The 53,729-nt window shown below is 47.1% G+C and overlaps 1 protein-coding gene across 2 annotated transcripts; it reads left to right on the plus strand.

Moving 5' to 3' along the window:
- Positions 1-14,615: 14,615 nt before the first annotated feature.
- Positions 14,616-37,373, plus strand: fbxo4 (F-box protein 4). 2 transcript variants are annotated; one of them, XM_048527455.2, is made up of 7 exons: positions 14,616-15,202; positions 17,123-17,349; positions 22,479-22,699; positions 23,241-23,316; positions 25,504-25,691; positions 26,877-27,052; positions 28,894-37,373. In XM_048527455.2, exons 1-7 carry the CDS (start codon positions 15,026-15,028, stop codon positions 28,972-28,974), a joined length of 1,146 nt encoding a protein of 381 aa, XP_048383412.1. In that variant the 5' UTR covers positions 14,616-15,025; the 3' UTR covers positions 28,975-37,373. The 2 variants fall into 2 exon arrangements, with proteins under 2 accessions (XP_048383412.1, XP_059500951.1); XM_059644968.1 differs by lacking the exons at positions 22,479-22,699; positions 23,241-23,316.
- Positions 37,374-53,729: the final 16,356 nt, after the last annotated feature.

Below are 53,729 nucleotides of genomic sequence, written 5' to 3' on the forward strand. Positions count from 1 at the left end.
ATCCAGGTTCCTTTTAAATGAGTTTCTGCCTCCACCAGCAAACTGGGCAGCGAGATCCAGACACCCACTGCCCTCTGGGGAAGGGGATTTTCCTCATATCCTCACTTATCCTTCTACCAATCAACTTAAATCTGTTAGATATCTCTGCCCACTTTGATTGGTAGTGATATCCACAGCAATGGGACTTCCAACATTTATATACAGCCTTTCAGACCTTAAGATCCCACATAACAGTTTATAACCAATGAAGTACTTCTGAAGTTTACACATTAATAAAGGAGGAAATTTGCAAGCGCTGAGTTGTCATGAATACACAAATGGGGAAGTGATGGGTGAGCGGCAATGTCACTGGGCTAGAATACGCGAATGTCAAGAACATCAGGCAAATGTTCTGAGGATTTGGGTTCGAATCCTGCCACAGCAGATGGTGAAATTTGAATTCAGTAAAAATCTGGATTGAAGGGCTGGCCTCATGGTGACCATGTTATCATTGTCAATTGTTGTAAAAACCCATCTGCTTCACTAAAGTCCTTCAGAGAAGAAAATCTGCCATCTTCACCTGGTCTGGCCTACACATGGCTCCAGACCCACAGCAATGTGGTTGACTTTCAAATGTTTTCTGAGCAATTAGAGATAATCAATGAATGCCAGCCTCGCCAACGATGCCCTCAGAGAAGTCAAGGACTTCTTTAAAAAATCATTCACATGACGAGGGCATCATTGGCTGGGCCAGCATTTATTAACAATCCTTAGCTGCCCTTGAGAAGGTGGTGGTGAGCTGCTTTTTTGAATCGCTGCTATTAGGGAGGAAATTCCAGGATTTTAACCCAGCAACACTGAAGGAATAATGCAATATTTCCAAGTCAGGATGGGGAGTGTCTTGCAGGAGAGCTTTCCGGGGGGTAGTGTTCTCATATCTCTGTTGTCTTGCGAGGAAACATAAAATAGTATGGACGTGAAATCATGGCTGATCTTTTAACTCTCAACCCTACTTTCTACCCTTTTATCCGTTACCCTTATATCCTTATTCCTATCTCAACCTTGAAAATACTTATTAACCCAGTCCCGACAGTCCTCTGTGGTAAAGAATTCAACAGATTCGCTCCCCTCTTGGAGAAGAAATTCCTCTGCATCTGTTTTAACCAAGGTATGGTATGGCCTGCCCTCTGCTGGTAAGTTGTGACTCACAACTTCACTAACAACTTCCACCCCACCCTCAAATTCACTTGGTCTATCTCGGAGACCTCCCTCGCCTTCTTGTCCTCTCTGTTTCCATTTCTGGCGACAGTTTACAGACAGGCATTTACTATAAACCCATAAATTCCTTTACCTATGTAGAATACACCTCCTCCCACCCTGTAACTTGGAAAAACTCCATCCCAGTTTACTAAATAAAAACTGAAAGAACAGCCGATGCTGTTAATCAGGATCAAAAACAGCAGTTGCTGGAAAATCTCAGGTGACCCTCCCTCTGTAGATTTTTAATTCCAGACTTTTTCTTTCCCTGCACATTATTTTAAATGCCGCGTATGATTACCTCAATTGCAGCTGCTTCAAACATTTTCCAGGCAGTGCATTCCAAGTAAAAGTGCTTGGAGTCAGAAGACTGAAAAGCAATGTTCTTGTCAGCACAAGAACCATCTCAGCACATCCTGTGAATAGGGATCACTGACCTGTTTTTCTATTCATTTCCTCAGCCTATAACACACAGTTTTTGCTTGTGTCTGAGTGTGAAAGGTGTTGCTTTTAAGGGGGCTGCATGTTTAGCCAGTACAGATATGTGCCAACAGTTTATGATTGTTTAGCTGTAGCCGCAGTCTATTAATTTGTGGTAAATAGTAATTCTCTGGCTTATAATTTCTGTGAGCCTGGATTTAAAAGATGGGGAAATTGGTTAACTCCACATACTTTTAATGAGCTTCAACATTCATACTGACTCTAGGAATAGCAGGGCTTAATTTCTAGTGCCCTACCCCATTAAGGGTTAATAGTCAACACTGGAGGAGCCCTGACCTCCATTCCCATTATTCTTTATTTTTTAACAGTCTCTTTGGGAATTTAGAATAATGGGAAAGGAGGTCAGGGCAGTTGAATGTTCCTCCTGCAGAATGTGGGAGGTAAGGCTCACCACTAGTATCCCTGTTGACTACATCTGCGGGAAGTGCACCCAACTCCAGCTCCTCGAAAACCACGTTAGGGAACTGGAGCTGGATGAACTTCGGATCATTCGGGAGGCAGAGGGGGTTATTGAGAGGAGTTACAGGGAGGTAGTCACTCCTCAAGTACAGGAAAAAGGCAGATGGGTTACGGTCAGGGGACGGAAAGGGAACCGGCAGGCAGTGCAGGGATCCCCTGTAGCCATTCCCCTCAACAATAAGTATACCGTTTTGGATACTGTTGTGGGGGGGGAACTTACCAGGGGAAAGCGGTGGGGCACAGGTCTCTGGCACAGAGTCTGTCCCTGCTGCTCAGAAGGGAAGGGGGAAGAGGAGCAGAGCATTAGTCATTGGGGACTCCATAGTTAGGGGGACAGATAGGAGGTTCTGTGGGGACAAGAGAGACTCACAGTTGGTGTGTTGCCTCCCAGGTGCCAGGGTGCGTGATCGTGTTTTTGGGATCCTTAAGGGGGAGGGGGAGCAGCCCTAAGTCGTGGTCCACATTGGCACCAACGACATAGGTGGGAAGAGAGATGGGGATTTAAGGCAGAAATTCAAGGAGCTAGGATGGAAACTGAGAGCTAGGACGAACAGAGTTGTTGTCTCTGGTTTATTGCCCATGCCACGTGCTAGTGAGGCGACGAATAGGGAGAGAGAGGAGTTGAACACGTGGCTACAGGGATGGTGCAGGAGGGAGGGTTTTGGATTCTTGGATAATTGCGGCTCTTTCTGGGGTAGGTGGGACCTCTACAAGCAAGATGGTCTTCACCTGAACCAGAGGGGTACCGATATCCTGGGGGGGAAATTTGCTAAGGCTGTTCAGGTGGGTTTAAACTAATTCAGCAGGGGGATGAGCACCAAAATTGTAGTTCGACTATAGAAAAGGTGGAGAGTAGGGAGGTCCGAAATAAAGTTTCAGGGACGCAAGATGGCACCGGCAAGCAAGAAGTTGGTTTGAAGTGTGTCTACTTCAACGCCAGGTGCGTCCGGAATAAGGTGGGTGAACTTGCAGAATGGGTTAGTACCTGGGACTTCGATGTTGTGGCCATTTCGGAGACATGGATAGAGCAGGGACAGGAATGGTTGTTGCAGGTTCCGGGATTTAGATGTTTCAGTAAGAACAGAGAAGATGGTAAAAGGGGCGGAGGTGTGGCATTGTTGGTCAAGGACAGTATTACAGTTGCAGAAAGGATGTTTGAGGACTTGTCAACTGAGGTAGTATGGGCTGAGGTTAGAAACAGGAAAAGAGAGGTCACCCTGTTGGGAGTTTTCTATAGGCCTCCGAATAGTTCCAGATACGTAGAGGAAAGGATAGGAAAGATGATTCTCGATAGGAGTGAGAGAGACAGGGTAGTTGTCATGGGGGGCTTCAACTTTCCAAATATTGACTGGGAACACTATAGTTTGAGTACTATAGATGGGTCAGTTTTTGTCCAGTGTGTGCAGGAGGGCTTCCTGACACATTGTGTAGACAGGCCAACAAGGGGCGAAGCCACATTAGATTTGGTTTTGGGTAATGAGCCCGGCTAGGTGTTAGATTTGGAAGTGGGTGAGCACTTTGGTGATAGCGATCACAATTCTGTTGTGTTTACTTTAGTGATGGAAAGGGATAAGTGTATACCACAGGGCAAGAGTTACAGCTGGGGGAAAGGCAATTAGGATGAGATTAGGCAAGATTTAGGGAGCATAGGATGGGAAAGGAAAATGCAGGGGATGGGCACATTAGAAATGTGGAGCCTATTCAAGGAAAAGCTCCTGTCTGTCCTAGATAAGTATGCACCTGCTAGGCAGGGAGGAAGCTGTAGAGAGCGGGAGCCGTGGTTTACAAAGGAGGTGGAATCTCTGGTCAAGAGGAGGAAGAAGGCTCATGTTAGGATGCGATGTGAAGGCTCAGTTAGGGTGCTTGAGGATTACAAGGTAGCCGGGAAAGACCTAAACAGAGAGCTCCGAAGAGCCAGAAGGAGATATGAGAAGTTGTTGGCGGATAGGATCAGCGTAAACCCTAAGGCATTCTATAGGTTTTTAAGGAATAAAAGAATGACGAAAGTAAGATTAGGCCCAATCAAGGATAGTAGTGGGCAGTTGTGTGTGGAATCAGAGGAGATAGGGGAAGCGCTAAATGAATATTTTTCGACAGTATTCACTCTAGAAAACGACAATGTTGTCGAGGAGAATACTGAGATACAGGCTGCTAGACCAGGTGGGATTGAGGTTCACAAGGAAGAGGTATTAGAAATCCTTCAGAAGGTGAAGATAGATAAGTCCCCTGGGTCGGATGGGATTTATCCTTGGATCCTCTGGGAAGCCAGGGAGGAGATTGCCGAGCCTTTGGCATTGATCTTTAACTCGTCATTGTCTACAGGAATAGTGCCAGATGACTGGAGGATAGCAAGTGTGGTTCCCCTGTTCAAGGAGGGGAGTAGGGACAACCCTGGTAATTAACCACGGCAACGGTTGGAAATCCTAAAGGTGCATGTCATCCCCAGATTGTACTTCCATCTGATCCTAACAGAAGCATCACAAACTACTCTTGTAAAGCTGGACAAATCATCCGTAACGCCACGAAAGAATTCCTACACCTACCACCTCATACCGCAGACGGAATGCTATATTCGAGCAACAGGAACGGGGGTCTAGGCGTCCCAAAACTCGAAGTGCAAATACCATCTGCGATTATCCGCAAACGCGAAGCACTCGACATGTCCAGTGATGTAGTCATTCGGGCCTCCTTTCAATATAAAGGAAAGAGCAACACGGAGACAGTTGCGGGACTGCGTGAACTCAAAGTCCTAAAGGAAATTGAAAATTTCCAACCCAACAGCCGCGGAAACGGTGAGGGGGAGATAGACCTGATGGCTGACATCCAGGACATGATGCCGATACTACAAAAGGCAAACGTGGGGCGACCGAAACCACCCAATAGGTATGCAGGCTGGAGGGAGTGGGAATTCGAAAAGTGGCAAAAGCTGGAATGTCAGGGAACGGGCATCCAGTACTTTAGAGATGACAAGATCTCTAACTCTTGGACTAAGGCTGGAGTACAACAAAAATCCTCTAGATTCATTAACAGCGTGCTCTTGCTGTGTAATCTATACCCGACGAGAACCACAATATCTAGAGGTAGGCCGAAAAGAAACAAACTATGCCGTAGATGTGAGATGGCAAATGAGACCCTACCACACATCTCAGGATACTGCCCATTCGTTAAGAACGCTCGAATCAAACGCCATAACAAGATCGCTGACCAGTTGCAGAAACACGTCAGTAAGTACGGCTGGACATCGTACGTGGAGCCCAGGCTATTCGACAAACAAGGCTCCCTATGGAAACCCGATCTCATATTTAAGAAAGACCAGAAGATTGCGGTCGTAGATGTCACAGTGCGGTACGAAAATGACAATAAAGCACTGGAAACAGCATGGCGAGAAAAAGTGGAAAAGTATAAACACCTGAATGCCGAGATCACGGAATTGACAGGAGGCGCGGTGCCCAGCTACTTTGGCTTCGTGATGGGCGCACGAGGCAAGTGGTCAGAAATGAATAACCGCCTCATGACATTCCTCGGCATCGAGAGATATGACACGTTCGCCCAAAAGACCTCGAGACTCACTCTGTCACTGACACTCGAACTTCTGCAACTCTTCAGTGACAAGTGAGGAAAAACCGGTGAGATAAGATCCTTCACCGAGACATAAGAACAGCAAAGTTGCACATAACATCTGTCTCCGTTAATGACAATAACAACCTGCCTCATATAACACCAGTATCACCCGGACCCTTGGTCTGCGGTGACGCTAGAGAGTACAACAACATCGACGAGCGATGTAAAGACTCAGAGAAGGCACTTCCCCAAGTGTTCCAATATAGACCAGTGAGCCTTACTTCAGTTGTTGGTAAAGTGTTAGAAAAAGTTACAAGAGATAGGATTTATAATCATCTAGAAAAGAATAAATTGATTAGGGATAGTCAGCACGGTTTTACAATACAATACAGCATGGGAACAGGCCCTTTGGCCAACTAAGCCTGTGCTGATTCCTATTCCTTATTTAGACCCACTACCTATTGTCTATAAAATAACAAAATGTGAGGCTGGATGAACACAGCAGGCCAAGCAGCATCTCAGGAGCACAAAAGCTGACGTTTCGGGCCTAGACCCTTCATCAGAGATGAAGGCCCCCACCTATTGTCTATACATGGTTTAAATTCTCTCTTTCATCTCCTGTTCATGTGTTCATCAAGATATGCCTTAAACATTGCTAATATGCTTAATTCCACCACCTCCACTGGCAGTGAATCCCAGGTGCCCATCAAACTCTTGTGTGAAAAAATTTCCCTGCACTTCTCCCCTAAACTTTCTCCCTCTCACCTTGAACCTGTGCCTTCTGGTAGTTGAGATAACAAAGTGTGAAGCTGGATGAACATGGCAGGCCAAGCAGCATCTTCGGAGCACAAAAGCTGATGTTTTGGGGAAGGGTCTAAAGGATGTAATAACAGAGCACTTTTCTGATGAAGGGTCAAGGCCAGAAACGTCAGCTTTTGTGTTCCTGAGATGCTGCTTGGCCTGCTGTGTTCATCCAGCTTCACATTTTATTATCTTGGATTCTCCAGTGTCTGCAGTTCCTATTATCTCTGATACAATTTTAACCCCTCTGGTTGTTGACCTTCCAACCCAGGGAAAAACCTCTGACCATCCACCCTATCTCTGCCTGTCATCATTTTGTAGACCTCTATCAGGTCTCCTCTCAGCCACCGTCTTTATAGTGAAAACAGTCCTAGTCTTTTTAACCTTTCCTCATAGCTAATGCCCTAAAAACCACCCAACATCCTGACGAACGTTCTCTGCACTCTCTCCAAAGCTTCCATCTCCTTTTGGTGATGTGGCAACCAAAACTGCACACCATACTCCAAATGTGGCCTAACAAGGGCTTTATAATCGCTGCAATATGGTTTGCCAACTTTCGTACTCCATTCCCCGGCCGATGAAGACAAGCATGCTGTATGCCTTCTTAATCACGTTGGCCACCTGTGTTGCTACTTTTAGGGAAGCTTGGGTCTGCACACCCAGATCCATCTGTACCTTAATGTTCCTAAGGGTTCTGCCATTTATGATATAATTCACACCTAAATTTGAACCCCCAAAATGCATCACTTTACATTTGTTTGGATTAAACTCCATCTGCCATTTCTGTGCCCACGTCACCAATCTCTCTACGTCCTGTGGTAACCTTTCACAATTGTCAGCGCTATCAGCAACTCCACCAATCTTTGTGTCATCTACAAACTTATTAATCAGACCACACACATTTTCCTCCAGATCATTTATATATACTACAATCAAAAGCGGATGACCGCTACAATCAGAATGTTGAGCTCCTACAGAAGCGTTTCTCACGGCGACTTCTGAAATACACACTCGCTGCAATGTGCTGGCATTTCCAAATACTACAATCAAGTCTACCCCAACTCAGAGCCTCCCTCTCTCAGACCTGCAAAGGATCTCTCCAGTTTTTTATCCTTCAGAAGATCCACAACCTGAACTCTCAATTTTACTTGGCTTCATTAGACACTAAAAACCAAAAATACTTTAAACTCACTGGTGCTTGCTACCATACCCAGAACCTTCCCCACCATGTGCCTGCCGCCATTGGCCATGTGGCCAACTTCGGAGCACCAATGGTTTCCATGGATGATGTCACATCTGTTGCCACCTGGTACGTCACTTCCGGTACAACCAACGCCAACATCCTCCTTGCTGAAGCCGCCACCTCCGTTTCCGAGGCCAACAGAAACATCGGGGACGCCACTGCCACCAACATCCTAGATTTACCGGCAGATGTTGTTCCGCCCACTGCCTTCACAGCCAGCATCTCCAGACAAGACAATAACACCCAGCCCAACCAAGTCTTCAACATCCCCTCAGACCTCCCCCTGACTGAGAACGAATGGTCAGTCCTCAGTAAAGGGCTCACCTTTGTTCCCCTCCACCCACACAACAATGCATACAACTCATGTTTAGACATCCAGCGGTTTTTCTGCCACCTCCGCACTTATTTCTTTAACCGTGAGCCTAACCCTCCCTCTACTGACCCCTTCTCCCACCTCCAAAATACCCCCTCTTCCTGGACACCATCGCAAGGCCTCCTACCCTCCCTCAACCTCTTCATCTCTAATTGTTGTTGAGATATCGATCGCCTCAAACTCTCCACCCCTCTCACCCACTCCAACCTCTCCCCCGCAGAACAGGCAGCCCTCCGCTCCAATCCCCAACCTCACCATCAAACCCGCAGACAAGGGAGGCGCATTGGTAGTATGGCGCACTGACCTCTACATCGCTGAGGCAAGGCGGCGACTCTCTGACCCTTCCTCTTATCGCGCCCCCCCCTTGATCATGATCCCACTCCCGACCACCAAACCATCATCTCCCAAACCATACAAAACCTCATCACCTCAGGTGACCTCCCACCCACAGCCTCCAACCTCATTGTTCCCCAACCCCGCACGGCCCGTTTCTATCTCCTTCCCAAAATCCACAAACCCACCTGCCCTGGTCGACCCATTGTCTCCGCCTGCTCCTGCCCCACCGAACTCATCTCCACCTATCTGGACTCCATTTTCTCCCCTTTGGTCCAGGAAGTCTCGTCCCTTGGGGCAGCACGGTGGCTCAGTGATTACCACTGCAGCCTCACAGCACCAGGGACCCAGGTTCAATTCCAGTCCCGGGTAACTGTCTGTGCGGAGTTTGCACATTCTCTCCGTGTCTGCGTGGGTTTCCTCCGGGTGCTCCGGTTTCCTCCCACAGTCCAAAGGTGTGCAGGCTAGGTGGATCGGCCATGCTAAGTTGCCCGTAGTGTTCAGGGGTGTGTGGGTTATAGGGGGATGCGTCTGGGTGGGATGCTTCAAGAGGGAGTGTGGACTTGCTGGGCCGAAGGGCCTGTTTCCACACTGCAGGGAATCTAATCTAATCTAATCTACGTCCATGGCACTACCCACACCCTCCACCTCCTCCAGAACTTCCAATTCCCCGGTCCCCAACACTTCATTTTTACTATGGATGCCCAGTCCCCATACAACTGCATTCTCCATACAGATGTCTAAAGGCCCTCTGCTTCTTCCAGTTCCACAGGCTCGTCCAGCCCCCCTCCACTTACACCCTCATCCGCTTGTCTGAACTCGTCCTCACCCTCAACAACTTCTTCTTTAATTCCTCCCACTTCCTACAGACAAAGTGGGTGGTCATGGGCACCCGCATGGGCCCAAGCTATGCCTGCCTCTTTGCAGGTTACGTGGAACAGTCCCTTTTCCAAAGCTACACTGGCCCTATCCCCATCTCTTCTTCCATTACATTGATGACTGTTTCGGCGCTGCCTCGTGTTCCCACGAGGAGCTCGAGCCATTCATCCACTTCACGAACACCTTCCACCCCAACCTCAAGCTTTACCTGGACCATCTCTGACACCTCTCTCTCCTTCCGGGACCTCTTTGTCACCATCTCTGGCATCCACCTGGGGACCAATATTCATTTTGAGCCTATTGACTCCCACAACTACCTAGGATACTCCTCCTCTCACACACCTTCCCGTAAAAAGGACAACCCCTATTCCCAACTCCTTCGCCTCCGCTGCACTTGCTCCCAAGATGAGGCATTCCATTCCCGAACATCCCAGATGTCCTCTTTTTTCTCGGACCGCAACTTCCCCTCTACAGTGGTCGAAAATGCCCTCGACCGTGTCCCCCACATTTCCCGCAACTCATCCCTCACACCCACTATCCGCAATAACCAAAACAGAATCCCCCTCATCCTCACACACCACCCCACCAACCTCCAAATCCAACGCATCATCCTCTGACATTTCTGCCAGCTGCAATCTGACCCCACTACCAAAGACATTTTTCCCTCCCCACCCTTATGTGCTTTCTGGAGAGACCACTCTCTTCCTGACTCCCTTGTCTGCTCCACACTCCCCTCCAGCCCCACCACCCCCAGCACTTTTCCCTGCAAACAAAGCAAGTGCTACACCTACCCCTATACCTCCCCCCTCACCCCCATCCCAGGCCCTAAGAAGACCTTCCACATCAAACAGATGTTCACCTGCACAGAGATAGTAGGAACTGCAGATACTGGAGAATCCGAGATAACAAGGTGTGGAGTTGGATGATTGTCATCCAGCTCCACACTTTGTTCACCTGCACATCTGTTAATGTGGTATACTGGATCCGCTGTTCCCATTGTGGCCTCCCCTACATCGGGGAAACCAAGCAGAGGCTTGGAGACTGCATGGTGAAACACCTCCGCTCGGTTTGCAACAAACAACTGCATTTCCAAGTCATGAACCATTTCAACTCCCCTTCCCATTCCTTAGATGACATGTCCATCCTGGGCCTCCTGCAGTGCCACGATGATGCCACCCAAAAGACGTAGGAACAGCACCTCATATTTCACTTGGGAACCCTGCAGCCCAATGGTATCAATGTGGACTTCACAAGCTTCAAAATCTCCCATCCCCTGACCACATCCCGAAAACAGCCCAGCTAGTCCCTGCCTCTCTAAGCATTCCTCCCACCTCAACCCCCAACCTCATCTCCTACCCACTAACCTCATCCTGCCTCCTTGACCTGTCTGTCCTCCCTGAACCGACCTATCCCCTTCCTACTTCCCCACCTACACTCACCTTTACTGGCTCCATCCCTGCCTCTTTGACCTGTCTGTTTCCTCTCCACCTATCTTCTCCTTTATCCATCTTCTATCTCCCTCCCCTCTCTCCCTGTTTATTTCAGAACCCTTTCCCCCTCCACCATTTCTGAAGAAGGGTCTAGACCCAAAATGTCAGCTTTCCTGCTCCTCTGATGCTGCTTGGCCTGCTGTGTTCATCCAGGTTCACACCATGTTATCTCAGGACCTAAATCTGATTCCTGTGGAACACCACCAGTTACCGATCTCCATTCTGAACAACACCCTTCCATTGCCACCCTCTGTCTTCTATGACCAAGCCAGTTTTGTATCCATCTAGCCAGCCCACTCTGAATCCCAAGTGATTTTAGTTTTTGAACCAGGTACTTTATCAAATGCCTGAGTTTGAATGCTGGAACAGTCTTGAGGGGCTGAATGGCTTACTCCTGTTGATGTGTTCCCGGTTTATGTTCACTGCTTCATCAGCGATCTTTTACGTTGAGATTTTTACTCTACTTCATCACACATAACCAAATACACAACAGCCTGATCTCAGGCTGGATCTACAATTTATTGTCCTCACAAGCTGTCCTGAAAGCATTCAATTAATTCTTCTTTACGGCTTCCTCTGCCAGTCTGACTATCCCAATCTACCTGACAATGAAAGTCACCCATGATTAATGTTTTGTCTTGGTTACATGTCCGCATTATCTCCTGATTTATCCTCTTGCACCATACAGCTCCTGTTACGGGGCCGAGAGAGTATTCCTCCCTGTGTCTCCATTTCCTTTCTATTTTTTCCCTCCACTCAGGTGGATCCTACATCTTCTGGTTCAAGATCATTTCTCCCTATTGTACTAACAGTGCCACCCCACCACCTTTCCTTCCTGTCTGGCCTTTTGAAAATTCATATGTTCCTGAATATTTCATTCCCAGCTTTGATCTCCTTGTAACCATTTCTCTGTAATGGCTAAAGGATTATCTCCATTAACCTGCATTGGTGCAGTTAAATCATTTATTTTGTTCTAAATACCATGTAAATACCACATGCTTTCAATGAAGGTTTTTTTAAAATAAATTATCCCGCTTTGAACCTACCTCCTGCTGTACAAATATCATACTAACTTGCCTCTATCCCTGCACTAGTGTGACGTTGAGGTTAATGATATCTCTATGTGGATCAGCCTCTTGGTCCACACTTCTATCCTCTCCCATTCCCCTTTTGGTGGAGAATTTACTTCTCACAATGAAACCCAGTTAAAGTAATTGTGTTACCCTTCGCACTGAATTCCCAGTTCAACCAAATATCACATAGAACATAGAGCATTACAGCACAGTACAGGTCCTTCAGCCCTCGATGTTGTGCCGATCTGTCATACCGATCTCAAGCCCATCTAACCTACACTATTCCATGTACGTCCATATGCTTATCCAATGGCGACTTAAATGTGCCTAAAGTTGGCAAATCTACTACCGTTGCAGGCAAAGTGTTCCACTCCCTTACTACTCTCTGAGTAAAGAAACTACCTCTGACATCTGTCCTATATCTTTCAACCCTCAACTTAAAGCTATGCCCCTTCGTGCTCGCCGTCACCATCCTAGGAAAAAGGCTCTCCCTATCCACCCTATCTAACCCTCTGATTATTTTATATGTTTCAATTAAGTCACCTCTCAACCTTCTTCTCTCGAATGAAAACAGCCTCAAGTCCCTCAGCCTTTCCTTCTAAGACCTTCCCTCCATATCTGGCAACATCCTAGTAAATCTCCTCTGCACCCTTTCCAAAGCTTCCACATCCTTCTTATAATGCGGTGACCAGAACTGTACGCAATACTCCAAGTGCGGCCGCACCAGAGTTTTGTACAGCTGCAGCATAAACGGTGGCTCAGTGGTTAGCACTGCAGCCTCACAGCGCCAGGGACCCGGGTTCGATTCCAGCCTCGGGTAACTGTCTGTGTGGAGTTTGCACATTCTCCCCCGTGTCTGCGTGGGTTCCCTCCAGGTGCTCCGGTTTCCTCCCACAGTCCAAAGCTGTGCAGGCTAGGTGGATTGGCCATGCTAAGTTGCCCGCAGTGTTAAGGGGTGTGTGAGTTATAGTGGGATGGGTCTGGGTGGGATGCTCCAAGGGGCGGGGTGGATTTGTTGGGCCGAAGGGCCTGTTTCCACACTGTAGGGAATCTAATCTAATCAATCCAACAATATATTCTACTTGGTTTTCTTCAGAACTGAAAGGTGTTGGAAAATAGGTTTCTGTCACACTTTGGACAAAGGCAGGGATGGAACAAGAAAGCTGAGATAGATCTGAAGTAAAGCTCAGAAGACAACATAATTATCAGCAATAACAAGGTGTGGAGCTGGATGGACACAGCAGGCCAAGCAGCATCAGGGGAGCAGGAAGGCTGATGTTTCGGGCCTCGGCCCTTTTCTCTGAAACAATTATCTGTGGTGAATGTGACAGTAAATTCAGATCCAGCACAAACAGGATGTTAACGGAGGACAAACAGAAACAAGAGAAATTAAATGGATAGAAATGAAGGTATGAACAGGAGACGATGCATCCTTTCTGCTCTGTACAAAGTAAACAAGACACAAATACAACATGGCCAGTATACAGGGAGGGTGTGGGAAGGGAAGAGGGGATATTACAAGAAAATTGGAGAACAGACATAAAGCAGTCAATTCCTAAAGACTGACGCCTGCTGAACTCGCAGATGATCAGTACTGAGGGAGCACCGCACTGTCGGACGGTCAGTGCTGAGGGAATGGGCACTGTCGGAGGGTCAGTGCTGAGGGAGTGGACACTGTCGGAGGGTCAGTGCTGAGGGAGTGTCGCACTGTCGGAGGGTCAGTGCTGAGGGAGCGCCACTCCTTCGGAGGGTCAGTGCTGAGGGAGCGCCGCACTGTCGGAGGGTCAGTGCTGAGGGAGTGCCGCACTGTCGGAGGGTCAGTGCTGAGGGAGCACCGCACTGTCGGAGGGTCAGTGCTGAGGGAGGGCCGCACTGTCAGACGGTCAGTGCTGAGGGAGTAGGCACCGTCGGAGGGTCAGTACTGAGGGAACACCGCACTGTCGGAGGGTCAGTGCTGAGGGAGCGCCACTCCTTCGGAGGGTCAGTGCTGAGGGAGCGCCGCACTGTCGGAGGGTCAGTGCTGAGGGAGTGCCGCACTGTCGGAGGGTCAGTGCTGAGGGAGCACCGCACTGTCGGAGGGTCAGTGCTGAGGGAGGGCCGCACTGTCAGACGGTCAGTGCTGAGGGAGTAGGCACCGTCGGAGGGTCAGTACTGAGGGAACACCGCACTGTCGGAGGGTCAGTGCTGAGGGAGTGCCGCACTGTCAGAGGGTCAGTGCTGAGGGAGTGCCGCACTGTCGGAGGGTCAGTGCTGAGGGAGCGCCGCACTGTCGGAGGGTCAGTGCTGAGGGAGCACCGCACTGTCAGTAGGTCAGTCATTGTCAGTAATTCTCCTGCAGCCAGAGGGTGGATCCTGGCTGGGATTGTTGTGTAAATCTGTTCTGGAGACAAGGAGCTTTTCAGATCTGTTAAAATCAAAATGCTCCCACGTTTAGTTGACAGATTAATGGATAAAATCCGGCAGCTAAGCCTGCTAAAATCAGCAGTGAAACCCAGCAGGCAGGGAGGTAAAATGCTTTCCTGCTCCCCTGATGCTGCTTGGCCTGCTGTGTTCACTCAGCTCCACACCTTGTTATCTCAAATTCTCCAGCGTCTGCAGTTCCTGCTCTCTGTGTCGAAAGTTGAGTTTGCCGGTGGCACTGAAGGTGGAGATAGAGCAGAGGTGGAGCTGTCTTTGGAGGCAGAGTCTCAACTTCCATATGGTCTGCCAGCACAGACAGGCCTCCCACAATACTGTGCATTTCACTTCCTCCAGCTCCCAGCTGGAAGATTGAAAACAGACAGAGGGAAATAGAAAGCGGAGTGAAAGAGAGCAATCGAGACAAAGCAAGGGACTGAAAAGTGGGAGAGATGGACGGAGTGGGAAGGGGAGAGGGACTGTCATCTCCTCCATGTGCTCCGGGAATGCAGGGTTAGATGTGCCACGATTCCTGGCGTTTGGGAAAGTGAAAGAGCAGATTATTGAACAGAGGCGGACTCTGAGTGGATTTCAGAAACTGGGACAGGGTGCTCTGAGTGAGGGGAGGGCAGCCCCCACTCAGATAGCGACAGGGGATAGAGTAAGGCTGCCCTGAGACATGGCCGGCTCTGGGGACTGGGCACACGAGTGGAGCCGGATTGAGAGCACTATCCGCGGGAGTTTCCGCCAGCTCCGGGAGAGGTACCTGCGGAGACCCAGGGCTCGGAATGAGGAGCAAGCCCTTTCCCAGGGAGAATCGGAGCAGGGGACTGGGAACACCCTGAACAAGCTGCCGGTGAGAAGTGTCACAGAGTCCCGACCCGAGTCCTTACACATGCCCTCCGTCCCGGCCAGCCAGCAGGCAGTTCATTCCCCGGGTTTAGACTGTGCGCGGACTCCGCATCCCTGAGCCGTCACTCCCTTTCCAACAAACTCCTGGCAAACATTTGTTTGAATTCTCTGCAGGATTTAAAGCTGTTACATCCCTCTCGATCTCCACCTCATCAAACACTCCCAGGACAGGGACAGCACGGGGTTAGATACAGAGTAAAGCTCCCTCTACACTGTCCCCCTCATCAAACACTCCCAGGACAGGGACAGCACGGGGGTTAGATACAGAGTAAAGCTCCCTCTACACTGTCCCCCCCATCAAACACTCCCAGGACAGGGACAGCACGGGGTTAGATACAGAGTAAAGCTGCCTCTACACTGTCCCCATCAAACACTCCCAGGACAGGGACAGCACGGGGTTAGATACAGAGTAAAGCTCCCTCTACACCATCCCAATGGAACATATCAGTTCCGGATGAAGAGACAGTAAGAACCGCTGTTGCTGGAGTCAGAAATAACACAGTGTGAAGCTGGATGAACACAGCATCAGAGGAGCAGGAAAGCTGACATTTCAGGTTCAGGCCCTTCTTCAGAAATGGGGGAGGGGAAGGGAGCTCCGAAATAAATAGAGAGGAGGGGTGGGTCTGGGGAAGGTAGGTGGGATGGTGATAGGTGAGTGCAGGTAGGCAGTGGTGGGGATTGGTCAGTGAGATGGGAGGAGCAGATAGGGATTCACCTGCACATCTGTCAATGTGGTCTACTGCATCCGCTGCTCCCGATGTGGCTGCCTCTACACTGGGGAGACCAAGTGGAGGCTCAGAGACCATTTGTCGGGCATCTGTGCTCTCTTTGCAACAAATCATAACACCTTCCAGTTGCACACTACTTCAGATCCCCCTCCCATTCCCACGACATGTCCATCTTGGGCCTCCTCCAGTGTCACAACGACACTGCCCGAAACTGGAGGAGCAGCACCTCATATTCCGCCTTGGGAGCTGCCAACCCAATGGTCTCAATGTGGACTTTACTAGTTTCAAAAATCTGGCCTCATCCCATGACCAACCCTCCCTCTCATCCCCACCTCCTTGACCTGTCTGTCTTCTCTCCTATGTTCTCTCCTACCTCACTGACCAATCCCCACCACTGCCTCCCTGCACTCACCTAACACCATCCCACCCTCCTTCCCCAGCCCCACCCCTCTCTCTATTTATTTCCGAGCTCCCTTCCCCCCTCCTCCATTTCTGAAGAAGACTCCCAACCTGCTTTTTCCTACTCCTGTAATGCTGCCTGGCCTGCTGTGTTCCTCCAGCTCCACACTGTGTTATTCTATATCTTAGTTCTTGATGAACCTGTGTCTTGGTGAATGATGGAATATGTTGATGTGGATCTCTTACTGCCAACAGAATATGGTGTCCTTCCTTCAATGGTGAAACTTGAATAGAATAAACATCTCCATTTAAATTCTGCTTGAATGATGAAGCTAATTGTCATAGGAATGCAGCTGGTTCCCTCACATCCATAATGGTTGGAAATCTGCCTTCTGTTACATGGTCTGGTCTGGCTTATGAGTGACTCCAGACCCATAGCAATGTGACTGACTCTGAACTATGCTCTGGATGCTGAGGAAATCCTAGATACACATGGTATGGGCAAATTAATTAAATCTCCTGAGGGCAGAAACAAGAAATACCAGATTTCAAACCACGTACAAGTGAATGTTTGAAATGTGAGCTTGCTGCATTGGTCCTGCAGCACTCAGGCAGGATATCTGTCGTTTCAATCATCCTCCCATTTTCTTTAGGCAGCTTTACCCCAGCGCTCTTGTTCCTCTCCTGAGCCGTAAAACTTTAACAAACAGCTGGATCTTGCTGTGCTCCTGTTACAGGTGGAGATACAGATGTACATCATGGGCTTACTATCTCCCCAGGATCTCTGCCAGCTCGGATGTGTCAGTCGCTACTGGAATGCCATGGTTCATGACCCCCTTTTGTGGTGTTACTTCCTGTTGCGTGATCTCCCTCACTGGGGCTCTGTTGACCATCTCTCATTGCCGGACGCAGCATTACTGAATAAATCACTGACCGAAAACACGGAGCATGACTACATGACAGTGTAAGTAAGGTGTTGGTTTAAATCAGAGATCAGTCAGCTTCCTTCCCATGGATTGTCTGCAGCCTGATTCTGCAGGGCATTGACACACCTGCTCATGGAACATAGAACAGTACAGCACAGGAACAAGCCCTTCGGCCCACCATGATGTACTGAACATGATGCTAAATCAAACTAATCCCTCTGCCTGCCCTTGGTCTATATCCCTGCAATCTTTGCATATTCATGTGTTTGTCTAAAAGTCCCTTAAGCATCCCTACTGTATCTGCCTCCACGACCGCCCCTGGCAATACATTCCAGACTCCTACCACTTCCCCCTCACATCTCCTTTGAACTTGCCCACTCTCACCTTAAATGCATGCCCCGTAATTTTAGACATTTCACCTTTGGGAGAAAGATTCTGACTGTCAACCCTATCTATGCCTCTCATAATTTTATGGATTTCTAACAAGTCCCCCTCAGCCTTGCCACTCCAGAGAAAATAACCCGAATTTTCTAGCCTCTCCTTATAGTTCATACTCTCTAATGCAGGCAGCATTCTGCTAAACCTCTTCTACACCTTCTCCAAAGCCTCTACATCCTTCCTGCAATGTGGCAACCAGAATTGAGCATAATACATAATAAGTGTGACCCAACCAAAGTCTTATCAAGCTGCATCATTACATCCTCACTCTTGTACTCATTTCCCTGACCAATAAAGGCAAGCGTGCCATATGCCGTCTACTTGTGTAGCCACTTTCAGGGATCTAAGGGTTTGAACCCCAACTCCTTCTGTACATCACTGCTGGTCAGGGTCCTGCCATTAACTATATAGTTTTCCTTAACATTTGATCTCCCAAAGTGCAGCACTTCTCACTGCTCAAATTAAACTCCAGCTGCCATTTCTCTGCCCATATCTGCAACTGATCTATATCCCACTGTATCCTCTGACAACTTTCTACAGTATCCACAACTCCACTGATCTTTGTATCGTCTTCACACTTACTAACCCACCCATCTACATTTTCATCCAAGTCATTTATATATATCACAAACAGTAGAGGTCCCAGTGCTCTTGGCTGTTTCATTGATTTCTGCTTCTGTTTTTAATCCTGTATTCTTGTACTGGAGTACAATAAAATCCAAATCTAATCTCTGATAATACACTGATATGTCAGTCTGGGAGAATGGACAGGATTTTAAAACATGTTTCTTGGTATATGGGTCTGTATGATGTATATAATATCTATACTATAATATTAGACATAGTGTATCAACATCCCTGATTGTCCTGGAGAGGATGGTGATGAGCTGTCACTTTGAACCGCTGCAGTCCATGGTTGAAGCTGGTTGAAATTGTTTTCAAGAATAGGAATTCCCAGAGAAACTTAGCAGGTTTGGCAGCATCAGTGGAGAGAGAAGACGGAGCTAAAGTTTTGACTCCAGTGATCCTACATCTGACATTTTATTCTTCCCTTTTCTGAAAACGGTGACAAGAATCCAAACAAATGCAAGAATGTCAAATTTCCAATAATCACGATATGTGCTACTGGAACAAAGGATGCTGGTTGGTTGGCACATTGATTCTGATTGGCTGGAACATTGCTGTGGAGAAAGCAGCAGGGGAGTTATTGGCTCCCCAAGCACCCCAGTAATTCAAAAAGACACAATGTGCTTTAACATATTTCTTTTGTTTGCAGAGGTGGGTTCCTGCCTGAGAGTATATATTTATTTATTCACTCATGGGATATGGGTGTCACTGGCTGGTCCAGCATTTATTGCCCCGTCCCAGTTGCCCCTTGAGAAGGTGGGGGTGAGCTGCCTTCTTGAACCGCTGCAGTCCATGTGCTGTGGGTTGACCCACAATGCCCCTTAGGGAGGGAATTCCAGGATTTTGACCCAGGGACAATGAAGGAACAGCGATATATTTCCACATCAGGATGGTGAGTGGCTCGGAGGGGAACTTGCAGGGGGTGGTGTTCCCATGTATCTGCTGCCCTTGTCCTTCTAGATGGAAGTGGTCGTGTGTTTGGAAGGTGCTGCCTGAGGATCTTTGGTGAATTTCTGCAGTGCATCTTGTAGATGGTACACACTGCTGCTACTGAGTGTCGGTGTTGGCGGGAGTGGATCCCTGTGGATGTGGTGCCAATCAAGCGGCTGCTTTGTCCTGGATTGTGTCGAGCTTCTTGAGTGTTGTTGGGGCTGCCCCCATCCAGGCAAGTGGGGAGTATCCCATCACACTCCTCACGTGTTCCTTGTAGGTGTTGGATAGGCTTTGGGCAGACGAAGTGACATAAGCACTGCAGAGTTCCTAGCTCGAAGCTGCTCTTTTCATAGAATCCCTTCAACATGGAAACAGGCCCTACAGCCCAACAAGTCCACACTGTGGCCCAGATTCGAGTTCCACCCAAATCCATTCCCCATAACTCTCTAACCTACCTAATCCACACACCCCTGAACATTGTGGGCAATTTTCCATGGCCAATCCACCTAGCCTGCACAGCTTTGGACTGTGGGAGGAAACCGGAGCATCCAGAGGAAACCCACGCAGACACGGGGAGAATGTGCAAACTCCACACAGACAGTTGGCTGAGGATGGAATTGAACTCGGGTCCCTGGTGCTGTGAGGCTGCAGTGCTAACCGCTGAGACACCCCGCCCTTGTAAGCCACTGTGTTTATGTGGCGAGTCAGTTCAGTTTCTGGCTCATGCGAACCCCCAGAATGTTGGCTGTGCGGGGTTGTGTGATGGTAACACCATTAAAAGTCAAGGGGTGGTGGTTAGATAGATCTTGTTTCATTTAAACGCGGACTGCTTCAGTATTTGAGGAATTGTCAATGGTGCTGAACATTGTGCAATCATCGGCAAATATCCCCACTTCTGACCTCATGATGGAGGGAAGGTCATTGATGAAGCAGCTGAAAATGGTTGGGTCTACGACATTGGGCCCAACCATGTGCCATTTCTAGTAAATGTGTCAGAGCCACATGATAAACCTGACTGATGATGTGAAACCAGTTATTAGTGTAAGAGTTGGCACTCTAAGGATTGTTCCTGCAGCTGCTGGGAACAGTTAGAGTACAAGCTGGTTCTGTGAATGGGCAGCGCATGCCAAATAATCATGGGCACAACAGGCTATCTTTTTCTAGCTACGTTGGGGTGAAACTCCCTCTGTCCTTTTAAAGTCCTTTCACTCAATACTCTGAGTGACCTCAGAATGTCTTCCAGCAACAAGGCCCTCTCTCTGCTCTGTCTTTCAATCTCAGTAAGTGCTATCTGTCTCTTCATTTCTTCCCTGGGATTCAGGTGTCACTGATGAGGCCAGGAATCTATTGCCTCTCCCTAATTTCCCTTGAATTGAGTGTCTCCCTTGGCATTTCAGAGGGCAGTTAAGAGTCAGCCACATTGCCATGGGTCTAGAGTCACATGTAGGGTAAAAATGGCAGATTTCCTTCCCTAAAGGGCGTTAGTGAGCCCAATGGATTTTTATAAAAATCAATAATCATTTCCACGTCACCATTGCTGAGACTACTTTGAATCCCAGAGTTATGTATTCAGCTCGCCCCAGCAGCTGAGGTGGGATCTGAACGTGTGTCCGAGAGCATTAGTCCAAGCACTTGTTTACTTGTTCAGTGACGTTAGTACTGTGCCACTGTCACCCCCTTAAATCTCTGCCAGACAAGGATATTGAGGTCAATGGATCTAAGCTGGGTGAATGTAGGGCAGAGTCAAAGGACCGAATGGTCTCTCTCTGTTCCGACACCTTTTTAAAACTGGAGCTTGTTGCAGCTGTCGAGTGACTGACTGTTTTCTCTTACTTTTCCAAAGCTCCCTGTCATAGAACATAGAACATTACAGCACAGTACAGGCCCTTTGGCCCTCGATGTTGTGCTGACCTGTCATACCGATCTCAAGCCCATCTAACCTACACTATTCCATGTACGTCCATATGCTTATCCAATGACAACTTAAATGTACCTAAAGTTGGCGAATCTACTACCGTTGCAGGCAAAGAGTTCCATTCCCTTACTACTCTCTGAGTAAAGAAACTACCTCTGACATCTGTCCTATATCTTTCACCCCTCAATTTAAAGCTATGCCCCCTCGTGCTCACCGTCACCATCCTAGGAAATAGGCTCTCCCTATCCACCCTATCTGACCCTCTGATTATTTTATATGTTTCAATTAAGTCACCTCTCAACTTCTTCTCTGGAATGAAAACAGCCTCAAGTCCCTCAGAACTTTCCTCGTAAGACCTTCCCTCCATACCAGGCAACATCCTAGTAAGTCTCCTCTGCACCCTTTGCAAAGCTTCCACATCCTTATAATGCGGTGACCAGAACTGTACGCAATACTCCAAGCGCGGCCACACCAGAGTTTTGTACAGCTTCACCATAACCTCTTGGTTCCGGAACTCGGTCCCTCTATTAATAAAAGCTAAAACACTGTATGCCTTCTTAACAGCCCTGTCAACCTGGGTGGCAACTTTCAAGGATCTGTGTACATGGACACCGAGATCTCTCTGCTCATCTACACTACAAAGAATCTTACCATTAGCCCAGTACTTTGCATTCCGGTTACTCCTACCAAAGTGCATCACTTCACACTTGTCTGCATTAAACTCCATTTGCCACCTCTCAGCCCAGCTCTGTAGCTTATCTATGTCTCTCTATAACCTACAGCATCCTTTGTCACTATCCACAACTCCACCGACCTTAGTGTCGTCTGCAAATTTACTAACCCATCCTTCTACGCCCTCATCCAGGTCATTTATAAAAATGACAAACAGCAGTGGACCCAACACCGACCCTTGTGGTACACCACTAGTAACTGGTCTCCAGGATGAACATTTCCCATCAACTACCACCCTCTGTCTTCTTTCAGCTGACCAATTTCTGATCCAAACTGCTATATCTCTCACAATCCCATTTCTCCGCATTTTGTGCAATAGCCTATTGTGGGGAACCTTATCGAACGCCTTGCTGAAATCCATATACACCACATCAACCGGTTTACTCTCATCTACCTGTTTGGTCACCTTCTCAAAGAACTCAATAGGGTTTGTGAGGCACGACCTTCCCTTCAGTCCTGTAGTGACCACTGTTCAGGAAAGCCAGGTGCGAGGATTCAGGAATGCTGTTTCTTTCCGAGCAGGTATTTAATGAGCTGCCCTGAGGGCAGAAAGCACAGGAGAGTGAGCCCCAGCGCCTATAGCTCAGTTACCTCCTTGTTGTACTCACTGGTCTCTCAGACAGAGCCACGGTTTGCCATGTTCGGGCCTGGCTTGGAGCAACTTGACGTCTCACTGGTCACGAAGATGATGAACTCACCGGAAATGCTGCCTGTCGTCAGTCCACCACAGCGACAGATTGATGGTACGTCATATCCCTCCCCTTCCCTACACTTCAATTCCCCCACTAGCACTTCATGATCAAGTTGAGGGAAGAACATTATTCTTCAATCTATTATCCGACCCTGTGCTGTCCCTGTCCCAGGAGTGTTTGATGGGAGACAGTGTAGAGGGAGCTTTACTGTATATCTAACCCTGTGCTGTCCATGTCTTGGGAGTGTTTGATGAGGGAGCTTTACTCTATATGTAACCCCATGCAGTCCCTGTGAGAGTGTTTGATGGTGACAGTACAGAGGGAGATCTCCTGTGTTCTCCTACCCAGTTCTTTCGGACAGTTGCCCCAAATTGCAATTAAGCATTTCATGTAGGCACTGGATTACCTTTCCCAGTGAAGGTCAGTGCTTTCCGATGCAATGGACACAGTGAGGCAGAGGTGTGGATGAGCCTTGCTGTTTTTCACTCTGTGCTCGATTTATTTGTATAATTCCACAAGTTCTTATTATTTTCTTGTGAGGTCTGTTCCAAGGTGAAACTGTTTCTCTGAACTGCCACCTTTCTATTTTCAGGAATTGGATCTGGAATCACCTTCTTATTCAAAAATGAATATAAATTTAACATTCTGACTTTATATTCAACAACCTGGTGAGTGTTAATGTGCTTAAGTGCTAAGCAATGTTTCCTCTAGTCTGTGTGGCTAGACAGTCATTAGGAGGTCTGCACATGATGATAACTGGTTTCCACTTCCAAAAGGTTCTTCCATGCAGAGATCTTGGATGAATGTGAAGTGGGAAAGACATCACAGGGACATCGGAGATAAGTTGCACTAAGTTGGCCAGTTTTATATGCTTCTTAGACAAAGACTTGCCTGAGCTTTTTTAGAGTAGATTGCTCAAACCCTGGTCAAGGCTGACAACTACAGAACCTAAGCTCGAAATTTCAGTTTAATACCAACTACACAGGGAATTGAATTTTGACAAAATGTAAATTTAGGCTTTCCTATTCAAAAACCACTGTCACTGAATCCTGTTTCGATATTATGACCTGGTACCACTCCTCATGGATCTCAGGCCAGTTTCAGCAAATTGGTAGAGTGAGAATCCAGATTTCTGGGCCCATTGTGAACAAGTCGTAGAGTCAAACAGCATGCAAACAGACTATTCGGTCTAACTCATCCATGCTGACCAGGTTTCCCAAACCAAACCTGTCTGTTTTGTCTGCATTTGGCCCTTATACCACTAAACTGTACCTGCATCTCGCACTTCCCCTGGCAGTTCATTCCACATACGCCAGGCTCTGTATGAAAACATTGTCCCTCAGGTCCCTTTTAAATCTTACCCCTCTCACCTCAAACCTATGCCCCCTATTTTTGGACTCCCCTACCCTTGGAAAAAGACTTTGCCTATTCACCGTATCCATGCCCCTCATGATGTTATAAACCTCTATAACTTCACCCCTCAGCTTCCTACGCTCCAGTGAAAAAACTCCAAGCCTACCCAGCTTCTCCTTAAGTCTTTCCCCCAACATGACTCGATCTAGTTAGCTTGAATTTTATAAACTCTATCTCTTTGTTCTTTTCTCCCACCACCAGTGAACATCGTTCCTGTCTGACATCCACATCAGATTTCTGAGTTTGACATGACGTTGTATGGAGGAAGTGCAGGATCTAGTTGGGAAACTTCCTTACTCAGCAGGCCTCCCTCATTTTTATTCTGGGGAGGAGTGAGGTTTGAGGGAGTAGGGCTCTAGGAGGTGAGATTGAGATAGACTTGGAACCTCCAAGTTGGGAGCAGGACATGAGAGGCAGCATAACAGTGTTGGAATGTTGACCCTGCTATTGTGATGTGAGTTAGGCCCTCAAGATCTCACCTCAGGATACCTTCATTCACCAGCAGCCCAACGTATTCATCTATTCCGTCATTACACCACTCTACCCTATGTACAGTCGCACCCCTCTCCACCACGTAACTGAGGAATGGCATGGGGTTAGATACAGAGAAAAGCTATTTCTACACTGTCCCCATCAAACACTCCCATGACAGGGGCAGCACAGGGTTAGATAAACCTCAGAGTAAAGCTCTTTATACATTGTGTTACATTGGTGAAAGATTATAATTATAAGATGACATTTTTTTGAGACTCATATGAGTGTTTTCATGCAGACAGACCTGTCCTTGCTAGAAAGATCATGAGGTACCAAATCTCATGGCAGCCCTGAAGTGTTGATGTAGTAAGCTGGTTTCCCCTGACTAGGGGCATATGGCTTTTGAATCGGGGCACATGGTCTTAAATAAGGACCAGGTCATTTCAGATAGAGATAAGGATGAATTGTTTGTAAATCTTTCAGATTCTCTGCTGAGCAAGCTGTTGAGGCACAGTCATTGAGCAAATACAGGAGAGACCACAATGGGTTCCCCTCCTAAGACAGAGATAGAGAGAGAGAGAGAGAGAGAGAGATGGCGCAGGAAAATAGTGCTGAAGGTCAGTCAGAATCTCACAAATGGACAAAGGTCATGGTCGTATTGCTGATAGAACATAGAACATAGAACAATACCACGCAGAACAGGCCCTTCGGCCCTTGATGTTGCACCGACCTGTGAACTAATCTAAGCCCATCCCCCTACACTATCCCAACATTATCCATATGCTTATCCAAGGACTGTTTAAATGCCCCTAATGTGGCTGAGTTAACTACATTGGCAGGCAGGGCGTTCCATGCCCTTACGAGTCTCTGAGTAAAGAACCTGCCTCTGACATCTGTCTTAAATCTATCACCCCTCAATTTGTAGCTATGCCCCCTTGATGTTCTTCTTTTCTCTCCACCTCCTTTAGGAAGGAACGAGAAAGTGCGAGACTCGAAGAGAATGTAGCTGTCAACAGACTCTTTGTGGAACAGCGAGGTGCAGAAGGAAAGCAGGGTGAGGCAGCGAGAGCAGCTTACTGCATCATCCCTCAGGTCCAGAATGTCTGCAGTGTGGTCAACGGCTTCATCTACGTGACAAATGCTGAAGGCAGGAGAAGTTAGTGCAACCTTTTTATCAATACTACACTTTCTCATTGAGCAAGGCTGCTGACTGTCTGTGTCACAGATTGTGAATAATACATGCCCGCTCACCAACAACTAAGTCATGGCTGGAAAGCCTCACTGCTGACTGAATCCTAGCAACAACCTTTTCAATTATATTCAATTCTTATCAATTCATTGTAATTTGGAACATTGAGTGTCATTGCAGGGAAAGCACAGGGTTAGGTACAGCGGAAAGCTCCCTCTACACTGAACCCCATCAAACACTCCCAGGACAAGGATAGCACGGGGTTAGATACAGCGGAAAGCTCCCTCTACGCTGTCCCCCATCAAACACTCCCAGGACAGGGATAGCACGGGGTTAGATACAGCGGAAAGCTCCCTCTACACTGTCCCCCATCATACAGTCCCATGACAGGGACAGCACAAGTTTTGGGAAGGTGGTTGTTTGTGTAAACAGCACTGGGCTGATGTTCTTGGGATGCAGGTTTGTACCTCTTTGCGGCAATAGCAACGTTTCTGTTTAATTAAAGGCTGGCGTTAAACAGCTTGTCCAATACAACCCACGTGAGCACTGCCAAACATTGGGAAAAACCCAGCTTGTTCACCGATGTCATCCTTACCTGGTCTGGCTGACATGTGACTGCAGACCCACAGCAATATGGCTGAACCTGCACTGCCTTTTATCTAGTCGAGCGAGACACTCTGATGGGTAATTGGGGTTGGGCAATAAGTGGCCCACTCCTGGTTCTGTGGTTGCTACAGATTGCTGAGCTTTCCATGTTCCTCACTGCTGGCTCAAACATTGAGCTGCTAGATTGTCTCCCCATTCTCAAGAGAGCTTACAGCTAGTCTATCTCAAGAGATAATGGGAACTGCAGATGCTGGAGAATCTGAGATAATAAAGTGTGGAGCTGGATGAACACAGCAGGCCAAGCAGCATCAGAGGTGCGCAAAAGCTGACGTTTCGGGCCTAGACCCTTCATCAGAAAAGGCTTTTCTGATGAAGGGTCTAGGCCCGAAACGTCAGCTTTTGCGCTCCTCTGATGCTGCTTGGCCTGATGTGTTCATCCAGCTCCACACTTTATAGTCTAGCTCAGGGCCTGACTACGTTTGTGCCACACTGGTGCAGTGTAGCATGCTTGATTGCAATGTATCAATCTGGTCTCTTCTCCCTCAGGGCATGACCGAGAGCAGGAAGTGCTCCAGATTCAGGCCATGATTGATCCAAGCCTGGGTGCTCGAAGCCGCCCCCTCCTGGTCTTGTGCTGTACTTCACAGCCTGGTGTGCAACGGATACCATGTGTTTATGTGGCTCACCAGTTACAGTTGGGCCAGCTGGACCGAGCCTGGCTGGTAAGTATGATGGGGTGCCCTTGAGAATGTGCTAAATCAGATGAATAAGGAGCCACTGCCTTACCACTGCCCTGCACAATTCAACAAAGAGAAAGAAAGTCACCCTATCCCCCTGGGACGACACAATAGAAATATCAATTCTTGATGCTGGAGGATGAACCAATCTGTTTGCAGGGACTCAGGGCACTGCCTTTTATCTAGTCGAGCGAGACACTCTGATGGGTAATTGGGGTTGGGCAATAAGTGGCCCACTCCTGGTTCTGTGGTTGCTACAGATTGCTGAGCTTTCCATGTTCCTCACTGCTGGCTCAAACATTGAGCTGCTAGATTGTCTCCCCATTCTCAAGAGAGCTTACAGCTAGTCTATCTCAAGAGATAATGGGAACTGCAGATGCTGGAGAATCCGAGATAATAAAAGAGATAATCAAAGAGACGGAGAGACTGAACAAGAGTTGGGCAAGCTCGCGTTTTTCCACAAGTAGGGCCAATGCTAGTCTGTCACCAGCAGCACACTTCTCGGGGATGACTTTGACAGCTAACCACTAACAGTGGGGGAAACCTGAGGGACCACTTCAATAATCTGTCCAAGATGATTGTCAGAGCCATGTAGAACATTCCTGATGGTAGATTGGGCTCCACTTTGCCAACTAAGACCAGAGTCTAGCTTGTGAGTGAGGGCAATTTCCTGTGACCCTCGATTCCTGATTTTATTCTTAAACTAGTGATTAATGCTGCTATGGAGAGAGTTCCACGATTTTGACTAAGTGACGCTGAAGGAATGGTGTTATTCGGGAGACATCAGAGTAATATCACTGGACTAGTAATCGCAAGACCCAGACTAAGGATATGAAGAAATGGGTACAAATCCAAACTTGATAGGTGGTTGTCTTTCAGGGAGGAAAAGCTGCCATCCTTACCTGATCTGGCCTACATGTGACTCCAGACCCACAACAATGTGTTTGCCTGTTAACTACCCTCTGAAAAGGCGTAGCAAGTGACTCAGGTCAAGATGTAATTAGGAACGTGCAACAAATGTCAGCCTTGCCAATGAAGCCCCCATCCCACAAACAAATAAAATAAACAAAGTTGTTCCAAGTCAGTATGGTGAGTGGCTTGGAGGGGAAGGTGGTGTTCCCATGTATCTGCTGCTCGTCCTTCTAGCTGGAAGTGATTGTGGGTTGGAAGGTGCTGCCTGAGGGTCTTTGGTGAACTTCTGCAGTGCATCGTGTAGATAGTACACACTGCTGCTACTGAGTGTCGGTGGTGGGGGGAGTGGATGTTAAGCGGGCTGCTTTGTTGAGCTTCTTGAGTGTTGTTGGAGCTGTGGTGGAACTGTTGGTTGACCACTGAAAGATCTTTGCTGACGCTAAGTCAAGAATGTTGCCACGTACCTTCTCACTCAGAATTTGCCGAAATGGCAACAACGTGGCAAAGTATCTATGACCCAACAGGCCGGTGATTTGTCTGTCCCACCACCTCCAGGCACAGGAAATGCACACCCTTTATAGTTTTACTGGTTAATCTTTCCATGTCCTCCCTTTGCTCTCCCAGATTTCAATTTCAGCTGTTTTCTTTGTGAGTTGCTGTAAGCTATTTGCAGGTTGGAGTTCTGAGAATCTTATGTAGGCTTCCCATGTTTGCTTTAACGCACGTTAACCACCCAGGGTTCTTAGGTTGTGTGAGAACATATTTATTTTGCCCCTGTCATAGTCTCATTGTTTGAAAGTTTCTCACTGCTCTGCTGTCAGACTTTAATGCTCAGTGGGTTAAAGGGGTGTGTGTTTGAACATAGTGAGTATGATCTGACCATCATTTCCTTCCCTGCTTGTTTCTTTGAACAGGCCCATGATACAGATGCATTTTCGCTTAACGGCTTTCTTGACAGCATTGAATGGATTCTGCGGGAAGTTGGCACCTTGTGATCCACTGCAGCTGGGAGCAAGATGCATCCTTCAGGAATGACATTATATCCCAACAGCTTGGTGAACCCAAACACGCATTTCCAACAGGAGAACTTACACATGACCGTGCATTGTTGCCCAAGGAGGTGAATTCCTCTGATCTCCTGGTTAATCAGTTACTTTTGTCTTTCTGCTAATTCCCACACTCTGCTGTATCAGATGGTTGTGTGGATAAACATTTGAGTGGGAGTTTTGCTGTGTTGAGCAGTATTGATTGGCTGGATGGTATGAATAAAAAGCATTATGTGCCATTAATGGGGAGGTGATGGCCAGTGGTGTTATTGCTGGAATGTTAATCCAGAGACCCAGATAACATTTAGGGGACCCAGGTTTGAATCCCGCCATGGCGGAAGATGGAATTTGAATTCAATAAATACCTGGAGTTAGGAATCTAATGATGACCGTGAATCCATTGTTGATTGTTGGAAAACCCCATCTGGTTCACTAATGCCCTTTAGGGAAAGAAACTGCCATCCTTACCTGGTCTGGCTGACACATGACACCAAACCCACAGCAATGTGGTTGACTCTGAACTGCCTTCTGGGTAATTAGGGAAGGGCATTAAATGTTGCCTAGCCAGTGACGCCCTCATCCCGTGAATGAATAAAGTAAAAACATAGACAGCCTGTTAATTAATGGCCTGATTCTTGCCTCCCTACATGATGGAGGAGTTTGGGAAGGCACCTCACAATGTGTCCATAAGACCATAAGACATAGGAGTGGAAGTAAGGCCATTCAGCCCATCAGGCCAACTCCGCCATTTAAATCATGGCTGATGGGCATTTCAACACCACTTCCCTGCACTCTCCCCATAGCCCTTGATTCCTTCTGAGATCAAGAATTTGTCGATCTCTGCCTTGAACACATCCAACGTTCCAGCCTCCACTGCACTCCGTGGCAATGAATTCCACAAGCCCACCACTCTCTGGCTGAAGAAATGTCATCTCATTTCAGTTTTAAATTTACCCCCTCTAATTTTAAGGCTGTGCCTGCAGGTCCTAGTCTCCCCGCCTAACAGAAACAACTTCCTAGCATCCACCCCTTCTAAACCATACATTATCTTGTAAGTTTCTATTAGATCTCCCCTCAACCTTCTAAACTCCAATGAGTACAATCCCAGGATCTTTAGCCGTTCATCATACACGAAACCTATCATTCCAGGGATCATCCGTGTGAATCTCCGCTGGACACGCTCCAGGGCTAGTATGTCCTTCCTGAGGTGTGGGGCCCAAAATTGGACACAATATTCTAAATGGGGCCTAACTAAACCGTTATAAAGCCTCAGAAGCACATCGCTGCTTTTATATTCCAACCCTCTTGAGATAAACGACAACATTACATTCGCTTTCTTAATTACGGACACTACCTGCAAGTTAACCTTTAGAGAATCCTGGACCAACACTCCCAGATCCCTTTGCACTTGTGATTTGCAAATTTTCTCACCATTTAGAAAATAGTCCATGCCTGTATTCTTTTTTCCAAAGTGCAAAACCTCACATTTACTCACATTGAATTTCATCAGCCATTTCCTGAACCACTCTCCTAAACTGTCTAAATATTTCTGCAGCTTCCCCACCTCCTCAGTACTACCTGCCTGTCCACCTATCTTTGTATCATCGGCAAACTTCCCCAGAATGCCCCCAGTCCCTTCATCCAGATCATTAATATATAAAGTGAACAGCTGCGGGCCCAACACTGAACCCTGTGGGACACCACTTGTCACCGGTTGCCATTCTGAGAAAGAGGCCTTTATCCCAACTCTCTGCCTTCTGTCAGACAGCCAATCCTCAATCCAAGCCAGTAGCTCACCTCGAACACCATGGGCCCTCACCTTGCTCAGCAGCCTCCTGTGAAGCACCGTATCAAAGGCCTTTTGGAAGTCTAGATGGATAACATCTACTGGGTTTCCCTGGTCTAATATACTTGTTACCTCTTCACAGAATTCAAATGTCACATTTCAGAAGGGTGTATTTAACATGGCCTCAGGAGAGTGCCTGAGACCTTAGCCCAGGTGCAGTAAGGAAAAAGTCATAAACTCGGAAAAAGGCACAATATTGTAACCATGTGTAGAGCCGGATGAACACAGCAGGCCAAACAGCATCAGAGAAGCAGGAAAGCTGACGTTTCGGTGGTTCCCCTTTCTGTACAAGATCTGTTTGCACAGTTGGTAGATCACTGCCTCTGAGCCAGAAACATGAGGTTCGAGTCCCACTCCAGGCTGAATTTCTGCAGTGTGCCTTGTAGATGGTACGCACTGCTCCTCTGAGTGTCAGTGGTGGTGGGAGTGAATGCATGTGGATGTGGAGAAGGCTGCTTTGTCCTGGATGGGGTCAAGCTGCTTGAGTGTTGTTGGGGCTGCACCCATCCCAGGGCAAGTGGGGAGTATTCTGTCACACTCCTAACTTGTGCCTTGTAGATGGTGGACAGGCTTTGGGAAGTCAGGTGTTGAGTTACTTGCTGCAGGATTCATAGCGTCTGACCTGCTGTTGTAACCAGTGTTTTTATATGGTGAGTCCAGTTGAGTTTCTGGTCAGTGGTAACCACCAGGATGGTGATTTAATAATGATAATACCATTGAATGTCAAAGGGCGGTGGTTAGATTGTCTCTCATTGGAGATGGTCATTGCCTGGCATTTGTGTGGCATGAATGGTACTTGCTACTTGTCAGCCCAAACCTGGATATTGTCCAGGTCCTATTGCAGTTGGACAAGGACCAATTCAGTGTCTGAAAATTTACAACTCTTTAAGTTCAGAAAATGTCTGAATCATCCAAAATCTTCCAGTATTTCCCAGCCAGTCTTTCAACATAAGTACGTATTCTGAATAATTCAGGCAACATATCTTCATTCTGAATGTTTAATGGGAAATCTTACTTGGGCTGATAAGAATGATTCCAAAAAAGGAGCCCAATATAAAAACACAAGGGACCAAATGGTGGCTTCAAACAGTCCTATAAGACCAAAGGCAAGTCTTGCTGTGAGTGTGAGCAAGGAGGTAAGATTGAAGGAGTTGGACTGTTCTCTTTGGACAGAGGAGGCTGACAGGGGATCTGACAGAGGTTTTCAAAATCATGAACAGGGGCTGGATATGGTCAATAGGGAGAAGCTGCTCTAGCTCGTAAGAGGATTGAGAACAAGAGGGAGGGGATAGATTTAAAGTGATGTGCAAATAAAGCAAGGATGGCATGAGAGAACACTTTTTCCTACACTGACTAGTGAGGATCTGGAATGCACTGCCTGGAAGTGTGGGGAAGGCAGGTTTGACTGGATATTGGGTGATCGTTTGAATCAAAATCGTGTTGCAGGAATACAGGGAAAAGACAGAAGACTGGCATGAAATGCTAAAATCAGTGAAGGTAGGATTAGCTGAAAGATCTCCTTTTGCAATTAGGATCAGAATCAATACTTGAGAGGTCCATTCAAAAGTCTGATAACAGCTGGGAAGGAGTTGATTTTGACTGATTTGATTTATTGTGGCCACATGTTCGTAATTACGGTGAAATGTTTTTTTGCGAACAGTACAGGCAAACAAGGATATACAGATCATAGGATGCTTCAGCTGAGTGAGGCATACAAGGTTGCACTGTACAGGAGGTGCACAAAGCAAGATCAACATTATTTGAAATTAGAGAGGCCCATTCAGCAGGGAAGACGCTGCTTCTATACCTGTTCATACATCTATTCAAACTTTTATGCCTTCTGCCTGATAGAGGAACTTGGAAGAGAGTATAACAAGGTTAAGGATCCCTGTTATAACACCTTTTCAATCTGGCAGTATGACCGACTCAATGGCTCTTGTTTTTGGAGTCATCACTACGTCATTCACATTGTTGTCCATACATCAGTTCAGAAGGACAAAATCCCATGGACTCATTCAGCAAAAGCTACTTTGAATCTGAAAAAAAAGTGATATATGCCTCAGCATTTGTTGTAAAATATGATTTTTAATGAACAATTCAGTGACATTTATAATATTGAACAAGTCACCTTGTGCCTCTTGCAAACTAGTGACAACATCTAGGGACGGAAGAATGAGGAGCAACTTTCTGATCAGCACTTGAACCATGTTTTTGACAAATTTGTAAGCCTCTTCACTTAATATTGACCTTGATTTATTAGTCAGGAATGCAACACTTATTGGTTGTATGCTGGTTGTTTAAATATTACTTATTACCTGTTCACCGTCGCACCTTTGAATGCAGTTTACCATTCCACCAGAGCCAATGTGCCCCTCATGACATTGTGGTTTCCTTTGTTTAGATTTTCCAGTTGTTGGACGTTTGATGCCACTTTTTCAGTTTGTGTGTGGACTTTGATCTTGATCTTGACCTCACTGTTCTTGTGGATGATGCTTCTGAGTTTGAGAAAATGATTGACGTCCTCAGTGCTGATTTCCCAGTTATGAATGTTGCCATCCAGTCATTATTTTTCTGATCTAATTAATTGGGAATATCCATTCAAATCCCAAAAATGCAGCTGGCAGAATTTAAACTCAATAAAAATTGGACATTGAAAGCTGCTATCAGTAATGGAGACAATGAGGCTATCATTCTGCCTGGAAGTGTTTTGGAGGCAGATTCAAGAGAGCATTGAATGTTTCTGTTTGAATAAACTAATGTGGGGTGTTATGTGCAGGAGGCAGGAGATTGGCTCTAAGTCAGTATGCTCAGAGAGACAGTGCAGACATGTTGGACCGAATGGTTTATTTTGGAAAGACAAACAGATTTAACGGGAATATTCTTGGCAGTGTGGAGGAGCAGAGGGATCTTGGGGTTCATGTTCACAGAAAGCTGCCACCCAGGTGGATAGAGTTGTTAAGAAGGTGTATGTTGTATTAGCTTCCATTAATAGAAGAATCGAGTTCAAGAGCCAAGAAGTTATGCTCCAGCTATACAACAGCTTGGTTCAGCCACATCTGGATTTTTATGTCCAATTCTGGTCGCCTCATTATAGGAAAGAAGAGGAAGTGTTGGAAAAGATGCAGAGGAGATTTACCAGGATATTGCCTGGAATAGAGGGAAGGCCTTACAAGGAAAGGTGAGAGAGCTAGGGCTTTTCTTTTTAGAACATCCAAGGATGAGAGGTGACTTGATAGAGATATGCAAAATGATCAGAAGTATAGATAGAGTGGACAGCCAGAGACTTTTTTCTAGGGTGGAGGTAGCTATTACAAGGGGGCATAGTTTTAAAGTGAGTGGAGTTTAGATACAGGGGAGACGTCAGAGGTAGGTTCTTTACTCAGAGAGTGGCCGGGGCGTGGAATGCATTTGCTGGAGATTGTAGTGGAGCCGGCCTCATTAGGGGCATTTAAGCAGCTATCAGATAGGCATGTGGATGATAGTATAAGGTAGGGGTGGAGGTTAGACAGATCTTAGGTTTAGGGTAAAAGTTCAGCACAACATCGTGGGCCAAAGGGCCTGTACTGTGCTGTACTGTTCTATGTTTACTTCTGCGCCATAGCAAAAAATATTACAGTACAGGATCTGGCCCTTTGGCCCACCAAGACTGTGCTGACACATGACGCCTTTCGAAACTAAACATTTTGCCTCTAAGCGGTCCATATCCCTCTAGTCCCTGTATCTGTCAAGATGCCCCTTAAGGATTGTTATTGCATCTGCCTCCTCCACCTTTTCTGGCAGCACATTCCAGGCACTTACCACGCTCTGTTTAAAATAAAAACCTGTGTCTCACATATTCTTTAAATTTACCCCTTTTCATTTAAACATATGCCCTATGTCTCCCAGTAATTGACATTTTTACCCTGGGACAAACACTCCGACGATCCATTCCATCCATGCCTCTCATAATTTGTAATCTTCTATCAGGTCAGCCCTTAGCCTTTGATGTGAAAAGTAACAATTTTGTGAATTCTATGTGGCCAAGTTAACTTGTTTCAAAAACAGAACAATGAGTTATTTCATAATTACAGTGGCGAGTGAGGAGAATTTAAATGACAAGATGACAAAACAAAGCACAACTTCCAAACAGGAGAATGTTTTCAAAAGATATTGATTGCATGTTATAACCATGTCATGCCACATGATGGTGATGACAGATTTAATAATGCAGTTGGATTTAAGTAAAATCCACTGACGAACAAACAGACTATGTCTCCTTAGCAACTAAATAGTGACCAGGTTGAACTAAATGACGTCCAAATCCACACCATTTTCCCAATGGATTTATTGAATTGTTTGGAGTAAGGTTAAGCGCAGCTGTCAGTGGTTTGTCCATGTTTCACACTGCCCATGGATGTCTCACAGACATGAGCCACAATGTTTAATGCATGTGCAGGTGCCAGTAAAAAGAGATTATGAATTAATTCACAATATGTGCAGTTTCAGATCGCTGCCGGTGTTGGTCCAAACCGGTTAATACAAGATCAGAGAAACCAGGTTCTCAGGCACAGCTCTTGCCGTGCATGAGTGAGGGCAAATGCAGATAACACTGTGGTTGCTGTAAAGATAAAAGTGTATTTCATCAGTGATATAAGATCACATGACCACCAGAATAATTATTTAGTAATTCAGAATGTAAATATTGCTAAAAGGAAACACAAGGTCAAAGTTTATCAGCATCAGGACTGAGATGCAAGAAAGTTAGAAAGGGAACACCAATGGCTCACATAAATCACAATGGAAGCTCATCTGATACAGTTGGATTGGTTTCCGTATAATTCTCAGCACAGTCAGGACTATTTAGCAAATGTCAATCAAAGCAGAATCACGTTTAATTTTCGGCTTGGTACTCTGAGGTTTGAAAATGGTAATAAACATTGTCAACATGCTGCCCATTGCAGACAATCAGAGGGATGTGCTTTTTGAAACAGACCACCAGGTATCGGATGTTAGAGCTCTGTACCCCCAGGTAGTGTTGCCGTGGGATCCCTGCAGGCACAACTCTGGCAAACATCTTCACCGGTTGCTGTGAGAAGCACGTTTTCAATGGAAAAACCACTGACCTGCTGCCCCTTGCATTCTTCTGAAATGTATAATCTGGACTTTTAGCAACGTTTACCTGAATTACTAATTTTTACAGAAAGGTGTTATGTAATGTCTTGCCCTGAATATCGTTGGAAGACAATGTTCAGTGAAAGATAAATGTTTTCCGACAGCCTAGTTACCCGCAGTCTGTATTGACCATAATCTTGGACATAACTAGATGACAATTATAGACAATGAAAACAGTCTCTGAACTAATAGACTCTAAGATGATAGTCATAACAGGTGAGATCATTCAGCCCATGGAGCCTACTGTATCATTCAATAAACCTTGATGTTATTGCTTACCTGAACAGACTTGAGGGGCTGAATGGCTTCCTTCTGCTCCTATGTCTTATGATCTTATGGATGGGGTCATGGCAGATCTGATTCTAGCCTCAATTCCACTTTATCACCTCAGTCAAGTACAGCATCTGTTTAACACAGAGTGCAGATGAGCTCTGGTTTGTGAATGGGTTACATTCTGAACTCTGGTCGTAAGTTGATTTGTTTGCAATTAGTAACACAATCCAGGACAATATAAAATAGCCATTTGTAAGCACAGGGGATACTGTGATGCTTTCTCATTGTCTTTTGCAGAATGGCTGACTGGGAGACTCCACTCTCCCTGCCTACCAGGGAAAAACTGGAAGTTTTACAAGCTGCGGATCAGCTGGCTAGGTCATGTCAGCAAGGTGTTTGACTTGAACCCAGAGCCTCTGGTCTAGAGATAGAGACACTGCACTGCAAAGATGTCCTGTCATTAAATAGGGAAAGGATTGACAACAGTCAGAACAATTTTACAACTCTCTTCTCCATTTAAAGGAATTTTCAGCATTTCCTTTGTTTAATCAGAAACTCCTAAAAATGACTGATAATCAATGCAGATTGCTAAATGCCTTTAAAAAGTCATCAACAAGTTAACTTAAATAACCTGGTTACATTCACAGAGTAGTTGTTAATAAAACATATCTGAGCAATTCTCATAAGATATCTGCTTTGGAATACAAAATGTGAGCAATTGAGTCCAATGTTGTAACAATGACAGATTACACAGTTCACCTGACAACTGTGTAGCTATCAGGTGGCCTTTGAGAGTCTTACAATAATGAGTTTTATCAGATTACTGTACTATATTTTGAGACTGTTGGTTTAACAGAGTAGGGCATTCAGCCCATCAAGCACACCATTCTATATGATCATGGCTGATGTCGCCACACCTTCCTGGAGTGGGAATGTGGAATAAGTGCAGATAAGTTGTGTATTTTTTGGGGGTACAAACTTGATGGGTTGAAGGGCTTCTACTGTAATTCTGTGATCCTATCATTATAATCATGTCCACCACTGGTAATAAATAATCTATAAATCTCTGCTAAACAAACTGAGAAACTGAATTTCAATCGCCCTCTGTGGCAGAGAATTGCAAAAGCTCACAAGCTTCTGTTTAAAATCAACTTCTCCTTGTGAATAGCCAGGGAATAGGGGCATATGGACCGTGTGCAGGCAGATAAGATTAGTTTAGAATGGCCTCATGGTTAGCACTGACATGGTGGCCCAAAGGGCCTGTTCCTGCGCTGTACTGTTCTATGTTTTAAGTTCATCTCAGACTTAAGTGGCCTCCTTCCTATTTTTCAATGATGCTCTGGTGCTAGACTCCCCAGTCAGGGAAAACATCTCAAAACCAAAAGAACTGCGGATGCTGTAAATCAGGAACAAAAACAAAGTTGCTGGAAAAGCTCAGCAGGCATGGCAGCATCTGTGAAGGAGAAGAAAACAGAGTTTCAGGTCCGGTCACCCTTCCTCAGAACTGATGGTGTCTGGGAAAACGTCAGTTTATATGCAGAAAATAGGGATGTGGGTGGGGTAGGGAATAAACGTTAGCTAGAGCCCAAAGAGAGCGAAAGACAGTTGGACAGACAAAGGTAGTAGGAACTGCCGATGCTGGAGAATGTGAGATAACAAGGTGTAGAGCTGGATGAACACAGCAGGCCAAACAGCATCAGAGGAGCAGGAAGACTGATGTTTCGGGCCTGGGCCTTTCTTCAGAAATCATTTCTGCTTGGCCTGCTGCATTCATCCAGCTCTACACCTTGCTATCTTGGACAGACAAAGGAGTTGCTAACGATCAGGCTGGGAGGATGAATAGTTTTTAATAGGGACTGTTAGTGACTAACAACATGTGTAACAAGGCCTGGTGTGTAGAGTGGGGGGCTGGGACATAGGAAAGTTTAGGCCCTAATATTGTTGAAGCCAATATTGAGTCCAGAGGGCTGTAGGGTTCCCAAGTGGAAAATGAGGTGTTCCTCTAGCTTGCACTGGACTTCACTGGAACATTATAGCAAGCTGGAGGCAGACATATTGGCCAGGGAGCGAGGTGGTACTTTGAAGTGGCAAAAACACTCTACTCGCATTTATCCTGTCCATCCCTTTCAGTATTCTGTAAGTTTCAGAGAGATCACCTCTCATTCTTAGAATCTCTATAGATTACAGGCTCAGTTTGCCCAACAGGACTGTCCCACCACCATGGGAACAAGTTTGGGGAGCCTTCACTGCCCTCCCACTGTGGCAATAATATCTTTGCTGAGAGGAGACCGAAACCGCTCAGAGTAAATCAAGGTGCAGTCTAACCAAACTCCTGTACTCAAATCTTCCTGTAAGGAAGACTAACAATCAATTAGGTAAAGACCACATCTTTTTATTTTTCTGTGTTTTTGATTGTTGTGCAAAAGGGAAATACTGCTTTTAAAAACAATTCAGAACCCTCACCCCATCCCCCTCTCTGCTGAACGGTCGAGGCCTGAAACGTCAGCTTTTGTGCTCCTGAGATGCTGCTTGGCCTGCTGTGTTCATCCAGCTTCCACTTTGTTATCTTAGATTCTCCAGCATCTGCAGTTCCCATTATGTTGGAACTCATTGTGAGTTGTGTTTACACTTGTTTTCTGAGTTGTGGGGAAGGAGGGACAAGATATCACCACTTATGTGTGTACAGTCAGATTTTCCCAGCAACAGACTGCTGATTGATTTGTACAATTATGACCAGTTGTGGAAACCACCATATTCTCCTGCCTGGCTTTAGCAACATTTCCATTCTTCAGGTGTATGTCCCTGTTGCCACTGATTGGTAATTTGGTGACAAATAGAGGGTCGGTTTCACTGCATCGTTTGGTTATAGTTGTCCCTCAGTCAACTCACCTTGGACCTGGTCAAACCTGCCATTGAGTTTGCATTGGTTTTCGAGGTGAGATAACATAGTTCCTCTCCGTTTCTTGCCAGAGGTGATGCCTAAATTCCTGAGCTTCCCTTACTAGGTGCTGTCGGTGTCATACAGAGCTCTGGTACAGGTGCCTATTTGAAGGAAGTTCTCAAGTTTACAGAGGGCTCAATGTGGGCAACCAGCCTGGAGGGGTTAATCAATAGTGAGGGTTATGAATAAAGACAAGAGAGGCTGAATCAGGTATAGTGCTTGCTGATGGCAAACAGACTGAGACCATAGCCTGGGAGAGTGACAGAGTTGATAGCTGTGGAATGAGAACTAAAAGCAATGGCTTGAAGCTTCCTATTATTTAATTGGTGGATATGTCTATAATCCGACAAACTGCCAGATAACTTAGTGGCAGAGAGGGACTGGGTAGGACGTGGTGGTGACCTAGAGCTGGAGACAGTGAAAACTAATAATATATTTTACATGACATCGCCATTTATCAACACTCAGCCATACAACTTAAGAATAGGAGTAGGCCCTTCAGTGCCTTGATCCTGTTCTGCCATTCAATAAAATCACAGCTGATCTGGGGACTCCTCATTCCTTCCTAACCCTGATAACCTTTCACCCTGTTAGACATAAAGAACATATCCAGCTCTGCCTCCAAAATACTCAAAGATCCAGCTTTCTCCCTCTTTTGAGGAAAACAGTTTCAAAGCCACTTGACCTTCAGAGAGTAAAAGATTTCTCCTCATCTCTGTCCCAATCTCTTGACACAGTAAGACCCTCAATGTAGAGGGACTGTTTTCTTGTGGTGTTTTGGTGTCTTTGTGGTCAAGACAATGAATGGGTGTCCTGTTAAGGCCCTGGAATATACCATCAGCTCGGCATGTCCCTGCTGTCAGCCTATTGACCAATCTTGGAGACTTGGGGCACTGTCTGGCAATGGCTGTTGCTATCATGTGCCCCACTGCACCCGATAAATGAAGCTGATGGAGAACACTCCCCTGCATGAGGCCCTGTGCTCCAGGCTGGTGCAAAGTATTCTGTTCCTCACTCACACAGAGAATCACAGCAGGAGTTGACTGGTCTGATCAAAAACAGCTTTCATGGTCACGTTGTGTACCAGATCCAGTGGATGACTGACGCAAGCTGTGGGAGGACAATCCAGCAGCTCTGAGCTGAGGTGAAGGCAGATTCTGTTTTCGAATACACCTAATGAAGGACTGTGATACTTGAACACATCCGCTTCCCCTGCTGATTCGCCATCTATTTATTTGCTAAACTCAAGCAACAACTGATGTGCTTGCTGCTTCATGATCTAATTTAACGCTTGCAGCAGAATCAATGATCCCCTGAAACATTTGACTGTTAAACCAGCATGGAAACAGACAGAGTGAGCACTGAGTGGGCAAGTGATAAACTGATCAACTCGGAGCCTGACTGCTCAAAATCGTCACTACTCAGACCAAAGAGGGAAATATCTAGGGGGCACCAGACCCATCATCTCATTCCCAAAGCCCCCTCCCCATCATCAGGCTACTGGGAAATGGTAATTTTGCAACAAAGTGGGAAGAAATATCTGCTTGAACTAAATGAGCAGTAACAAGACTTCACAGAAGCCAGGCTGGAAAGGTGGTGGTGTAGTGATAATGTCTCTAAACTAGTATTCCCAATCTCTAGGCTAATGCATGAGGGATGTTGGCTCGAATCCACCAGAGCACAGGCGACATTTCAATTAAATAAAAATCTGGAATAATGGTAACTGTCAATTGTTGGAAAAAACATACAGTTCACATGTATGTTAGGTAAGGAAATCTGCCATCCTTACCTGGTGTGGCCTAGATGTGACTCCTGACCCACAGCAATGTGGGTGACTCTTAGCTGCCCAATTCGTAATTAGGGATGGGCAATAAATGTTGGCCTAACCAGTGATGCCCTCATCCTGTGAATGAATTGGAAACGTATAGACCAATGCTTACAGATTCACAACATGGTCAAAAGGGAGAAGCTATCTGGGTTAAAAATCCAGGACACTGCAAGAAAAATGACCTTGTCTCAAAGTCCATGATACCATGAGGAAAAAATGATTTTTTCAACAGAAGAACAGCCTTCACATTTCTGAGATTAAAGCTTCCTTGTTGATGTTAGCTGCAACTTGCAGAGTTACCAGGGAAGAGTTCCGATACAAAGGGAATTCCAGAAACTGAGTTGTCCAGATAAGACTAACTACCAGGTTTAGCAGGAACAACATGTGAAGGACGTTGAGAGATAAAATATCCTCCAGTGGGCAAATGATTTACAGAGAATCAGATTCAAGGTTCACATTCTTCAAGTGAAATCTTTCAAATCTGAAGAGAACGTGTTCTGTAAAACTGTGAAGTCTCCCTATGTGGAATGTGTGAAGCCAGAGACTTTCTGCAAGATGGGGTAATAGGAAATATAAATATCACTGTAAAACTGAATGGATGTGAGTTAATTTCTGGGAAGAAGACCTGGGGGGGTAAAGCTGTCCATATTCCATCACCTCTGCCACCTCCGGTGGGATGCCATGACTAGACATATATTCCCCTTTGCTCCCTTGTCAGCCTTCCACAGGGACTGTTCCTTCTGGGACACACTGGTCCACTCCTCCTTCACTCCCAACCTGTCCCACGGCTCCACAACACCGTCCACTGCAACTGCAGGAGGTACTATACCTGCCTGTTAACTTCCTCCCTCCTCACTATCCAAGCCCTGGACACACCTTCCAGGTGAAATAGCTATTTACCCACACTTCTCACAATCCAGCCTGCTGTATTCACTTCTCACAATCCAGCCTGCTGTATTCACTTCTCACAATCCAGCCTGCTGTATTCACTTCTCACAATCCAGCCTGCTGTATTCACTTCTCACAATCTAGCCTGCTGTATTCACTTCTCACAATCCAGCCTGCTGTATTCACTTCTCACAATCTAGCCTGCTGTATTCACTTCTCACAATCCAGCCTGCTGTATTCACTTCTCACAATCCAGCCTGCTGTATTCACTTCTCACAATCCAGCCTGCTGTATTCACTTCTCACAATCTAGCCTGCTGTATTCACTTCTCACAATCCAGCCTGCTGTATTCACTTCTCACAATCCAGCCTGCTGTATTCACTTCTCACAATCTAGCCTGCTGTATTCACTTCTCACAATCCAGCCTGCTGTATTCACTTCTCACAATCTAGCCTGCTGTATTCACTTCTCACAATCTAGCCTGCTGTATTCACTTCTCACAATCCAGCCTGCTGTATTCACTTCTCACAATCTAGCCTGCTGTATTCACTTCTCACAATCTAGCCTGCTGTATTCACTTCTCACAATCCAGCCTGCTGTATTCACTTCTCACAATCTAGCCTGCTGTATTCACTTCTCACAATCCAGCCTGCTGTATTCACTTCTCACAATCTAGCCTGCTGTATTCACGACTCACCATATGATCTCCTCTACTTTGGGGAAACAAAGTGTAGACTGGTGGACCATTTTGTAGAACACCTTCGTTTTATCCATAAAAGTGACCCTGAGCTTCTAGGTGCCTGCCACTTCGATACATCATTGTGTTCCCTGGCCAACATCTCTGTCTTGGGCTTGCTGCACTGTTCCAGCGAAGCTCTGTGCAAGCTGAAAGAACAACACCTCACTTTCTGCCTGGGGACCCTGCAGCTTTCAGGACTCAAAATTGCGTTCAATAATCTTAGAGCTTGAACATATCCTTCCAGCCCCACAGCCCAGGCCATGTTATTACACAGGCTGCTTACAGCACAGCCAGCCCATCCTCACCTGGTCCCCATTAACAACGTTTCTTCTTCCCTGGCTGACTATGAACCATCCATTTGTTTACCAAACTTTCATTCTCCCTCTCTCTCTGGCCTCTGCCACCAACTAACCACTTACTCCTTTTCAGCCCCAGCTCCTGCCCTCAACACAAATACCATCTTTTTGCAGCTGCTATAAGTTCTGAAGAAACGTCATTGGACTTAAAACATTTACGTCAGTTTTAGCCAATCTGATGCTGCAACACAGTTTTTGGATGAAAAGAAGCACTGAAACAAGAGACTGTGAAGGAGACACACTCCCCTCCAACCCCACCACACCCGGCACCTTCCCCTGCAACAGCAGGAAATGCTACACTTGCCCCCACACCTCCTCCCTCACCCCTATCCCAGGTCCCAAGACGACTTTCCACATTAAGCAGAGGTTCACCTGCACATCTGCCAATGTGGTATACTGTATCCACTGTACCCGGTGTGGCTTCCTCTACACTGGGGAAACCAAGCAGAGGCTTGGGGACCGCTTTGCAGAGCACCTCCGCTTGGTTCGCAATAAACAACTACACCTCCCAGTCGCGAACCATTTCCACTCACCCTCCCATTCCTTAGACGACATGTCCATTATGGGCAATGCCACAATGATGCCACCCGAAGGTTGCAGGAACAGCAACTCATATTCCGCTTGGGAACCCTGCAGCTCAATGGTATCAATGTGGACTTCACAAGCTTCAAAATCTCCCCTTCCCCCACTGCATCCCAAAACCAGCCCAGCTCGTCCCCTCCTCCCTAACCTGTTCTTCCTCTCACCTATCTCCTCCTTCCACCTCAAGCCGCACCTCCATTTCCTACCTACCAACCTCATCCCGCCTCCTTGACCTATCCATCCTCCCCGGACTGACCTATCCCCTCCCTACCTCCCCACCTATACTCTCCTCTCCACCTATCTTCTCTATCCATCTTCGGTCCGCCTCCCCCCTCTCCCTATTTATTCCAGTTCCCACTCCCCATCCCCCTCTCTGATGAAGGGTCTAGGCCCGAAGCACCAGCTTTTGTGCTCCTGAGATGCTGCTGGGCCTGCTGTGTTCATCCAGCTTCACACTTTATTATCTTGGATTCTCCAGCATCTGCAGTTCCCATTATCACTGTGAAGAAGACAAATGTATCATCTCTGATTCATGATAACCTTTGTAATTATGTTTAACTGGTCGATGTAACCAATTGCTAATATGCAATAAACTGCCTCTTGTTATGTTAGACAAGTTCCTCTTCGCATTGAAACTCCATCATGGTTTATCCACTCCCACTGCTAATGAGATCAGTCCATAGTCTCAATAGTGAAAGGAGGACTGATTGCAGCACTCTACCCAATCACAAGCCACCACAACATCCGACAATTTTCCAACAAACACCTTGCTCTGAATCAGTTTCTCCAGCCAACGTGTTGATGCTGTTTTCTACACTGGAATGACGCAGATAATAAAGCTGTTGCTTTTATTGTTACAATGTTGAATAATTCCTGAATTTCTTATCACTACCTTTAACTCCAGCATTACCAATGTTCTTTCGAAATCTGGATACAACTCTCTGTGGCATAAGGAATGTTTCCCACGGGGAATGGGCCTGGTGAGATTCACACCATCAGCCCGACAGCCTGATCATAATGAGAAGTCAAACTGTAGGCAACCTCCAGTCTGAGAGCAGGACCAATGAGGCAGCAGCATCAATGAGACAAAACAGCATCTGGGATCCATACTGAATGTGAGATACCAGCACTTGCTTTATGTATCCAGACAAAAGTATATCAGCTTGAGTCTGAAATAGGGAAGGTTGTCAGACAGTGTGTGCCAATGGAGAGGCAGCCAGACACAACTGTGATTTAAACCATTGAGCCAAGCAGCAGGCAGCTCCCACACTCACTGGGTAGCCTGAGGAGGAGAAATAATAAAGTGGGAAGCTGGGTGAACACAGCAGGCCCAGCAGCATCTCAGGAGCACAAAAGCTGACGTTTCGGGCCTAGACCCTTCATCAGAGAGGAGGATGGGGACAGGGTTCTGAAATAAATAGGGAGAGGGGGGAGGCGGACTGAAGATGGATAGAGGAGAAGATAGGTGGAGAGGAGAGTATAGGTGGGGAGGTAGGGAGGGGATAGGTCAGTCCGGGGAGGACGGACAGGTAAAGGAGACAGGATGAGGTTAGTAGGTAGGAAATGGGGGTGCAGCTTGAGGTGGGAGGAAGGGATAGGTGAGAGGAAAAACAGGTTAGGGAGGCGGGGACGAGCTGGGCTGGTTTTGGGATGCAGTGGGGGAGGGGACGAGCTGGGCTGGTTTTGGGATGCAGTGGGGGGAGGGGAGATTTTGAAGCTGGTGAAGTCCACATTGATACCATTAGGCTGCAGGGTTCCCAAGCGGAATATAAGTTGCTGTTCCTGCAACCTTCAGGTGGCATCATTGCGGCTCTGCAGGAGGCCCATGATGGACATGTCATCTAAAGAATGGGAGGGGGAGTGGAAATGGTTCACGACTGGGAGGTGCAGTTGTTTATTGCGAACCGAGCGGAGGTGCTTTGCAAAGCGGTCCCCAAGCCTCCGCTTGGTTTCCCCAATGTAGAGGAAGCCACAATGGCTACAGTGGATACAGTATACCACATTGGCAGATGTGCAGGTGAACATCTGCTTGATATGGAAAGGCATCTTGGGGCCTGGGATAGGGGTGAGGGAGGAGGTGTGAGGGCAAGTGTAGCACTTCCTGTGGTTGCAGGGGAAGGTGCCGGGTGTGGTGGGGTTGGAGGGGAGTGTGGAGCGGACAAGGGAGTCCCAGAGAGAGTGGTCTCTCCAGAAGGCAGACAAGGGTGGGGATGGAAAAATGTCTTGGGTGGTGGGGTCGGATTATAGATGGCGGAAGTGTCGGAGGATGACGCGTTGTATCCAGAGGTTGGTGGGATGGTATGTGAGGACTAGGAAGATTCTCTTTGGGCAGTTATTGCGGGGGCGGGGTGTGACGGATGTGTTGCGGGAAATGCGGGAGACACGATCGAGTGTGTTCTCGACCACTGCGGGGGCGGGGGGGATCTTGCAGTCCTTGAAGAACGCAGACATCTGGGATGTGCAGGAGTGGAATGCTTCATCCTGGGAGCAGATGCAGCGGAGGCGAAGGAATTGGGAATAGGGGATGGAATTTTTGCAGGAGGGTGGGTGCGAGGAGGTGTATTCTAGGTAGCTGTGGGCGTAGGTGGGCTTGAAATGGACATCAGTTTCTAGCTGGTTACCTGAGATGGAGACTGAGAGGTCCAGGAAGGTGAGGGATGTGCTGGAGATGGCCCAGGTGAACTTGCGGTTGGGGTGGTAGGTGTTGGTGAAGTGGATGAACTGTTCGAGCTCCTCTTGGGAGCAAGAGGCGGCGCCGATACAGTCATCAATGTAACGGAGGAAGAGGTGGGGTTTGGGGCCTGTGTAAGTGCAGAAGAGGGACTGTTCCACGTAACCTACAAAGAGGCAGGCATAGCTTGGGTCCATGCGGGTGCCCATGGCCACCCATGAAGTGGGAGGAATCAAAAGAGAAGTTGTTGAGGGTGAGGACGAGTTCGAGTAGGCAGATCAGGGTGTCGGTGGAGGGGGACTGGTCGGGCCTGCGGGACAGGAAGAAGTGGAGGACCTTGAGGCCATCTGCATGCGGAATGCAGGTGTATAGGGACTGGACGTCCATGGTGAAAATGAGGTGTTGGGGACCAGGGAATTGGAAGTTCTGGAGGAGGTGGAGGGCGCGGGTGGTGTCAAGGACATAGGTGGGGAGTTCCTGGACCAAGGGGGAGAAAATGGCTGAGGAGGAGCTTGGTCATGATTTACAGAGGTCAGATGAATCATTGTTTTGTGACCTCGCTGTTCCTGAACCCTCTCAACATATTGGTGACACAAAGACTTTTCTGAACATTTTCAATTCTTGGTGCTCTGCCAATAGGCTCAGGAACAGTAAAAGAGAATGCAGCAGCCTGTACTGGCACAAGGACACAATGTGGGTATGGGTATGAGGGTGGAGTGCTGGAAGTAGCGGGGAGCTTTATCAATGTTGCCAAGGTGGGAAAGGTATTCCGCGCAGTGACTGAATTGGGTGGATGTGAAATTTTGATTTCCTGGTGGCAAACTGAGATGCCAAGATGATGTTACAGAGATAGTAGGAACTGCCGATGTTGGAAAATCTGAGATAAAAAAGTGTAGAGCTGGATGAACACAGCAGACCAAGCAGCATCAGAGGAACAGGAAAGCTGCCATTTCGGGTCTCGAGCCTTCTTCATAAATGGGGGAGGGGATGGGGATTCTGAAATAAATAAGGAGGGAGAAGGAGGCGGTTAGAAGATGGATAGAGGAGAAGATAGGTGGAGAGGAAACAGACAGGTCAAAGAGGCAGGATTGGAGCCAATAAAGGTGAGTATAGGTGGGGAGTTAGGGAGGGGATAGGTCAGTCCAGGGAGAACGGACAGGTCAAGGAGGCGGGATGCGGCTAGTAAGTAGGAGATGGGGTGGGGCGTGAGTTGGGAGGAGTGGATAGGTGGGAGGTGGGGATGAGCGGGGCTGGGTTTGGGATGCAGTCGGGGGAGGGAAGATTTTGAAGCTTGTGAAGTCCACGTTGATGCCATTGGGCTGCAGGGTTCCCAAGCTAAATATGAGATGCTGTTCCTGCAACCTTCCGGTGGCATCACTGTGGCACTGCAGGAGGCCCAAGATGGGCATGTTGTCCAAGGAGTGGGAGGCGGAGTTGAAATGGTTTGTGACTGGGAGGCACAGTTGTTTATTGTGAACCGAGCATAGTGTTCCACAAAATGGTCTCCAAGCCTCCCTTGGTTTCCTCGATGTAGTGGAGGCCACAACGGGAACAGCGGATACTGTATACCACATTAGTAGATGTGCAGGTGAACATCTGTTTGATGTGGAGGGTCTTCTTGCAGCTTGAGATGGGGGTGAGGGGGCAGGTGTAGGGGCAGTTGTAGCACTTCCTGCGGTTGCAGGGAAAAGTACTGAGGGTGGTGGAGCTGGTGGGGAGTGTGGAATGGACTACGGAGTCATGGAGAGAGTAGTCCCTCTGGAAAGCAGACAAGGGTGGGGATGGAAAAACAAGCTTCAAAATTTTCCCTCCCTCAACCGCACCCCAAACCCAGCCCAGCTCGGCCCACCTCCCTAACCTGTCCTTCCTCTCAGCTATTCAGTCCTCCCACCTCAAGCCACACCCCCATCTCCTACCTACTAGCCTCATCCTGCCTCCTTGATCTGTCTGTCCTCCCTGGACTGACCAATCCCCCCGTACCTCCCAACCTACACTCACTTTTACTGGCTCCAACCCCGCCTCTTTGACCTGTCTGTCTCCTCTCCACCTATCTTCTCCTTTATCCATCTTCTGTCCGCCTCCCTCTCTCTCCCTATTTATTTCAGAATTCCCTTCCCCTCCCCTATTTCTAAAGAAGGGTCCCGACCCGAAACATCAGCTTTCCTGCTCATCTGATGCTGCTTGGCCTGCTGTGTTCTTCCAGCTCTACTCCGTGTTATGCCAAGGTGATGTGATGTGTTTTCCAATGTGCCGCACCAGCCTGCGGAGCTGGGGTGGTGAGGGGATTTGGGGCTGGGGGGTGGGTGGTTCAGGGTAAATATTTTCCTGTAGTGTATGAACACTCATTGCTGTAAAACATTTTAACATAATGTCCTACTGTGCAAATAAACTCAGTGGTATTCAAGAATCTTGGAGCAATTAGTTTGCAATTGTTTAAAAGTGGCAGGAACCAAACAGCTTTGACCATTTGTAAAGTCCCTGCCTGTTGCCTAACTCCATGACCTTGAGACAGGGAGCAGGAGGATGCAGCCTACTTGGAGGCTCACAAAGGGTTTGAGTGAGTGAGTCGGAGGTGAGGGGGATTATGGAATGGGGGCAGGGCATGAAGGAGTGAACCAGTGTCCTGACAATTCAGAAAGGAGTTGAGTTTAGGGAGTTGGACAGTCTGTGAGGATAAGAAAATGAGGTATCAAAAGGAGGATAATAAAATGTGAGGCTGGATGAACACAGCAGGCCAAGCAGCATCTCAGGAGCACAAAAGCTGACGTTTCGGGCCTAGACCCTTCATCAGAGAGGGGGATGGGGGGAGGGAACTGGAATAAATAGGGAGAGAGGGGGAGGCGGACCGAAGATGGAGAGTAAAGAAGATAGGTGGAGAAGGTGTGGGTGGGGAGGTAGGGAGGGGATAGGTCAGTCCAGGGAAGACGGACAGGTCAAGGAGGTGGGATGAGGTTAGTAGGTAGCTGGGGGTGCGGCTTGGGGTGGGAGGAAGGGATGGGTGAGAGGAAGAACCGGTTAGGGAGGCAGAGACAGGTTGGACTGGTTTTGGGATGCAGTGGGTGGGGGGGAAGAGCTGGGCTGGTTGTGTGGTGCAGTGGGGGGAGGGGATGAACTTCATCCCCTCCCCCCACTGCACCACACAACCAGCCCAGCTCTTCCCCCCCACCCACTGCATCCCAAAACCAGTCCAACCTGTCTCTGCCTCCCTAACCGGTTCTTCCTCTCACCCATCCCTTCCTCCCACCCCAAGCCGCACCCCCAGCTACCTACTAACCTCATCCCACCTCCTTGACCTGTCCGTCTTCCCTGGACTGACCTATCCCCTCCCTACCTCCCCACCCACACCTTCTCCACCTATCTTCTTTACTCTCCATCTTCGGTCCGCCTCCCCCTCTCTCCCTATTTATTCCAGTTCCCTCCCCCCATCCCCCTCTCTGATGAAGGGTCTAGGCCCGAAACGTCAGCTTTTGTGCTCCTGAGATGCTGCTTGGCCTGCTGTGTTCATCCAGCCTCACATTTTATTATCTTGGAATCTCCAGCATCTGCAGTTCCCATTATCTCTGATATCAAAAGGAGGATGTTGTTCTGTCTGAGGGCATTGGCTGGAAGCGTCATTACAGAGCTCAATGTTCACGTCCAATACTTCAATGCTTGCATCCCCTGTCCTCCTGTCCTACTGAGAGAGATCTCCAACAAAGCTCTTGATGATTCAGGGCAGTCAATGACACAGTGGCAATGTTGTGATGCTCCCTGGCATCAGTTAAGATCTCATGTCAGTCAGAGAAATTTGAATTCTATTAATTAAATGCTAGAATTGAAAGCTAATGCCAATAATGTAACCATGAAACAGTCACTGCTTGCTGTAAAAACCCATCTAGCTCTCCATTGTCTTTTCAGGATGAAAATGACCCAGTCTGTCTACATATGACTCCACACCCACAGCAACTCTATCTTGTCCTCTGAAATACCAAGCAAGCCACTCAGTTCAGGGGGTAGTCAGGCACAGGCAATTAATATTATCCACATCTACTGAAAACGTAAACAGAAACCAAGAGATAGGAGGGAGGACCAGCTCCTCTGGTGAGTTCAACCTGTGTCCCATGGAGTGAGAATACAACACTGAACAACCCAGAAATAATGCATGCTCCCATAACTATGAGACATGCACTTCACCTAGTTCTCAGTTTGGAGAAGTAACAGGAATTTTGCACAAATTAATGATGCTCGTTGGAATAGCCTGTGCAGATACAATGGGCTGAATGGCTTCTTTCTGTGTTGTTATGATTGTGTGATTCTAACCAATAACATTGATGTACTCACAAATAAAGTGAAACTGACCTCAAAGGAAATATTTCTGAGTGAAATTTAGTTTGAAAATACTGAGGAGCAGCCTCTATGTTGTTCTCAATATCTCTTATGTTAATGGTGAAAGAGATAATCAGGGAAGTTGTGGCTGTGCTAAAGGATACCCCTGTTGATCCAGGAGATTAGAGACAGAGGTCTACAACACAGAAAAAGGCCATTCAGCCCATCGTGTCTGTACCAGTCAGAAACAAGCACCTAAATATTCTGACCTCATTGTTGAGCACCTGGCCTATAGCCTTGTATGTCTTGGCATTGCAAGCGTACATTGAAATATTTCTTCAAACTTCTGAGGGTCTCTGTCTCTCTGACTCTTACAGCAGTGAGTTCCAGATTCCTACCACCCTCTAAATGAAAAGGGGTTTTCTCACATCCCCTAAACCTCCTGTTCCTTACCTTAAATTGATTTCCACCTCCCCCACCCCGGTTATCAGGGAGAAATATTCCTTCCTGTATACCCTGACTGTGCCACTTATAATTTTATCCATCCCAATCACATTCCCTCTCAATCTCCTGTGCTCCAAGGAAACCCAGTCTGTATGATCCCTATCTCTTTATCTTTTGCTCCTGTTCTCCTCATTCTCCCTCGTCCAGCTTGGTGCCCTCATGTTGTAAATCTGTCTGTCTCCTCTCTGGTGTGGGTACCACATTGTAACTTGGATGGTTCTCACTCTCTCTCTCTCTCTCTCTCTCTCCATTCTCATCTGGGTCTGTATCTCTCTGAACTCACTCATTGTGAATTGATACATTTAACATTCCTTGCAGTTGCACTTCAAATTAATCAAACTTCTCTTAATTTCTGCTCCAAAGGAATGAGCTCTAACTGTGATTTATCACCATGGGCCCCAGGCCCTGCCTGTTGCTGTGACAGGTTGGGATGAATATTTTGTCTGTGTTCTAACAGAGTCTGGGACAGCCCTGAATTCTCCACAGCGATGGAGAGGTTCCAGAGAAACCGCACAAAGTGTAGTAATGTGCACAGCAATAGCTGAGAGATTAAAGCCAAGGTATATCCCAGCATGGGCCCCTGGCCTAACATTCCAGACTGAATTCAAGCAACAGTTCATTCCATTCCATACCTTCACCCCATAACATCTGCATTTCTTTTAAAGATTTCTTCAAAAGAACTATGTGCTTGTTTTTTTATTTATTGTTTGGTTATCAGCTGTATTCCTTCAACAGCTCACTACGGCTGTCTGGGTGGGATGGTGTGGGATCCACCGAGTCGGACCAACCTCACTCATGGCCTCACTCATTGCTCAAACTGACAGGGTCAGGGCACCATGAGCCCATTCACAATGTGATTTCAACTCCTAACCCAGTTTAGGAAACCTGGTCAGCATGCATAAATTGGACCACAGGATCTCTTTCCATGCTGTATGAGTCTATGGCTCTCAGAAGCAACAAGCAGTCACTGTCCAGAGAAATCTTACTCGGGGGAGAACCATCAGCAGGGAGAAAGTAGGAATATGGGGCTGAGTTGGGCAATCAGCCACGATCATATTGATGGTGGGGCAGGATTGAAGGACTAAATGGTCTACCCCTGCTCATATTGTCTATGTTTCTATAGTTCCCTGAGAGGTCAACATGTGGTTAGCTACTATTTGTTGTTATTGAGATCCTGGAGTTAGTGGTAAGTTGGCCTGAGTGGTCCCCCTGCCTCTGTGTCCTTTGGGCCAGGGGAAGGCATCTGATGCTGCATCTGTGTGTCACCTCCAGGATGCATAGCAGGAACTCACCCAGGCACCTTCGACAGCTGCTCTCAAACCCAGGTTCTCTACCTACTAGGAGGACAAAACATGGTAGAAGGCTACAAGGGAAAAGTGCAGGTGATGGGGTTTGCGAGCCCCTTTCTTTTGCACTGCACCCTGTATCAAAGTGTGGCAAACACCCTCGGCCCTCTTGAGCACTGACCCTTTGCCAGTGAAAAAACGCCAGTCTGCTATTTATCATATGATAGATAGGGCCCCCTCTCTGTACTCCCTCTTAGTCCCAGCTGGTGACCATGATATATTCTCCACTGGAATCACCAGCCACTCTTGAGGCTAGGACATGCAGTTCCTGAGAGACAAGGCTCCCCTACTCACTTTGTTCAGACTTCCCACTCTCCAACTCTCCCAGCTATCGTACTGATATGGGGCAGCCTTTATGAAGTCACTGGAGGGGAGAAGGATGATGGTCTCCCGACCCCCACTAAAATTCACAATGTCACTGGCCTCTTTAACACTCTTTTATGTCAGCCGCCAGTCTCTTCTTTTGCTCTGTCTTTGACTCTATCATACTGACTTCCTCTCTGACCTTTCCAGGTTTATCATGGCTCTCATTTGTGTTATCAGCCAAATCTCTGACATAAACCACTTTATCTGCTTCATATTAGATTTTGTTCACTTATAATGTGGAAATTGGCACAAATATGTCCTGTACACAAAAATCAGGACAAATCCAACCCGGCCAATTACTGCCCCATCGGTCTCCGCTCAATCACCAGTGAAGTGATGGAAGGTGTCAATAACAGTGTTACCAAGCAGCACCTCCTCAGCAATAACCTGCTCAGTGATGCCCAGTTTGAGTTCCACCAGGGCCACTCAACTCCTGACTCCATTCTAGCCTTGTTTCAAATATAGACAAAAAAGCTGAATTCCAGAGGTGAGGTGAAATTGACAACTCTTGGCATCAAGCTGCATTCAACGAAGTGTGGCAACAAGGAGCCCTAGCAAAACTGGAATCAATCTATTTCAGGGGGCAAACTTTCCTATGGTTGGAGTCATACTTGACACATAGGAAGACGGTTGTTGTTGTTGGAGGTCAATCATCTCTGCTCCAGAACATCTTTGCAGGATGTTCTCAGGGTAGTATCTTCAGCCCAACCATCTTCAGCTGCTTCATCATCAGGTCAGAACTGGGGATTGATGATTATACAATCTTCAGCACCATTCATGACTCCTCAGATACTAAAGGAGACCGTGTTCAAATGCTACACAACCTGGGCAATATTCAGGCTTGGGCTGACAAGTTGGCCCACACAGGACAAGGCAATGACCATCACTAATAAGAGACAATCTGACCA

This window comes from Stegostoma tigrinum, chromosome 3 (genome assembly GCF_030684315.1).
Source record: "Stegostoma tigrinum isolate sSteTig4 chromosome 3, sSteTig4.hap1, whole genome shotgun sequence".
Classification (NCBI taxonomy): Eukaryota; Metazoa; Chordata; class Chondrichthyes; order Orectolobiformes; family Stegostomatidae; genus Stegostoma; species Stegostoma tigrinum.

What these genes read in the sequence shown, in the direction of transcription:
- fbxo4 (XM_048527455.2), top strand. Translation starts at nt 15,026, where the DNA reads ATGGCCGGCTCTGGGGACTGGGCACACGAGTGGAGCCGGATTGAGAGC. An exon ending in GAGCATGACTACATGACAGT is followed by an intron (nt 17,350 to 22,478) that starts GTAAGTAAGGTG and finishes CTTTCCGAGCAG; the next exon opens with GTATTTAATGAGCTGCCCTG. An exon ending in ACCACAGCGACAGATTGATG is followed by an intron (nt 22,700 to 23,240) that starts GTACGTCATATC and finishes TTCTATTTTCAG; the next exon opens with GAATTGGATCTGGAATCACC.